Source organism: Eleutherodactylus coqui, chromosome 1 (genome assembly GCF_035609145.1).
Source record: "Eleutherodactylus coqui strain aEleCoq1 chromosome 1, aEleCoq1.hap1, whole genome shotgun sequence".
In the NCBI taxonomy this organism is placed as follows: Eukaryota; Metazoa; Chordata; class Amphibia; order Anura; family Eleutherodactylidae; genus Eleutherodactylus; species Eleutherodactylus coqui.
Window position 1 is genome coordinate 385,350,533 of NC_089837.1, and position 72,089 is coordinate 385,422,621.

Sequence of the window (72,089 nt, forward strand, 5' to 3'; positions counted from 1 at the left end):
GGGTGACTGCATATTAGCTTGCCAGGAACAAGTTGCTCCTCCACACATTATTGTCTGGCTGACTACATATCCTCAGGGCTTAAGGCCATTGCGCCTGCCCTACGGCGATTGTGCCGGTGGCGATTGTGCCTGCCTTATGGCGATCGTGCCTATGGCGACCGTGTCTGCTTTGCAGACCTTCAGGTATTTTTGGCTTTTTCAGTGAATGTTTGTTTTTTTCTTTTTCCTCACCTCTGTGATTTTATGTAATTTATCGTGAGTTAGCGTAGGTACTGACGGAAGCGGTGTGACCTCGACGCGGTCCGTCAGCCTATGCGTTTTGGCCAAAATGCAGTACTAACACCCGCATTTTATCAGTATGCATTAGTACTTTTGTATGTAGTTTGCTAGTTGGTGGGGGAGCCCAAGATGTCAGCCAGTGTGGCCCACCTTAGAGATACAGGGCAACCCGCTGTCATATCAGCCAGGGTTGATATCCTGTATGGTGGGTCACCACCTATCTATGGCTGACATCTTTGGTATCGTTCACATGTGCAGGCTTTTAGTATATGCAGTCACTCCTCCCCATTCTGGGCTGGGTTGAGTGGGTGACTGCATATTAGCTTGCCAGGAACAAGTTGCTCCTCCACACATTATTGTCTGGCTGACTACATATCCTCAGGGCTTAAGGCCATTGCGCCTGCCCTACGGCGATTGTGCCGGTGGCGATTGTGCCTGCCTTATGGCGATCGTGCCTATGGCGACCGTGTCTGCTTTGCAGACCTTCAGGTATTTTTGGCTTTTTCAGTGAATGTTTGTTTTTTTCTTTTTCCTCACCTCTGTGATTTTATGTAATTTATCGTGAGTTAGCGTAGGTACTGACGGAAGCGGTGTGACCTCGACGCGGTCCGTCAGCCTATGCGTTTTGGCCAAAATGCAGTACTAACACCCGCATTTTATCAGTATGCATTAGTACTTTTGTATGTAGTTTGCTAGTTGGTGGGGGAGCCCAAGATGTCAGCCAGTGTGGCCCACCTTAGAGATACAGGGCAACCCGCTGTCATATCAGCCAGGGTTGATATCCTGTATGGTGGGTCACCACCTATCTATGGCTGACATCTTTGGTATCGTTCACATGTGCAGGCTTTTAGTATATGCAGTCACTCCTCCCCATTCTGGGCTGGGTTGAGTGGGTGACTGCATATTAGCTTGCCAGGAACAAGTTGCTCCTCCACACATTATTGTCTGGCTGACTACATATCCTCAGGGCTTAAGGCCATTGCGCCTGCCCTACGGCGATTGTGCCGGTGGCGATTGTGCCTGCCTTATGGCGATCGTGCCTATGGCGACCGTGTCTGCTTTGCAGACCTTCAGGTATTTTTGGCTTTTTCAGTGAATGTTTGTTTTTTTCTTTTTCCTCACCTCTGTGATTTTATGTAATTTATCGTGAGTTAGCGTAGGTACTGACGGAAGCGGTGTGACCTCGACGCGGTCCGTCAGCCTATGCGTTTTGGCCAAAATGCAGTACTAACACCCGCATTTTATCAGTATGCATTAGTACTTTTGTATGTAGTTTGCTAGTTGGTGGGGGAGCCCAAGATGTCAGCCAGTGTGGCCCACCTTAGAGATACAGGGCAACCCGCTGTCATATCAGCCAGGGTTGATATCCTGTATGGTGGGTCACCACCTATCTATGGCTGACATCTTTGGTATCGTTCACATGTGCAGGCTTTTAGTATATGCAGTCACTCCTCCCCATTCTGGGCTGGGTTGAGTGGGTGACTGCATATTAGCTTGCCAGGAACAAGTTGCTCCTCCACACATTATTGTCTGGCTGACTACATATCCTCAGGGCTTAAGGCCATTGCGCCTGCCCTACGGCGATTGTGCCGGTGGCGATTGTGCCTGCCTTATGGCGATCGTGCCTATGGCGACCGTGTCTGCTTTGCAGACCTTCAGGTATTTTTGGCTTTTTCAGTGAATGTTTAACATTTGTAAGTAAATCAAAGGTTAATAACAACTGTTCTCACTTGTATGTGCATGTGTGAATGGTGTAAATGATTTATGTGTATGACTGGAGGTTTATGTTCCCCATGTTGCGTGCCAGTGTCAGTCCACCATCCTAGTCTGTCACAGTAGGCAGGGCATCCCTTTTACCTTCTTTTTAGTTCCTGACAGGGGTATTGACTTAAGCTACCACCTGTTCTGGAGGCTCGTCTACTTTTTCAGAGAAAGTGATGATCATTCCACTTGTCTCTATTTTTCCTGCCACTTACCCTTTCTCTATTCTGTAGTTTAGTCTCTTTTTTAGAGGAAGTGATGTTCATTCCACTTTCCTCGTTTCTTTTGTCTTTGGGGAAAATAGTTATGTAATTGCCCCATAGCTATACTAGTGTGTCCTGAATTCTGTTCAGCCTAGTAGAAACTACTTCAAATGTACTTGCAAGTCATAATTTCATATGCGCTGTCATAAACCAAAGCGATACTCAGAAAGTGACATTTTGTGGTAGTCTAAGTACGCCAGGAATGGATTAATCTTTTATATAAGTAACTGGGGGCAGGAGTTGTGTTTACATGTTTTGCCATGAACACTCCGTGTCTGTGCAGAGGCCTAACGGTGAATCAGAGTTGCACACTAAGATATTCCTTCTCTTGATAATACATTCTGCTTTAGGCCGGCTGCACACTGCCGTGATAGGCTCCGCCGCGGAATTCCGCGGCGGAGCCCGTCACGGCGCCCCCAGAGACCCCAAACTTTCCTGCGGATCCGGCGTCCTCGCTCCCACATGACGCTTCGGCGCGACGCAGCGTCATTTGACATGCCGGCTACGTCACATGACATGCCCACTGCATCATATGACGCAGTCGGCCGTGCCATATGACGCGCCGGCCGCGTTATATGACACGGCGGCGGTAGGCGGGGAAGCAGTTTCACGCTATCTTCCGCTGTGCTACAGCGGAAGATAGCGTGACGGACGGCTTCCATTGACCGCAATGGAAGCCGTCCGCGCGTACACCCGTGGCAAATTGGGCATGCCGCGGGTGAGCTCGGGTGATTTCACGGTGTAGAATTCTATTAGGTTCAATAGAATCTAATAGCTGCGGGCAATGCAGCAGATTTACGCCATAAATTACACGGCGGAAATCCGTCCGTGGGAGGGAGCCTTTAGAGGCGGCAGTGTCAGCTTATTTTAAGTAGAATGGAACTGTAGTGGCCCAGAACATATATTCCTGGCCCCTCCATAAATGTCATGCATGTAATGTCTTGTGTAGATGCACTGTGCAGAAACTGTCTAGTCATTTGTTATGTGTATTGCATAGCTACAGCAAATGAAGAGTTATTGTCTGCATGATGGTGGGATATGTTTACAAATGTAACAATTCATGTCATGTGGTATGCCTGAGACTATAAATATAATTGATTTGGGTGTGGTAGTGAGTCCATCACAGAGTCAGCCAAAGTCAGAGATCCACCAGAGAGTAGGGTTCTGTGTCTGATCTGATCTGGTGTTGCCTTGGTGTAGAGTGCCAGCCACATGGGGGTACCATCAACTTCCATGTGGTGAATAATGGAGGAAGAGGAGCGGTTCCCTGAAGCCTGCTATGCCAGGGACCACTGAGGAGTAGAGAGAAAGAAAGAGAGTCAGCAACAGAAGAACCTGATCACTGTGCAGAGTAATTGTGTTTGGAGTGTATGTGTGGAGAGTCTATCTCTTCCCCATTCCAGGAGCGGTCCCGGATAGATAACAAGGACTGTCGGGCCGGTGTCATCCTGAGTATATCCCCTTCCAGGAGTGGTCCTGTGCAAGTATCAGGTGCTGTAGGGTGAGCATCATCCTGAGTTCCTCTCAAACCTTCTTTCTCGGTGTTGCCTGCATCGGTGTATCATTGTGCTTTTGTAAAGTGTTCCAGTTATCTACACTAAAAGTTTGACCAGGCCCTGACTGTTCCCGGGGACTGAGGTACTTAATCATTACACAGTATGTGGACTCTGTTTATTACAGCCAAAGCCTTATTCCGGTAATGAGGGAATGGTGGCATCACATGTGACAACCTACAATGCTACCAAATGTTTATTGTCCATCCCTATCCTAGGGGTGTCCAGAAGAGGCCTAGTGGTACTTGGTTTGAGGTCACGTGTAGCCCTCAGGGAAGGAGACTGGTGAGTGCCTTCGTGACAAGTGACAGCTTATATCACTATCCACAGTGAGCTACACCGTATTGGAAGACCCAGATGAGTGCAACGAGGATGTCAATCAGTTACCTCAGAGCAGCTCTTCAGAGGGTCCTGTGGCAGAAGTACCTGTCAGCAACAGAGCGTCCACCACTATTGTGATCACAGATTCTGAGAGCGATGATCCACAGGAGATTGTCCGAGCTAACCTGTGGAACTGTCTCCAATACTGAATCCAGGACTCTTTACGTAAGGGATGATTGCTGTTTTCCCCGTTTAGCCCCTATTTATAAAAAGGACTGCAAAGTTATTTCCCATTACATAGTTATGTGCCATATTTCTTGTTTTTCACATTTAAAAGTTATATTTTATTACGAAACTTTTATAGTTCAAGAAATGTGCCTAATATTTGTAAATATGCTTAATATTTGTAAGCAAATCAAAGGTTAATAACTGTTCTCGCTTGTATGTGCATGTATGAATGGTGTAAATAATTTATGTGTATAATTGGAGGTTTATGTTCCCCATGTTGCGTGCCAGTGTCAGTCCACCATCCTTGTCTGTCACAGTAGCCGGGGCATCCCTTTCACCTTCTCTTTAGTCCCAGACAGGGGTATTGACTTAAGCTACCACCTGTTCTGGAGGCTCGTCTACTTTTTCATAGAGAGTGATGATCATTCCACTTGTCTCTTTATTTTTCCTGCCAGTCACCCTTTCTCTATTCTGTAGATTAGTAACAGTGTAGTAGTCTTTTTTTCAGAGGAAGTGATGTTCATTCCACTTTCTTCATTTCTTTTGTCTTTTGGGGAAAAGAGTTATATAACTGCCACATAGCTATACTAGTGTGTCCTGAATTCTGTTCAGCCTAGCAGAAACTTCTTCAAATGTACTTGCAAGTCATAATTTCATAAGAGCTGTCATAAACCAAAGCTATATTCAGAAAGGGACGTTTTGTGGTAGTCTAAGTACACCAAAAATGGGTTAATCTTTTATCAAAGTAATCTGGGGGTAAAATTTGTGTTTACAGGTTTCACCTTGCACACTCCGTGACTGCACAGAGGCCTAAAGGTGAATTGGAGTAGCACACTGAGATATTGCTAATACACTCTGCTTTAGAGGCACCAGGGTCGTCTTATTTTATACAGGGGGAACTGTAGTGGCCCGGAACATATATTCCTGGCCCCTCCGTAAATGTCATGCATGTAATGTCTTGTGTAGATGCACTGTGCAGAAACTGTCTAGTCATTTGTTATGTGTATTGCACAGCTGCAGAAAATGAATAGTTAATGTCTGCATGAGGCTGGGATATGTCTGCAAATGTAACAATTCATGTCCTGTCATGTGGTATGCTTGAGATTATAAGTATAAGTGATTTGTGTGTGGTAGTGAGTCCATCAGAGAGTGAGCAAGAGTTCCATCACAGAGTTAGAGATCCATCAGAGAGTGGGGTTCCGTTTCTGACCTGATCTGGTGTTGTCTTGGTGTTGAGTGGAATGCCAGCCGCATGGGGGTACCATTAACTCCCATGTGGTGAATAATGGAGGAAGAGTGAATAAAGTCGTTCCCTGAAGCCTGCTATGCCAGGGACCACAGAGGAGTAGAGAGAAAGAGAGTGAGTGACAGAAGTACCCGATCACTGTGTAGAGGTATTGTGTTTGGAGTGGATCTGTGGAGAGTCTATCACTTCCCCCCTTCCAGGAGCAGTTCTTGACAGATTACAAGGACTGTCGGGCTGGTGTCATCCTGAGTATATCCCCTTCCAGGAGTGGTCCTGTACAAGTATCAAGTGCTGTAGGGCCAGCATCATCCTGAGTTCCCTCACAGACCTTTTTTGTCTGTGTTTCCTGCACCGGTGTATCGTTATGCTTGTCTAAAGGGTTCCAGGTATCTACAATAAATGTTTGACCAGGCCCTGAGTGTTCCTGGGGACAGAGGTACTAAATTATTACACAGTGTGTGGACTGAGCTGGTTACCGCCAAAGTCTTTTACTGGTAAAATGGGAACAATGACGTCACACGTGGCAACCTACAATGCCACCAAATGTTTATTGGCCATTCCTATCCTAGGGGTGTCCGAAAGAGACAGTGGTACTTGGGCCGAGGTCGCATGTAGCCCCCAGGGAAGGAGACTGGTGAGTGCCACCTTGACAAATGACAGCTTTACCCTCCCAGCTCCTTCGCATGGGCCTCGTGTTCTGAGTGGACCCTCTGGGTCAGCACAGTGCTGCGATTTTAAATATCCTGCAACCTTTCTTTTCACACTGTGGGGCAGTTTTATGAAACTGAGCACTAGAATGACAGTGCAGAAGCCGGGAAAGGCCACAAGGGAGAGCGGTGGATGACAGCGGCATAGTGGGGAGCAGAGCCATCAAGCAGGAGCGGCGGAGGGCTGAGTGACAGCAGCCAAGAGCCCACATTATGCTCACCCATTGGTCCAGAAGGGGACCAGGAACAGCGCCGTAGGCGTGAGTCACAGCAGGCAGTAGGGCCAGATGATGCTCACTCATTCTCCTGCACAGCCAATGAAATTGGGGGCGTTGGTTGTGGGCATGCAGCTTGTCTCAACACTCTCTTCCAGTAAAGACAAGATACACCAGTACCTGAATACATTATATCAGGGCTCCTCATAAGGTTTCTCCTCCAGCTTCATCAGCAACCAAGTATCACATAGTGCCAAATGCCACCCTGCAGTGTCCAAATTATCCAGAAGTGATAATAAAGAGCCATTTGGAGGCCAAGAAAGGCCAGAATGCCCACCACTAGTGCAGATGCTGATCTGCCCACTGACACTTGCAGGAAGCACAGGGATTCAACTTATAAAATGCTTGCCCTCTTTCCAACACCCTGTCTTATTTCTTATGTCTTATTTGCACTGCATAAAAGGAGAAGAAAAAAAAAGAATCACAAAATCAGTGTTTTTCTCTACCGGACACTACTGAAGGAAGAAAAGAAACCCCATTTTTGTGGACAGTCTGTAAATTTATGGAAGGGTGGCAATCCAGAACACCATGCACCAGAGATACATTATACCATACTATATCCCTGAACATCAATACACACTGAGACCCAGAGATACATTAAAATTTATTTTGGTGCCATTGTATGCATTATACTACTTTTCATGGTCAGGGCAGGTATTACAATTTATTATTCAGGCACAGATACTTAAATACCATAAAGTAATGAGCTCCTATTTGCTTAACCATAAAGTGGTTTTCCAGGCCCACTATCCATGTCGGGATACACTGGGGTCAGAACGGAAGCTGCTGCTCCGCCCCTGTGTAGTGGTCAGTGCTTGTAATTGCAGGCACAGCTCCCACTGATTTCAATGACAGCTTGCTAGAATTGAGCAATCAGCTGTTATCAGCGGAGTAGGCTGTTATCAGCCGACTATGCTGATAAGATTCTCTGTGCCTGTGTCTTGCTGTGAATTCACAGCGGGGACACTAGCAGTCAGTGTGGCTTCATACAAGCGTATGCGAAATACACTCGCCTCAGCAGAACGTTTTTGTGTATGAACGAGGTGTAATGAGGTAGATTTGCTCACGTCCGTGCATAGTACTGTGCTTTATGCGCCTGCAGGGCCAGTTCACACACGCATGCGTGACACAACCCTTCTGTGGATTAAAAGAGTATTTGCCTAATGAGGTCCAGATGTGTACTTTTCCCCACAGTTTTGCGCAGTGTTTCATGCATCAGGTTGCGTATTTGCATACCTTCCATAGACTTATGGGGGCACTTGCTCTGCTATACATAGAAAGATAGAGCAGGTTCTAGTTTTTTTCCACGTGCGCAAAACATGCTTGTTGACACAAATCCATTGAAATTTAAAAGGTTCTATTCCCTGTGTTTCGCGCACGTATGTTTTAAATGTGCAAAAACATGTGCAAATACAGTCGTGTGAAGAAGCCCTTATACAGAGAAATAGTTTTTTAGTTTTCTTTTTTTTTTTAAATCCTTTATTTATCATTTTCAGTTTAATTACAGTTAGCAATAGTCATAATCCCGGAATGTTTGCATACTGCTGTAAGGTAAGAACAAAGCCTTATTCCCCACAGTCATTTTTGAACAGTAAAAGGAAGAACTTTAACCTCCTTCCCACCTCTTGGCATTAAACTTTAACTGAGTGTATGGTTAAACTCAATACTTGAAACCGTCTAATATTTAGTTTGGAACAGATACCATTTGTAACAACTGGGCTAATTTTTCAAGTCCAGTTTCAAATTCTTATAAACACGAGATATAACTGCACCTAATTTTTTTAGTTTTCTATATAAACCACAAAAAAGAAGTATTTGCTAAATCTTGTTATTTTCTACATATAGCGCATGTATACTCACTTTTTTTGCATGAAGTACATTTGCAGTTGCGACATTTACATGACTCTCCACAGGAATGAGAAGCACCTAGGAGAGAAACGGGAATGTTGGTATGGGGCTGAATATTAAGGCCTCATGTCCACGGGGAAAATCAGGCCCGCTACGGATTCTCCACGGAGAATCTGTAGCGGGTCCCTCCTGCCCCGCGGACATGAGGGCTGAAAATAAGAATTACTCACCTCTCCGCACGCTCCGGATCTTCCCTTCTTCGCGGCCTATTCTTCTCTCCTTCGCGGCCGGATCTTCTTTCTTCGGCCCGGCGGATGTGCTCGGCACGCCGGCTGCGTGCCGGGCACATCCACCGAGCCGAAGAAAGAAGATCCGCCCGCGAAGAAGGGAAGACCCATACTGTCCGGAGCAGGTGAGTTTAATTCTGGTGCGGGTCTTCCGCGGATCCAGACGGCTTCCATAGGTTTCAGTGCGGATGCACTGTAATTGTCTTTTATTTTTCATGCTGGAGATCAATTGAGCTATGTGCTCTATGAGCTCCCGCACGCATGTTCCGCACCTAAATGGAGCATGTCCATTTTTTTTCATGCTCCAGAAATTTTTAAATTCACTTTTATTGACCATCCGCGGGTATTTATCTACCCGCGGGTGGTCAATGCATTCCTATGGGGCACAGATCCGCGTGCGGGAAAAATGCTCCAGAGTTTTGCCCGTGGACATGAGGCCTAAGGCCTCATGTCCACGGGGAAAATCAGGCCCGCTCCGGATTCTCCATGGAGAATCCATAGCGGGTCCCTCCTGCCCCGTGGACATGAGGGCTGAAAATAAGAATAAATCAGAATAAACTTACCTCCCGCCCGCTCCGGATCCTTCCTTCGCTGCGGCGTCATCTTCTCTGCGTCGCGTCCGGATCTTCTTTCTTTGGCCCGGCGGATGCGCAGGGCACATCGGTGACGTGCCCCGCGCATGCGCCGGCCCGAAGAAAAAAGATCCGGCCGCGACGGAGAAGATGGCGCTGCGGCGAAGAGAAGAAACGGAGCGGGTGAGTAAATTCCGATTTTGGTCTCACGCGGATCCGGACGGCTTCCATAGGCTTTAATAGAAGCCCGCGGGAGCCGTCCCCGCGGAAGACCCGCACGAAAATGGAGCATGGCCCAGATTTTCTCATGCTTCATTTTTTTTTAAATCACTTTTATTGACGATCCGCGGGTATTTATCTACCCACGGGTGGTCAATGCATCCCTATGGGGTGCGGATCCGCGGCCAGGAGAAGAGTTAAAATCTGCTGCGGATTTTAATTCTTCTTTTGCCCGTGGACATGAGCCCTAAATGGAGCATGTCCGTATTTTTTCCTGCACGCGAGACCCGCGCCTGCAGGGAAAAATGACATCCGCAGGTATTTAACTACCTGCGGGTGTCTAATGCATCCCTATGGGGCGCGGATCCGCGTGCAGAAAAAACGCTCCGGATTTTAATTCATAATTTGCCCGTGGACATGAGACCTTTAGGATACTTGGGGGACTTAAACTAGCAGAGATTTCTCTCCATGACAATAAACAGTCTAATGAACCCCTGCAGGCTGCTGATACTACTATGTACACCGGCACTAGCTGCAAGCTGGGGGAATACAGCCGTCCCATCGCTGACCGTCACAACACATTGTAGGAAGAACATTCTGACATTGTAACATGGAAAGACATTGTAACTACTGGATAAATATTCATCCGTTTTTGCTAAATAAAAATTAGCAATATGGAGGCAAATACGGCAATAATAGGTCATGCTGCAATTTTAAAAAACGGCAGTAAAAAATACAAGATAAGACACCCCTCCTGACCCACGTCGCTGGCCTCCCACGAGCTAAGCCAGAAACCTACTGCACACTGATGAGGGCCAAACACCCCGAAACAGCTGTCGGTGCATGGTTCTCTGGCTTCTTATTCCCAATCATTGTTAGACTTGTTAGAAAGTCACATTGATTTAAAGGAATGCTGCCATCCAATAGGTGGCGCTGCAGAGGTATTTTACCAAACCCACATGTGTAAAGACAATGTACAAAGCGGAACATGCTGTGTGCAAAACCTGCAGAGTCACACAAGGCTCTGCAGGTTTTTCACACAGTATACAGTCACAAAAAACATACTTTGATGCTGCTGCTTGATGACACTGGGATGCTGCATACAGGGCACAGCCCAAACCCGACCCCTAGTCTCCAGCTGTCAGAGAGGGGGATAAGTCAATCAATGTAGTGGCATCAGGCAGCAGTGTCAGTGGCAAACTATATACATTTTTCTTGGCTGCTTCATTGCTTTCTTTAGAGTTTTGGGGTCTATGGACTGGCAGAGACTCAACATCTCAGTGACTGTTAAGGGGGGCCTCTGGACCCCCTGGCTTATGGGCCTGGTCACAATTGCGACCTCTATAGCTATGCCTCTATGTTTATGACCACATTTAGGTTGACCAGTTTGTAGAGCTAGTATCTGCAAAACTCACATCATTGCACTCAGCTGAAAAATTATCCCCATTCCACTAAAAAACATAACAATAGAATTTGGGGGAATCATGTTTGTCCTCAGGGCATGAAAATATAAGCTACACAGGTGAGTCCTAGAATTGCAGTTAAATAATATGCTGCAGGTAAGGTGGAATTTCCCTTTCAGTGTATGCACTCATCAGGATGAATGCAGTGTCACTGAATATAGGAATGTTCCAGGCTGATGACAATGAGTGCACTGGTGGTGGTGATGTCTGTGTGCACACTTCTTATAGATGACAGCACCGGCTCACGGGATAAAGTTGTGGTAGACGATCACTTAAATATCCATCACTTTATTGTATAAAGAAAAAGCCCAGTATGTACAACAGCATTGGCGATGTTTCGACAGCACCTTCCAGTAGCAAAGCACTTTTATGATGCTGGCCACACCATCGCCCAACTCCACTATAGGGTCATAGATTGGGTACCACCAAATATTCGCGGTGGGGACAGAGATAAAAAACTTAAGCTGTTGGAACTCAAATGCATATTCGAACTAGACACGCTCCAACCCAAGGGCCTTAATCTTGAATATTATTTTCTTCCGTATTTCTGATTATTGTTATTGCACTGATTGTTCTGCTGCCATGTTTTTAACAGTTTTTTTCTTTCTCTTTATGTTTTTAGTTGTCCTTGGTGTGGCGGCTCCAACATGGCTTTCCATCTGCACCTACTCATTTCTTCCATTTGTGTCATTTACTGTGGATTTTGATTATGCATTTTGCGATTTTTCATATTTGCGATTCTCATATTTACAGCGCATTTATGGCATTTAATGTAATTCATATATTGCAAAAAAAATGGTTATGTTTTTCACATATATTGGACTTGACATCGATAGATTCGTCTATGTGGTACTTACACACACATATATATGAAACATGGTACCTTTTCTTGTTGATATGAAATATGTGGTTCTCATGGTACCCTAGTGCATATTTGGGACATATTTGTTTAGGTATAACATTCCTTCTATGACGTTTAGGTGGCCATTCAACATCTATTCTTTGATTATTGACTTTATTATAATTCCACCATATAAACTAAGCCATGACAAGTTTTTTGACACTGGTCCTAATGCACTGCGGGTGCATATACATTGAATTGGTTGAAATATGCCTCATCGTGTCAATCTATTATTTGGGAGTCACTCCCGGGTGCCTGTGTTCTCATAGGCTTTTTATTGGCATGACATGCTTACTATGTAGCTATAGACACAGGTTTATATTCTGCACCCGCGCTGCTCATTGCACGATGTAATTTCCGCCCGGCCTTGAGGCCGAGTGTGATGTATTTCCGGTTCTACACATCTCGGGTTTCCCTCTGGCGTGATGCTGTTGATGGGATTGTTCTGTGTAGACGATGTGCAGTGCACGATGTCACTTCCGCCATGTTATGAAGCCGAGAGTGACGTATTTGCGGTTTTATGTACCTCGGGTTTTCTTCCGGCACGCTGTTGTGAATGTGAATGTTCTGCGCAAGCGCTGTGAAGCGCGCAACGCCACTTTCACCTTGGTATGAGGCTAAGTGTGTCGAATGATCTGCGCATGCGCGAGACGTCACTTCCGCCCTGTTGTGAGGCTGAGTGTGACGTACTTCCAGTTCCACATAGTGACTGAAAATGCAGGTAGCCGGAGGGAGGCCGCTGTGGAGACGCACCACCTAGGACTCAGGGGATTTGTATTGTGTGTTAATTTTATGGGCAGGGAGTTTCACTATTTAAGGAAGCATTTTACTGTTGCAATATGAGCTTGACAAAGACAGCGGTGCTGTCGAAACGTCGCCAATGCTGTTGTACATACTGGGCTTTTTCTTTGTACAATAAAGTGATGAATATTTAAGTGATCGTCTACCGCAACTTTATCCCGTGAGCCGGTGCTGTCATCTATAAGAAGTATCTACTATTTACCCATTTGTGGGTCCTTTTGTGTCCAGGATCCAGGAGGCGAGCACGGCGAGTATTTAAGGATTCTCCACACTTATTATAGTGCATCTGATATTTGGTGCTGCTGTTTATCTCCACTTTTTGCATGTCTGTGTGCACAGATCAGGGCTGTAGACAATGTAGTCCACGCTGAGTGCACATGGCACATGTAGTCATTTCTGTTCCTGAGGTCACACTGCACACCGCACTAACCCTGCATCACTCACCGCGTGGAGAAGGAGAAAGACCTAACTCTTGGTTAACTTTTTTTTCAGACATTCTGTAGTTGTCTGATCTTGGGCTCAGTTTATGTCACATATATATATATATATATATATATATATATATAAAAAATGTTGAAAATACCTTCAATCTGTAGCTCTGATGAATGCCTCCAATATATGCAACTGTATGCTACACCGTACCGTATGCCCCCATTGTTCACCACTAGGAAAACAAAGCATGCTATGCATATTGCATCGTTCGTTTTCTTGCAGTTCTTGAATATATAGAAAAAACGCAGTATGTTCTGCTTTCCTACACAGCAGAGAATTAAAGGTATACAGACTTAGGGCGACTTTAGACGAGCAGATGTCAAAATATGCTTGCCGCTTCAAAGCATATCTGCGCATGAACAAATCATCTAAAAGTGCCCTTATACACATTCATTTCATTGGGACTGCTGGAGCTAGCTCCAGTCTTAGGGTGACTACCGACTACAGTTCTTTTTCACTGCGAAATTCGCAGGTTTTTTTTTTCTGCAGGGGGTCTATGGGACTTGTAATGTAAAAATCGCGATCGCGCAAAATCGCGATACCGGGATTTTGCGCGATCGCGATTTTAGCTTTGCATGTCCCATAGCCCAAAGATCCCTGCAGAAAAAAAAAAAAACGCTGTGAATTTCGCAGTAAAAAAACGCTAGTGGGTAGGCACCCTTAGGGTGACTACCGACTACAGTTCTTTTTCACTGCGAAATTAGCAGCATTTTTTTTTTCCAGGGGTCTATGGGACTTGTTAATGTTAAAATCGCATAGCGCAAATTTGCGATTTTGCGGTAAATTGTGATTTTGCCGCGATGCATTTTTAACATTAGCCCCATAGACACCTGGAAAAAAAAACACTGCAAATTCGCAAACGCTAGTGGGTAGTCACCCTTATTGAAATTAATGGGGCAGCTGAGCGCATGCAGGCATCAGAGATATCGTCATCTATAATGAGGCCAATTTATGGTGCTGCCGCTGAGGTCAGACACTTGTAGCTTCCAGTAAGAGACAGTAGTGTCAGGCAATTGCTGGGCTTTGTGGAGCACATCTGCAATCCCAAGTACTTGGAAGGCTGGTGGATCACTTGAGGCCAGGAGTTCTGGTCTGCTCTGTGCTATGTTGATCGGGTGTCCACACAAAGTTCGGTATCAATATGGTGACTCTTGGGGAGCTCGGAGCCACCAGGTTGTCCTAAGGAGGGGTGAACCGGCCCGGGTCGGAAACGGAGCAGGTCAAACCCCCGTGCTGATCAGTAGTGGGATTGCGCCTGTGAATCGCCAGTGTAAAGCAGCCTGTAAAACACAGTGAGACAGTCTTTATGTACCTGTATAGTGGCCAAAAGTTAGGGTCACTCTAGTACGTGTTTGTCTACCCCGTGTGGATTGTCTGTGTGTCCATATTGTTGTTGGTTTTTTGTGTATGTGGTAACCTCTTTGAATAGTCCTGAGGTCATGATTTTGTGTTGGTGTCACTAAACTTGGTGGTGTCTGTGAGCCTGTCTCCCTAAACTGTTCTGTGTGGTGTGGTTGGTGGAGAGATAGGTTGGGGGGGTGGGGGGTAGTTGGTGTAGAGGGAGAAAGAGAAGAATGTAATTGGTGAAGGAGGACGTTTGTAAGGGAGGCTGAGGCTTTGACGCTTCTGCCTGAGCCTGTCTCATTTAGCCATGGAATGCCACCCCTCAGGGGACCTGAAGTCAGAATCAGTTTCTGAAGAAGTCGGCAGTAAATGTTACTCACTCGCCTGCTTAAGAAAATGAGTGGAGGGACAGGACTGACTCCGCTGCTGCAGGTCAGAGGACAAGTCTGGCGTGAGTGACTGCCCAATAAATGTCGCTAGGTCAGCAAGGAAAGGGTTCAATAAGTAGTGAAGGACTCTTCATGTTTTCCCCTCCATGTCCGGGACGCTCTCCATAGAAATTCCCATCAGATTACTGAGACTGATGGCAATTAAATCTTGGGGAACAAGTGTCTTTTCTAGCTCAAGTGTGTCGGAGACTGTAAAGGGAAAAATGGGCCAGAAGTATTGTACCTAAGACCATTGCAGTGTATTCTTGAAAAAATTTTATTTTTATGTCCAACAAATCTCAGTTGGAAATGTTGAGTAAAAACCGTGTGCCTCTGGTTTAAACTACACTTTGGCTATAGACTCTCTTGTTTGGTATTGGTAATTAATTTCGTAAAACAGACACAGGTGTCACATGAACAGTTAATTTATCATATCTAATAGCACAGCTGCTAACTTTTACCCCTGCGTCAGTCGAGTCAGGTCACATCTCGATGATCCAGGAGGAGAAGGAGCCATCGTGACTCACCATTGTGTGCCCCGCTGTCTCCCCAACAAAAGGTCTGGACTTGGCCGCTGTATCTGTAAGTAATTTACAGTGCCAGTGAAGAAGAATCCTGGGCTTCTCTCTGGAAAAGTTACTGCTCTCTTTTCTATAACCCCCATTTCCAAAAAAGTTGGTATGCTGTATAAAATGTAAATAAATAATAAAGCCCCCCCCCCCCCCCCCATTGGCCTCTGATCAGGCAGCATTCCTACAGGCTTACCAATCACCATGGCTGACGTAGCAGAGTCTTACCGCTAACCTCTCATCGCAACGCAAAAAGTTAGTTGTCAGACTCTGCATTGCCGGACCGGAGCTACAGGCAGGGTGTGTAGAATTCCTGTAAAGGGGTTATCCTGGCAGTGCCAGGCTGTATACACTGGGATTGGAGCAGTGGTTTCTGCTCCAATCCTGATCTATCCAGGTGGTTGCTACCTGGATAACCCCCTTTAAAAGTTTAATGCACAGCCAGTGGGCCACATAAAACAGGACCTGAACACGTCCATCGACACTGCCCAAACTAAACCTGAATTAGTAGCTGAAGACAACCCGTTACACTCCATGGCAATCCAATTTTGCTATTTATGACACCACTGCAAACGGAGGTGAAGGTAGATGGGTGTCAAAGGCAGTATGCATAATGGACAGCATGAGACCACATGCCCCTCAGTCAAGTGCCTGGATATAGTTCCGAAAGACACAAGGGTCTTTAATGTTGGTGCCTCCTGGCTCTGGGTAGAAGACAGGGAAACAGTTGAAGCTGCTTGTGCGATGAACAGATAATCCTCTCTGCTGGTAGTCTGTCAAGGGCATCCTGAGCCCAGTTGCCTTGTGTGTGCCCTCTTGTATTCACTGGTCCCAACATCTCCTAAAAGCCTGGTCAGAGCGACTCAGGTGGCGGGCAATTCCTCTATACAACATCTAGCTTCTTGCATTCCAATAATGTGCCGTCTCTTAAAAGTCTGTTAACTGGGCAAAATATAGGCAAGTCTAGTGGCGATCAAGCTCTACACAAACGGAAAAAGAGGTCTACTACATACAAGTAGCCTCGGCCAAGGGTGGAATCACTTTTAGGGCCTCAGGTGGCAAGACCATTCATCTAATCACAACACAACTCTAATCATTCACATAGCAGCCTAAGGGCACCTACCCACTCGCAATATATTTTCTTGCGATGCGATAAGAGAGTGAAAACACATGACTATGAAACCAATGATTTTCAATGGTTTCATACTCATTTGTGATTTTTTACTCTCAATCCTTGCAACGCAGAGAAAAAAACCCCCACCACATCGAGGGCATCCTCTGTCACAGCTTTGGCAGCAGTGCCAACCCCATTGAGAGCAATGGGATAGCATCACAGACTTCTGTAACAGCTGTGGCAGAGGATTCCTTCATCCCTGCGGTCCCCGCAGAAGTCCGCGATGTAATCCCTATGTTTTCACTGCCGCCAGCCCTGTTGAAAGCACAGAGCAATATCACAGAGTTTTCTCTGCGAGGTGCTCATTCTTGCATCGCAAGAAAATATATTGCTAGTGGGTAGGCACCCTAACGCTGCTTCCCTACAGGCCATTTTGTGGCAGTGCAACAAATCACACATATGTAGAGCCCATGCGTGTGGGTTTTTCCACACAAGTGATGTTTTGCAGCCTGTGACATTGCAAGACTACAAAATCACAGCATGCTCTATACAGCCACAATTTTTTGTAGCCCCCGTTTCCCTATGCACCCTTCCTTTGCTTTACATCACAGTAGAAAATCCTGCTGTCAAAGGCCTATGTGCATAAAAATAAAAAAAGAATACATCACCTCTCACCTGCTGTCATGCTCTAGCACGCATCTGCTCTTCAGCCCCAGTCTTCTGTCAGACCTTCCTGGATTTGAAGTTGAAATCCCTACCTTCAGGAAGCATTGGCTGTGAGTCAGTGCTCAATGAACCAATCACAGCTATTCAATGAATGAATGCCTGTGATTAGTCCTTGAGCGCTAGCTCAGCCAATCACAAAAAGTGCTTCTTGGAGGCGGGGATTTCAACATTCAATCCAGGAAGGGCTGGCAGAAGACTAAAGACCGGGGCTGAAGAGGAGACGCACGCCAGAGCCTGACAGCGGCACAAGAACATATGTGAAAATAGTATGTATTGACAAACAGACTCTTCACACCATTACGCAAACAAAAACATATTTATTATTACACATGTATAAAATGAACCATATTGAAAGAAAGACAAAATTCACTGGAGATTTGGTGTAAAATGAGTTCTTCGCTTGTAACATTCAGTTTTTGTCTTCTGTCCTTCATCCTTTCTTACCTGTGTATACTGTATCATATAAACTGAGTGCTACATTATCAGAGCTGGTCAATTGTATTCTAATTCACATTTAAGAATTCAATGTAGTTGCAAGTATGTGAGTTATATCAGTGTCATGAGAATCAGCAATGAACACATTGAAAAGGGTTGTCCCAGACAATTTTTATTGTCTAACCTCAGGATAAGACACCAATAGCTGATTGGTGAGAGTCCTGAGTGGCGGACATCACCCGAGAAGCTGTGTGGGTGCCCACTGCTGCCAGCAAAACACACAAGGTACAGAATGAAAGCATGCAACTCCGACCCTTGTGCAGTGGCCAGTGGCCAGTGCTGGTAATTGCATTCACAACTCTCATTGATTTTAATGGGAGATGTGCCTGCATTTACCTGCGTCGGCCACTACACATGGGTCGGCAGTATCTGCTTCTGCTCTGTACCCTGTGTATTTTGCCAGCGACAGTGGCTGTCTGAACAGTTGATTGTTTGGGATTCCAAGCAGCAGATTGAAACCAATCAGCTATTGATAACCTATCCTGGAGGACAGATCAATAAAAATTGCCTTGTAAACCCCCTTCAAAATGCAGAATTACAAGGCAAAAGTACAGCACTAAGATAACTACTACTATATGTTAAATGTGTATTCTAATAGTCTAAACCCAGCACTAAAAGGGTTTAAACTACTGGAATATACATAAGGCTACATCCATATTTCACTTTTTTTGTGCGTTCTTATGCATTTCTGAAAAAATAAGCATAAAAGAAAAATACATACACTTTATTTATTTTTTTTGCCTACAGTTTTTAACAATGTATGCATTTTTTTTGTTTAAAAACATGTGCTTTTTTAAATGCTTTTTTTGTTGTGCTTCTGTTGCTGAACGCTGCCACACTGCTTTTTAGGGAAATTTGAAGGGTTTATTTGAAGGGCAATGTTAAAGCTGTATTCTGGGACTTACTACTGATGACCTATCCTTGAGGATGGATCATGAATAGTTGCTTGGTGGGGCTTCCTGCTGATCAGCTGATCCTCTGGCCCAGTGTCAGTGTACCAGACGCGAATATTCACATCAGAGATCAGGGCTGGAAGTGTAATAGACAGTGTAACTCCTATTGAAATAAATAGGAACAATGTCTTCTATTACACCTTCCAGCTCCTCATTGCAGTCAGAGCCGAACGTCTAGTAGAAGGCTTCTGCCTTCCTCTGGATCAACATGGTGGGCGGGGAGAGAGGGGGGGGGGGGGTTAAAAAAAAGCTGAACTGGATGAACTTTTGTCTTTTTTCAGCCTACCATACTATGTTACTAAGTTACTCCTATTGATTTCAGCCCTGACCACCAATGCAGACAACTGGCCTCACTGCACTAACAGAGGGCCACAGGATCAGCTGACCAGTGGTGATCCCAAGCAGCAGTGCCCCACCAAGCAACTAGTGATCTATCCTGACAATAGGTCATTAGTAGTAAAAGTCCCGGAATACCCCATAACGACCACCCATACACCTTTTTCCAGCGCCCGTTAAGGGGATTTATTGTGATGCAATTGCATTTTTACAGCGCTGCATCAGAAGCTGCCAGAGGGAGCGGGTGCTCTGCTGTTGGATAGTAGCCTGGAACTTGTTCAAACAGCGAGGACTGGAGAGACCTCCAAACCCCGCTGTTTAAGACTTCACATGCCACGGTCAAAGACCACAGCATATAAAAGGGCTGATAGAGGGAGCGCCCTTCCTCTGTCACACATTGGACCCCTCTGATGTGATCACAGGGTCCCAATGGGTTGCTATGGCACCTGGGTACTTGAATATGGACTCTGAGCCTGCTAGCCATTTGGTTAGCCTGACCATGTGCCCAAACAGCAGTTTATATCCATCTAACAGGCATTTCCGTGCTCGGGATAAATTGGGTAACACGTTGTGGAATGCCTATTCTTCTTTTGCCCTTGGAAAAATGCTTATAATCTGGGGCTAAACCTGCATATTAATGAAAAAAAATTGGAATTTTTAAAATTTATTTTGAATTTGAAAACAATTTACAACACACCGTAGGGGCAAGACATTATTCCAGCAAAATAGCGCTCCTTCCCTTCTAAGCTGGCCATGTGCCTAAACAGCCATTTATGTCCACAAAAGGGACACACATTTCTAAAAGCTGCCTGCAATTGCCATATGATGTATTTTAAGGTCCCATTGCATTGAATAGAATGAGGGAGGCATTCTGAACGCCTAGAGATAAAACGGGCTGTGAAGAAAAAAAATACAAAACCGCAAATCACTTGTGTAAATGAACCCATTCAAAAGAGTAGATGACACAAAACTTACATGATAATATCGTTCATGTGAATAAGCCCTTACAAGGAGAAAAGCAAACTGTGAAAATTGCTAATTTTTCTAAATTTTCAGTAAATATAGATTTTTATTAATAAAAGGCAAAATTTATTGTTGAATATTTACCACTAACAAGTAAAAGCATTCAAAAGTTATCAGCGTATTAAGTGACAGATGTCAGATTTGAAAAATAATACGCAGGTCTCCCGCGCGTGAAAATCCGCTGGCGTAATATGGAACGTTTGTGTGCAGGCGGCCATATTTTTTTTTTTTCTCTCTTTTGTTTTACTACTTCTAAAAAATAAAAAACCCTTTAAAAAAATTAAAAAGTGCTTTTGCCATATATATCGAGACCAAAAACCTAGTGCTGTATGAAAGCTTTTCTTTTTTGCAGAGTAAACTGTAGTTTTGACTGGTGCTATTTTTGGGTACATGTGACTTTTTTAAACCGTTTTCAGATTTTTTTTGGGGGGGGCGAAAGGATGAAAAATAAAATTTTGAAATTGTGTATATAAAATGTATTGACAGCACCTTCACACAAGCCAATGATCAGGCAAGTGAATGTACCTGCCTGATGATTAGGCTGAGGTCAGACGAGCGCGTTTTTTTATGCGCCTAGGTGGCAGCGCTGTCACAGTGTTCAGTGATGACGGGACTCCCCGGGGGCTTTCAATGGGGCCGGCGCTGTTGCTGCCCCATTGAAAGCAATGGGATGAAGGCAACCCCCACAGTAAAGATTTTCAGGGGGAGGGAGAGGGTAATTGAAATATAAGCCCTACCCCGAAAATCATCCCTAGCTAAGAGAAACAAAAAAAAAATCTTGTAGATATGAAGAGAAAAAAACATGTTGGTACCGTGTTAGCCACTGGAACACAATGTTATTTCCCTCAGGTTGTTTCACATCTGCCCAGGGGATTGCGATTTTCTGCTTTCCGCCCAGCTCGCCGGCTTTTGGAAAGCCGCAAAAAAAAAATAACATCACTACTTTGTCTTCAATTTAAGATGCTTTTACCCGCAACCGTATCGTTCAGATTCCTGTTATCCAGTGAGAATCTGATTGATTATTGTTCAGTGTAAATAGATGCACTGACTGAACGACTGCCTGCTTACTGTGAATGGAGGTAGGTAGTCAGAACGATCCCCAGCCCTCTTCGCCCCTATTCAGTTAGCGATGCTAGTTTCTGTGTAAATCACATGAAGGATTATAATGCCATGCTTACTACTTAATGGTATCACCTAGGACAGTGTGGGCGAACCTATGGAACACGTGCTACAGGCGGCACACAGGGCCCTCCCTGCTGGCACGCACCGCCATCGGCTAGTCACCACTTGTGAATACTGGCAGGGGCCACGGCTCCCCTGCCGGCATTTACTCAGCTGCGCTGCTAGCAGTGCTGATCTTGGCACACACTGTAACGTCAATGCTCCTACTACTTGGTTCCGCGAGAGCAGGGGGAGGAGGCGTCCGGCAACACACTGACGTCAGTGTGCACCGGAATCAGTGCCAGCAGCAATGCCAAGCAGAGGAGGAGCGGGTAGGTATATGGGAAGGGGGGCGGGGGATGTCACTATGATACAGGGGGCCGCTGTGAAATGTCAGTATTATTCTGGGGGCCACTGTGTGGTGTCACTATTACGCTGAGGGCCGCTGTGGGATATCACTATCACGCTAGGGTATGCTGTGGGGTGTCACTATTACACTGGAGTACACTGTAGGGTGTCATTATTACACTGGGGGCTGCTGTGGGATGTCAGTATTACGCTGGGGTACTCTGTGGGGTGTCATTATTACACTGGGGGCCGCTGTGGGGTGTCACTATTACACTGGGGGTCGCTGTGAGGTGTCAGTATTACGCTGCAGGCCACTGTGGGATGTCACTATTATGCTGGGGTACGCTATGGGGTGTCACTATTACGCAGGGGGCCGCTGTGGGGTGTCACTATTACACTGGGGGCCGCTGTGGGGTGTCACTATTACAATGAGGCCGGGGGGGTGCATCTATTAAACTGGGGGCCGCTGTGGGATGTCACTATTATACCGGGGCCCGCTATGGGATGTCATTATTATACTGGAGGCCGCTGTGGGGTGTCACTATTACAATGAGGCTGCTGTGGGATGTCTCTATTATACTAGGGGGCCGCTGTGGGATATCACTATTATACTAAGGGGCCACTGTGGGATGTCACTATTATACTGGGGGCCGCTGTGGAGTGTCCCTATTACAATGAGGCCGCTGTGGGATGTCACTATTATACTAGGGGCCGCTGTGGGATGTCACTATTATACTAGGGGCCGCTGTGGGATGTCATTATTATACTGGAGGCCGCTGTGGGGTGTCACTATTACAATGAGGCTGCTGTGGGATGTCTCTATTATACTAGGGGGCCGCTGTGGGATATCACTATTATACTAAGGGGCCATTGTGGGATGTCACTATTATACTGGGGGCCGCTGTGGAGTGTCACTATTACAATGAGGCCGCTGTGGGATGTCACTATTATACTAGGGGCCGCTGTGGGATGTCACTATTATACTGGGGGCCGCTGTGTGATGTCACTATGATACAGGGGGCCGCTGTGGGATGTCACTATGATACAGGGGGCTGCTGTGAAGTGTCACTATTATTCTAGGGGCCACTGTGGGGTGTCACTATTATGCTGGGGGCCGCTGTGGGATATCACTATCACGCTAGGGTATGCTGTGGGGTGTCACTATTACACTGGAGTACACTGTAGGGTGTCATTATTACACTGGGGGCTGCTGTGGGATGTCAGTATTACGCTGGGGTACTCTGTGGGGTGTCATTATTACACTGGGGGCCGCTGTGGGGTGTCACTATTACACTGGGGGTCGCTGTGAGGTGTCAGTATTACGCTGCAGGCCACTGTGGGATGTCACTATTATGCTGGGGTACGCTATGGGGTGTCACTATTACGCAGGGGGCCGCTGTGGGGTGTCACTATTACACTGGGGGCCGCTGTGGGGTGTCACTATTACAATGAGGCCGGGGGGGTGCATCTATTAAACTGGGGGCCGCTGTGGGATGTCACTATTATACCGGGGCCCGCTATGGGATGTCATTATTATACTGGAGGCCGCTGTGGGGTGTCACTATTACAATGAGGCTGCTGTGGGATGTCTCTATTATACTAGGGGGCCGCTGTGGGATATCACTATTATACTAAGGGGCCACTGTGGGATGTCACTATTATACTGGGGGCCGCTGTGGAGTGTCCCTATTACAATGAGGCCGCTGTGGGATGTCACTATTATACTAGGGGCCGCTGTGGGATGTCACTATTATACTAGGGGCCGCTGTGGGATGTCATTATTATACTGGAGGCCGCTGTGGGGTGTCACTATTACAATGAGGCTGCTGTGGGATGTCTCTATTATACTAGGGGGCCGCTGTGGGATATCACTATTATACTAAGGGGCCATTGTGGGATGTCACTATTATACTGGGGGCCGCTGTGGAGTGTCACTATTACAATGAGGCCGCTGTGGGATGTCACTATTATACTAGGGGCCGCTGTGGGATGTCACTATTATACTGGGGGCCGCTGTGGGATGTCACTATGATACAGGGGGCCGCTGTGGGATGTCACTATGATACAGGGGGCCGCTGTGAAGTGTCACTATTATTCTAGGGGCCACTGTGGGGTGTCACTATTATGCTGGGGGCCGCTGTGGGATATCACTATCGTGCTGGGGTATGCTGTGGGGTGTCACTATTACACTGGGGTACGCTGCAGGGTGTCATTATTACACTGGAGGCTGCTGTGGGATGTCACTATTACACTGGGGGCCACTGTGGGGTGTCACTATAACAATGAGGCCGCTGTGGGATGTCACTATTACATTGGGGTAAAGTCGCTATTACTACTCGGATACGCTGTGGGATGTCGCTATCACTACTGGAGTATGCTGTGGGATGTCACTGTCATACTAGGGGCCGCTGTGGGATGTCGCTGTCATACTGGGGGCCGCCGTGAGATGTCGCTGTCATACGGGGGGCCGCTGTGGGATGTCGCTGTCATACTGGGGCCGCTGTGGAATGTCGCTGTCATACTGGGGTACGTTGTGGGATGTCGCTATCATACTGGGTGCTGCTGTGGGATGTCGCTGTCATACTGGAGTACACTGTGGGATGTCGCTATCATACTAGGGGCTACTGTGGGATGTCACTATTACACTGGGGGCTGCTGTGGGATGTCACTATTATGCTTGGGTACACTGTGGGGAGTCACTATTACACTGGGGGCCGCTGTGGGGGGTCACTATTACACTGGGGGCCACTGTGGGGTGTCACTATTATACTGGGGGCCGCTGTGGGGTGTCACTATTACAATGAGGGCGCTGTAGGATGTCACTATTACACCAGGGGCCACTGTGGGATGTCACTATTCTACTAGGGGCCGCTGTGGGATGTCACTATTATACTAGGGGCCGCTGTGGGATTTCACTATTATACTGGGGGCCACTGTGGGATGCCACTATTATACTGGGGGCCGCTGTGGGATGTCGCTATTACTACTGGGATACGCTTTGGGATGTCGCTATCACTACTGGAGTATGCTGTGGGATGTCGCTATCATACTAGGGGCCACTGTGGGATGTCGCTATCATAGTAGGGGCCGTTGTGGGATGTCGCTGTCATACTGGGGTCACTGTGGGATGTCGCTATCATACTGGAATACGCTGTGGGATGTCACTATCATACTGGGGTCGCTATGGGATGTCGCTATCATACTAGGGGTACACTGTGGGATGTCGCTGCCATACTGGGGGCCGCTGTGGGATGTCGCTAACATACTGGGAGCCGCCGTGAGATGCCGCTGACATACTGGGGTACACTGTGGGATGTCGCTATCATACTGGGGGCCGCTGTGGGATGTCGCTGTCATACTGGGGGCTGCTGTGGGGTGTCGCTGTCATATTGGGGGCCGCTGTGGGATGTCGCTGTCATACTGGGGCCGTTCTGGGATGTCGCTGTCATACTGAGCGCCACTGTGGGATGTTGCTGTCATATTGGGGGCCACGATGATATGTTGCTGTTATCGCTGGGGCCTCTGTGGGGGATGGGGTCCCTATTACCGCTGGGGTATGTTTACATATGACAGAAATGGGCAGGGCTGTTTCAAAATAGACAGGGTGCAGATTTTGACTGCTTTTTGGATGCGGAAATGCTGCAGAATTTTCCACAGAAAGTTCCACTGAGTACAGTCGATGAAATGCCCTATTGCTCCAATAGGTGGCCTACTTGGACAGCTGCTGCTTTTTTTCTGCTGAGCAAACTAATCCTTTGACTTCCCAGCTACAAGCATTGCAGGAAATGAACTTCTAGAGGGAAACCTCCTACTTGTTGGAAGGATCTCGTTTAATCACAGTTTTAAGTTTTAAAAAAAACATCTTTCTGATTTCTGAGAACCAAAAATCTGAATCCCGTAAGTGGAACAGTTTTGGGACAAGAAAAACCTGCAGAAAAGCCTGGTATGTTTTGTACTTCTTCTAATATAAGTGGTGTATATGTGCCTAATATCTCCATTATTACAGGGCCATGTCTTCTATCAAGATTGAATGTGTTATCACTGAGAGGTACCGCATTGGAGAGTCACCGGTCTGGGATGAGCGGGAAGGCATGTTAGTATATGTTGATATTGCAGGACAAAAGGTCTGTCGCTGGAACCCCAACAGTAACGAAATACAGTCCGTATCTCTAGGTAAATTTCACACTTTTTTTTCTTTTAACCCAAGAACGCTTAAACGATTATCATTGAAAATATGAGGCATTAATTTAGATACTTACATGTAAATGTTTTATGGGCTTGTGATGTATTAGTAAAAGTTTTATCTAGCAGTTCCCTGAACCTCCACATATGTGAATTATTATTATTATTATTGTTATTATAAATAGATGCTATGTTATATTATTCATTCCATTCCAACTGAAGGTTGGTCCAGACTCTTGACGGCGAGAAAAATTGTACGAGTTCTGTGCATTTGTGCAGTGCACAGAACTTAGGCAATGTATTAACCCATTGTTTACACAGTTTTACATTTTTTCCTATTTAAACATGCGATTTTCAAGTATGTGAAAATCGCATGTTCAGTGAAGCAATGCGTTTTCTCACAAATGGCATCACACTTACAGTGAAAAAAAATCAAATTTCTGTACAAGCACCATATAAGCAGAGTTTTTCTCACTGATATCACACTTGCCTGTGTAAGCACAGCCTAAAAAAAGGATCTACTGTATACAGATAAGATTTTTTTTGACTTGGTTGATTTACTTTTCCTCATTGTTATATGCCATATTGGAGTTGATTCCAGAATAGTCATACAGAGGTCTACGCATGTATACTGGTTGTTTATCAAGAAGTTACATTTTTCTTACCTTCATTTAGGTTAAATTGGATAGAATTCTGATTTTCAACAAATAGAAGTTGAATAAAAGTAATTTTTCAAAGATTCTTTCATGAACATCTCAACTTTTTTTGCTTCCACTGTAGAAGAAACAGTCAGCGCTGTTGCCCTTCGGAAGTCCGGTGATTATGTAGTTGCCACAGGCACTACATTTGCAGCCCTAAATTGGAAAGACAAGTCAGTAACCCCTCTTGCTCGAGTTGATGAAGATAAGCCCAATAATCGTTTTAATGATGGAAAAGTGGATCCAGCGGGGAGATTCTTTGCAGGTGTGGTGGAATTTAATTACCAATACCCAGCATAAGGGTGCATTCAGACGACCGTATATCGGCTGGGTTTTCACACCAAGCCGATATACGATGTCCTCGTCTGTAGGGGGGTAGGATGGAAGAGCCAGGAGCAGGAACTGAGCTCCCACCCCCTCTCTGCCTCCTCTCCACCCCCTCTGCACTATTTGCAATAAAAGGAGGTGGGGCGGGGTGGGGCTAAGTTCTGCGAATTAGCCCCGCCTCCATCCCGCCTCTCCTCATTGAAAATAGCGCAGGTGGGTGGAGAGGGGGTGGAGAGGAGGTAAAGAGGGGACGGGAGCTCAGAGCTCTTCCAGCCTCCTCCCCCTGCAGAGAGACACATCGTATATCAGCTGGCGTGAATACCCGGCCGATATACGGTTGTCTGAATGCACCCAAAGGGTGACTACCCACTAGTGTTTTTTTTCCCGCTGCAAATTCGCTGCATTTTTTTTTCCAATTGTCAGTAGGACTTCCTAATGTTAAAAACGCTACGCAACTTACGTTGTGGGTGCGTTGCGTTTTTAACATTAGAAAGTCCCATTGACAATTGGAAAAAAAACGTGAATTTGCAGCGGGAAAAAAACACTAGTGGGTAGTCACCCTAAAACAAGTTTAAAACACAGCAAAAAATATCCGCTGTGAATTTGCCATAAAATTCTACCCCAAAATCAGTAATAAAAGTAGCATTTTTTAGTGTGGATTTAGCCGCAGGTTTCACTTGTTACATTGAAATGAATGAAACCCGCACTGAATTTTCCACAACAAATACAGTATGCTCTAAATTTGAAAATCTGCAATATGACTTACCTGTAGCCTTTTCCACTGTTAGTGATTGGTGTTTGTTAAAACCCCATTCAGTAATATTGCGCTGTATTTAGTTGTGGTGTTTGGTGTTGAAAAGTTCCACTAGTATGCCATATGTGAAGCCGGACACAGGCTTCCTTTATACACTTTTTGGTGACGTTTTCCGCCCTAACGAATGCGTGTAAAGAAAAGTTGGTGATATATTATTTCATGTTTTTAGAGGTCTTGGGGTGGTGTTTTCTGTAATTCACACAACTTTTTAAATGTTTTTTTTCTATAGAGAAACATCAGAAAACACATCAAATCTATAGCCTGCGGGATGTCACTGACGTAAAAAAAAACTACATATGAAAAAATATTAACGTCTTGTAGTGCATTTCATATTTCACTACTGACTTACAGCTGGCATCTGGCTGCAACAACTTTTTTTTCGCCACAAAAAAAGATGCCACTAAAAATGTGTGGAGAAAAAAGCATTGTGCGTGAAACCACCCTGAAAGGGTTGTCTCATTACGACAACACCTCAACAAGAAAATAAACATTTCACCCGATGATCAGCTGATTGGCAAGAGTTCTAAAAGCCAGGCATTGCCAATCAGTTGATATTGATGGGGAAGTATGCAGCCATGATGAGTGTGTAATCATGTAATACATGGACTGGCCAACTTCTCCAAAATGGGAGCTGCTCGTACTTAGCGGCTCTGCTCTCTGAGGCCTAATGTACATGGTTGATATTGTTCTGAGTTCTATCTGACTTTGGATCAGATTAAACTTGGACAGAACTTGGACCCATTCTAGCTCTAGTACTTGGACCCCCACGCTATACCGACATGCTCATGCGAGTGCAGCCTAATGGAATGAGGTTCATTGTAAATATTGTTGTGTGTCGACATGTCGTTGAATCTAGTGTTTATTAAATCAAATGCATAGAACAGGTCATGTTATAAACAATTGTGTAGTTATTAATTACAATAAATGTAATTTATTAAAAATAACTAATGTAAATAAAAAAGACTACCATTTCCTTTAGCAACCATCTTTTTTCCTCCATTTTTTTTCTCTATGTGACCCAAAACATTCAAAAAAGTTAACTTAGCAAGTCTTCTTGCAGGCACCATGGCCAAGGAGATCCGTCCAGCAGTTGTGGAGAGGAACCAGGGTTCATTATTCACTTTGTACAAAGACCACTCTGTGGTGAAGCATTTTGACATGGTGGATATCTCGAATGGTTTAGACTGGTCTTTGGATCAGAAAGCCATGTTCTATATTGACAGCCTCTCCTATAAAGTTGATGCACTGGATTATGATGTGAAAACAGGAAAAACATGTAAGTAAGCAGTATTTTTAGATTATAGTTAGAGATGAGCGAGCACCAAAATGCTCGGGTGTTCGTTACTTGAGCCGAACTTTTTGTAATGCTTGAGAGCGTGTTTCGAGTAACGAACCCTATTGAAGTCAGTGGGAGACTCACGCATTTTTCAAGGTGACCCATGCTCTGCATAGGGGAGGGTGTGTGATTCACCTGAAAACATCAGAAAGTGATGAAAACCCCACAGAAAGGGATCAGTAACAGCAGGGGCAGCATGCATGGATGCATCTGAGGCTCCCAGGTTGCACTATTAAGCCAAATTGTGGGCAAGAGCCTGGTGGTTACCCCCCTAACAATTTAGTTGGGGCAGACCATAATCAGCAAGGCACACGTGCTGGCACATATTAGCTAAGCACCATACTAGGTGGAACGAAGGCCAATCCCCGCCTGCAGGTGACACCGCTGCCTCTTCTCCTGTGTTACATGCTGGCATTGCTGTACAATCCCCCCCAGGACACAGGCACAAGCCTGCATCCACAGCGTACTGAAATTTTTCCCAGCACAGCTTCCAGCTGTCCCCATCCCAGACGGGGTAAGGCGTACCCCTTCGCCTACTCAGTAGGCCACAGCGTACTGAAATTTTTCCCAGTGCAGCGTCCAGATGTCCCCATCCCAGACGGGGTAAGGTGCACCTCTTCACCTACTCAGTAGGCCACAGCGTACTGAAATTTTTCCCAGCACATCGTTCAGCTGTCCTCATCCCACACGGTCGCTTGATAGCCACACCGCCCTCATGTCTATTTATAAGTGCGTATTGGATGAGGAGGAACAGGAAACACACACTGCAGAGGGTTGGCAGGGCCCAGCAGCGGCCCTCTTTGAAATTGTGGGGTATAGCCCACAATGCTGATGAGAATTGCTGATAAATTAACTTATGATCATAATTCCAATCTCATGCCACCTCCGTCACAAAATTTCATGAGCCACAAACGCTCCTCTCCACAATTCAACAACCCATTCTAAAACAAAAGATTTTTTTACCCAGAGTGCAGGTGAACCCCTAAAAGATTTGCTTAACAAGAGTATAGGTGAATCCCTAAAAGGATTTGTTTACCAAGAGTATAGGTGCACCCTTGAAAGATTTGTTTACTAAGAGTAAAAAACCTGAAAGATTTTTTGAGCGACAACTCGTGCTTGCTTATGGTATTCAGGTGGCTGTCCACCGACAGGCAAGCCCCTGCCTGTCCCAGCCCCTGCCTCTCCCCAAGGGGCTTGTTAACCAGTGCCCCAGGAAAAGACAGCATGAATTGTAAAGAAATTAGTGGCCAGAGATGGACACCGCGCTGGGATACGTTTTCGTACGTCGTGTAACCCTTTTAAAATTGTACTTCATAGCTGATAAATCGCAGACAAATTAAGGTATGATTGTAAGTGGCATCCCATGCCACCTCCGTCGCAGGATTTCATTAGCCACAAACGGCAGCATAGGGGGGACTCAGAGGCCAGTACTTCTACATTTTTAATGAAGAAAACAACCCATTTTAAAAAGAATTTTTTTCTAGCAAGATTGCAGGTGAGAACCTGAAAGATTTTTTGAGCGAGTGTGCAGGGGATTTGTTTACCAAGAGTATAGGTGAACCCCTGAAACATTTGTTTACCAAGAGTATAGGCGAACCCCTGAAAGATTTTTGTACCAAGAATATAGGTATATGCCTGAAAGATTTGTTTACCCATAGTGCAGGTGAACCCCTGAAATATTTTTTTTAACATAGAGCTCGTACTTGCTTAAGGAGATCCAGGTGGCGGTCCACTGACAGGCAAGCTACCGCCTGTCCCAGCTCCTGCCTCTCTCTCCGAGGGGCTTTTTAACTAGTGCCCCAGGGAAAGACAGCATGTACTATGAAGAAATTAGAGTGGACAAAACAGGACAATTCATTCTGTCTCGGTGTCAGATAGTTGGACACTGCACTGGGATACATTTGTGGACTCTGTGAGCGTATGCAGATGGAACCAGCACGTTTGCTGAACTCTAGTGGTAAACCTCTTCAAAATTGGAGGCGAGAACCTGGAGGCGGCCCTTAGAAAAAATAGTTTTTACAGAGCCTTTTGACCCTCTGAAGAAGTGGCTGTTCAGCGTGCTGACATGCTAGTTTAGGAGAAGGAGGAAGGTCAGCGAAGGATAGACCAAGCTACTTCTACCCTTTTTTGGGGTGATAGAGGGTGTATGGATCTCCAGTTCCAGCTTAAAGATACTTTGTTAAGCTGCTTTTCACCAGTGGAGAAGAGAAGTCTGGGGAAATCCAGGCTTTGTTCATCTTGTCTCCCCTGCTAGTTGGCACACTGAACTACGTCCTCTACCGCTAGCATTGTCAGATGGGAAATTTAGTGTCAGCTTTTCCACCAGGGCCTTGTGGTATTGCATCACTCTCGTACTCCTTTCCTCTTTGCGAATGAGAGTGGAAAGGTTCTCCTTATACCGTGGGTTGAGAAGGGTGAACACTCAATAATCCGTGTTGGCTAGAATGCGTCTAACATGAGGGTCATGGGAAAGGCCGCTTAACATGAAGTCAGCCATGTGTGCCAGAGTCTCAGTACTCAAAACATTGCTGTCCACACTAGAAGGATGACTCTCAGTCTCCTCCAATACGCGCTGAGAAACAGACTTGAGGGTGGTCTGGCTATCAAGCGACGTATTGTCATCCCCCAATACCTGTTCTATTCGCAAAGCGTCGACCTTAATGTTTAGCAGCGACCTTCTCGGCGGGCAAAACAGCAGGATGGTTACGCTGATAACAGCGGCATCGCCGCTCACCATTTGTGTTGACTCCCCAAAGTTTCCTAACACCTGACAGATGTCAGACATCCATGCCCACTCCTCTGTGAAGAAGTGCAGAGGCTGACTACCACTCCGACGGGCATGTTGCAGCTGGTATTCAACAATGGCTCTACGCTGCTCGTAAACCCCGTCCAACATGTACAAAGTTGAATTCCAGTGCGTGGGCACGTCGCACAACAGTCGATGAACTGGCAGCTGGAAGCGCTGTTGCAGGGTCCTGTGGGTGGCAGCATCTGTGGTGGACTTTCTGAAATGTACGCACGCGCGATGCACCTTGCTGAGCAGTTCAGACAAATTGGGGTAGTTTTTAAGAAAGCGCTGAACCACCAGATTGAACACGTGGGCCAGGCATGGCTTGTGTGTTAGTCTGCCAAGCTGCAGAGCCGACACCAGGTTACGCCCATTGTCACACACGACTGTTTTGAGGTTCATTGGCAAAAGCCACAGATCTGTCTGCTCCGTCAAACCCTGTAACAGCTCTTGGGTGGTGTGCCTCTTGTCACCTAAGCTCAGGAGTTTCAGCGCAGCCTGTTGACACTTCCCCATGGCAGTGCTGCAGCGCCTCGAGCTACCGACTGAAGGCGACGTGCTGACAGATGGTAATTGAGAGATGGAGAAGGAGGAGGGGGGGTTGGAGGAGGTGGCATAATAAGCCAAAGAAACCATGACCGAGGTAGGACCCGCAATCCTTGGTGTGGTGTGGGTAGCACGTGAGCGGACCCAGGGTCAGACTCGGTCCCACCCTCCACCAGGTTAACCCAATGTGCCATCAGGGAGATGTAGTGTCCCTGCCCGCCAGTACTTGTCCATGTGTCGGTGGTTAAGTGGACCTTCCCAGTAATCGCGTTGGTAAGGACACGATTGATATTCCGTGACACATGCGGGTATAGGGCAGGGCATAGCGGTAAAAATAGTGGCGACTGGGGACCGAGTAGCGAAGGACAGCCACCGCCATGAAGTTGCAGAAAGCCTCAGTTTCTACCAGCCTATATGGCAGCATCTCCAGGCTCAGCAGCTTGGAGATATGCACATTTAACAATTGTGCATGCGGGTGGGTGGCTGCATATTTGCGCTTGGGCTTTAATGTTTGTGTTATGGACAGCTGAACACTGCGCTGGGACACATTGGTGGAGGTAGTGGAGAACCGTGGAGGTGAAGGGGTGGGTGCAGGGTGGGAGACGCTTGTGCCTGCTTCCTGGGTGGGGGATTGCATCTGAGTGCCAGCATGTGACACGGGAAGAGGCAGTAGTGTGACCCGCAGGTGGTGAATGGCCTTTGTTCCACCTCGTCGGGTGCTTAGCTATCATATGCCTGCGCATGCTGGTGGTGGTCAGGCTGGTAGTGGTGGCTCCCCTGCTGATCTTGGTGTGGCACAGGTTGCACACCATTGTTTGTCGGTCATCCACGTTCTCATTAAAAAAACCTCCAGTCCTTGGAACACCTAGCCCTCTGCATGGAAGCTTGCCAAGGAGGAGCTGTGGGGAACAGTTGGGAGATCACTTGCTCTGGCCCCACTTCTCCTTCTAGCCACCCCACGGCCTCTTCCAACCCGTTCTGGTGCTGCACTTGCCTCCCTCTCTGAAGCACTGTCTTCCGTAGGCTTACCAACCCAGGTCGGGTCAATCACCTCATCATCCACCAGCTATTCCTCTGAATCATCAGTCTGCTCCTCCCTTGGACTCATTGCCCTAACAACAACCTCACTGACATACAACTGTGTCTCATCATCATCATCCACAAATAGCTCTTGAGGCATTACTTGGAAGTCCCCAGCCTCATCATACTCTGTGAAAGGTTCAAATTTTGGGCATCAGTCACGACAAACTCCTCTCGTGGCTGATGAACCGTTTTTTTTCCGACTCAGGGCGGGGACCCGAGAAAAGTTCTTGGGAGTATGCCTGTTCCGAATCTCTCCTTTTCCTGGAGTGACCAGGCTGGAAGGAAGGGGGATCAGTGTGAGGATTCACAGATCCAGTCCCTTGGCTAGCGTGAGTGGACTGCATAGAAGACTGGGTGTTGAATAAATAACTGGACGCGTTATCCGCTTTACACGTCATCACCTGATCGCACTGTTGTGGTTTTAATAATGGTGTACCATGCGGACCTGCAAACTGTGAGATGAAGCTAGGGAGCGTAGATACGCAGCCTTCTACTTCTCCCTCAGCAGTAGGCATTGTTTCACCCCGCCCAGGACCTTCACCTCTGCCCCCACAATCTCATTCGGATGCCCATGTCCACGTCCTTGTCCTCGACCCTTACCCCTAGTGTTGATTATGTTGCATAATGCACTGCGTCAAAATTCTGTGCAAACTGCAAGGTATTTTGCATATCCTTTAAGCCAAAAATAGACTGTAAAATGAGTACAGTTTTGTTACATAGTGCGGATTAACAGGACACACACCAAGGGTATTTTACGTATGCTGTAAGCCAAAAATAGACAGTGTAAAATGTGTACAGTCTTGTTTTATAGTGTGGATCGACAGGACACACACTAAGGGTATTTTACATACGTTTTAAGCCAAAAATAGACAGTGTAAAATGAGTACAGTCTTGTTATATAGTGTGGATCGACAGGACACAAACGGGTATTTTGGGTACACTTTAGCAAAAAATAGACAGTGTAAAATGAGTACAGTCTTGTTATATAGTGTGGATCAACAGGACACAAACGGATATTTTGGGTACACTTTAGCAAAAAATAGACAGTGTAAAATAAGTACAGTCTTGTTATATAGTGTGGATCAACAGGACACACACTTTGGCCTATTATACAAATGCTTTCAGCCAAAAACAAATGAAAAATGTTAATTCTTATATAGTCTGTGTACACCAGTAGCAGTATACTGCATAGAACCGGTAACAGTATGCAGTATACAGCCGGGATGCTTGTGAATCCCTTGTGTGCACTACTGGTCCCGGGCAGGCAAACTGATGTCAATGTTCAGCTTTCTAACAGGCTTTTCTACATGAATATTGGTGATTATACATGGGCAGCTAATCCATCCATGCCAATCAGCGCTGACCAACAATGAGTATGCCGGTCAGTGCTCATTCCTTTTGTGTACATAGGGAGATTATCTGCAGCATGGGGACAAATGGTTGTGTTTGTCCCCATACTATTATCATTGGCTAGCTGCACATCTTCTTATTTAGACGGAAGGATGTGAAGTCAACCAATATGTATATATAATATGCAAAAAAACCAAAACAAGGGACAAGTATTTGCTGATAGGTCAGATGATTGTTTGCCTGATCATTGGGCTATATAAAATGGCCAACAACCATCCAGACAAATGTTCCTGCTTGATAATCAGGCTCTATAAGGATATAGGCCAAACTAGATTCTTCTCCAGAAAAAAAAATTCCATCTAAGAAAGCGATTTTGGGGGGGTCTTTTTCCTCATTAGTGCAGAGTTTTGGTTTGTTGGCTGAGAAGCCTTTGATGTGGTCTTGGAGGGGTACTTTCCAATATGTAGCATTACAAAGACATTATACAATCCTCCATTTGCATCTCTCCTGAAGCTCCCCGGCAGTTGCTTGAAGTTCTCCTGCAGAGCTTCCTGGTCTGGACTTTGAAAATCCCCACCTCCAGGAAGCTGTGCCTCCTATTGGTTCTCAAGTGCCCTGCTCAGCCAATCACAGCCATTTAATGAATAGCTGTGATTGGTTCCTCGAGCACTGGCTCTGATTAACTGATTGACATTGCATCAAAACTGTATTTTCATGTGATGCAACACATAGGAAGGTTGCAGGCTACAAAACATCGCTCATGTGGAAGAACCCATAGGAAAGCATGGGCTCTACATACATGCGATTTGTAGCACTGTCAAAATTGCCCATGTGGAAGTCGCCTTAAAAAAACTCTTTACAGCAAACTTTTAATCCATTGGGATTAACCAATTGTACAGTTTTTAATACAGATGATTTTGCACAGACTGACAGCAAGCATTGTGAAAAGTAGGTCAAGTCATGGTCAGCAGACTAGGAGACGCCAGATCTCTACAGTTGATCAGAGACTCTGGTTATTTTATCTCTTGAATAATGAATAAGATTAATAATAATATTTTGATCAAGATAAAATTTAGAATTATGTATTTCTATGCAAGGCTAGAGCTGACTAGTGTAAATTACAATAACTGCTTCTCTCTGCAGCCAACCGCCGTCAAGTGTACAAGTTACAGCAGGATGAAGGGCTTCCTGATGGCATGTGCATAGATACAGAGGGGAAACTTTGGGTTACTTGCAATAATGGAGGACGGGTGATCCGTATTGATCCGCAGGCTGGTAGGATGCTTAAAAAGTTCTTTGCTTAAAGTTTTTAAAAATATTTTCATTGCATGATTTACTATACATGTATATAGTATAATAATAAGAGCCACAGGAAACAAAGTTGACATCTAATCTGTATTATAATTTAAAATAAGGAGTGTTATGTATGGTAAGTATGTGGGGATATCCAAACACTGATTAACCCCTCAGTGACGGCGCTATTGTCTTTCTACGTCCTATTGCAGGACGTGTATAGAGAGAGATAGCGCCGCTGTCTCCCTTCATACAGCGCGGGTGTCAGTTGTTTATTACAGCTGACACCCGCAGGCAATAGCAGCGATCGGCCGTTCGTGGCTATTAACCCTTTAAATGCCGCTGTCAATTCTGACAGCGGCATTTAAATCCCCCGAACGATGTTCGGGAGTCCCGTACACCCCCCCCCCCCCCCCCCCCGCGCGGTGAGATCGGGGGAGCCGTGCAGGTGTCATGGCTGCCGGGGGCCTTCTGAAAGGCCCCAGGGCTGCCTTAGCAGACTGCCTATCAAGCCATCCCCGTGGGGTGGCTTGATAGACTGCCTGTGATAAAGCAGTATGGCGTAATGCTATAGCATTACGTCATACTGCAGGAGCGATCAAAGCATCGCATGTTAAAGCCCCCCCTGGGGACTGAAAGAAAGTGGAAAAAAAAGAACAATAAAGTTTTAGGGATTATTATTAAAAAAAAAGTGATAAAAATGAGAAAGTTAAAAAAAAAAAAACCTTTTGCCATATTTGCAATAAAAAAAATCAAAATAATAAACCAAAAATAGGTGTTTGGTATAGCTGCGTCCGTAAAAGTCCGATCTATCAAAGTAATGTATTATTTACCCCGCACGGTGAATGTGGTCCAAAAAAAAAAAAGGACGCCGGAAATGCACTTTTTTAGTCACCCTATCTCCAAGAATAAATGTAATAAAAGGCGATCAAAAAGTCATCTGTATGCGAAAATGGTACCAACGGAAACATCAGGACATACCGCACAAAGTGAGCCCTCACACAACTATGTCTCCAAAAAATAAAATAAAAATAAAAAAGTTATTTTGCGCAGAAAATGGACACAGAAAATAATTTTCAAAAATTAAATATCTTAAAAAAAGTACTACAGCTAAAAATACTATATAAGTTTGATATTGTAGTAATCGTACTGACCCTTGGAATAAAAATATCAGGTCGTTTTTGTTGCAGTTTGTGCGCTGAAAGATGGTGGAATGCCGTTTATTTTTTCCATTTCTCTCCGCTTAGAATTTTTAAAAAGTTTTTCAGCAAATTATATGGTACAATAAATAGTGCCATTGAAAAATACAACTCATCCCACAAAAAACAAGCCCTCATACAGCGACGTCGATGGATAAATAAAGGAGCTACGATTTTTTAAAAGGGAGTAGGAAAAAACAAAAATGGAAAAAAGCAAAAAAGCTCCATCTCTAAGGGGTTAAGAGATGATGCCCTCACTGTTAATGCACTCACTGCCAATGAACACATCACCGGGGAGCAGGAAAGGGGAATCCCCGCAGTCGAATAGTTCAGTCTCAGAATGGAACCGAACAGCGTTGAACAGATCCCATTGACTATAATGGAGTCCATTCGGTTTGCGCTCAGGTGTTTAGCTTTTGGATGGAAGAAAAAGCTCGCTGCATGCATTTTGAGCTGGATCTGCGACTAAACCTCTAATGCAAATGTAAAACCAGTCTTATATAACTGAAATTTTGCTCTCCATTTTTCATGATTTGCTTTAATTTCTAGAGGACAAAATAGCGTAGTAAATAGATTGGTAAATCTGTCCTAGTTTTTTGTAAGAGGAGAGAGGAATCATGGGAATTGTAGTTCTTTGCATGGTAATTGCAGCCACGGCAAGCCTTGATATCAGCAACAAAAGGGGCAGCACAGAACTGGAGAAGATAAAAAAAAGAATACTATTTATGATCTACTAGCTGATATACCCGGCTTCGCCCGAGTTAATTTGGTACTGGTATTTATCTGGTGTTCACACGGAAAATCTTATGAAGTCGTGGTTACTTTAGAGATACCGGAAAAACATATGTTCACCATTTTGCATAGTTCTCTGCGTTACCCAGGAAACACCACGGGGAGGTAACCATGCGACATTTCCTTTATATAAAATGACATCAGGAAGTGAGAGAATTTGATTACGTACATAAAATTTGGACACTAATTCTTTTGCGCTTAGAATTGAATAATCGAGTTGGGACCCATTAGCCTTTCCTATTTATGACATAATCAATGCTACTGCCAAATTTCCCGTTTCTATGACACCGGAAAGTGAAAAAATTACATCCCGCACGTAAAATTTGGATGCTAATTCTTTTGCGCATAGAATTGAATAATCGAGTTGGGACCCATTAGCTTTTCCTACTTATGACATAATCAATGCTCCTGCCAAATTTCCCGTTTCTATGACACTGGAAAGTGAAAAAATTACATTCCGCACGTAAAATTTGGACGCTAATTCTTTTGCGCATAGAATTGAATAATCGAGTTGGGACCCATTAGCTTTTCCTATTTATGACATAATCAATGCTCCTGCCAAATTTCCCGTTTCTATGACACTGGAAAGTGAAAAAATTACATTCCGCACGTAAAATTTGGACGCTAATTCTTTTGCGCATAGAATTGAATAATCGAGTTGGGACCCATTAGCTTTTCCTATTTATGACATAATCAATGCTCCTGCCAAATTTCCCGTTTCTATGACACTGGAAAGTGAAAAAATTACATTCCGCACGTAAAATTTGGACGCTAATTCTTTTGCGCATAGAATTGAATAATCGAGTTGGGACCCATTAGCTTTTCCTACCTATGACATAATCAATGCTCCTGCCAAATTTCCCGTTTCTATGACACCGGAAAGTGAAAAAATTACATTCCGTACGTAAAATTTGGACACTAATTCTTTTGTGCATAGAATTGAATAATCGAGTTGGGACCCATTAGCTTTTCCTATTTATGACATAATCAATGCTCGTGCCAAATTTCCCGTTTCTATGACACCGGAAAGTGAAAAAATTACATTCCGCACGTAAAATTTCGACGCCAATTCTTTTGCGCTAGAATTGAATAATCGAGTTGGGACCCATTAACTTTTCCTATTTATGACATAATCAATGCCCGTGCCAAATTTCGAGTTTCTATGACACCGGGAAGTGAAAAAATTAGATTCCGTACGTAAAAGTTGGACGCTAATTCTTTTGCGCATAGAATTGAATAATCAAGTTGGGACCCATTAACTTTTCCTATATATGACATATCCAATGCCCGTGCCAAGTTTTAAGTTTCTATGACATTGGGAAGTGAGAGATTTAGATTATGTACGTTAAATTTCGATGCCAATTCTTTTGCGCTAGAATTGAATAATCGAGTTGGGACCCAATTACTTTTCCTATTTTGGAGATAATCTATGCTCGTGCCAAAATTCATGTTTCTACGATATCGGGAAGTTGGAGAACTTTTGGCCAGTCAGTCAGTCAGTGAGGGCTTTCAGCTTTATATATATAGATATCAAAAATTGTATGTTCCGCTCACTGCCCCTCTACACGTGTCAATTCCATGTGCAATGACTAGTCTGGCAGCTCAGATCCACATCAAATAGGCAAAACAAGACATCCAGCAACAAAGTGGAATATCCTGTAGACGTGTGTATTTATCGAGTTGGCATTCGCCAATAGGAACCCAATGGAAAATATAGTGCTAATATTGTCAATAATGAGAAACATCTTTACCCACATAGAAAAACAGTCAAAACCACACATTAAATTGTTTAGTAAAACATGTTATATGTATCGGTCATTACTTGCATAACCAAAGTGAACGAAAATGACTGTACTGCGCTATTAACATAACTTGATTGCCGCCGCCCTAACAATCACTACATCTCTACGTATATTGAATTGCTAGTTACCCAACCTGATGGAAAGCATGGCATTAATAACATCTATGATTATAACGAACATCTTGTTGTAACCATTTTTAATTATATAAAAGTCTAAGATGTTTCTTTGTGATCGCCCCCTCAGACAGGTTGTATATGTGAAAAAGTGAATCCATGAGTGTTGTTCCTGAGCGTTTCCTCGAAATTTTGGCACAAGGTTGTAATGCTCACAGCACTGATAATATTAATGTCAGACAAATGTCTGCTTCTGTCTCCTGATCTGTTATCCATGATATGGGGAATGGGAACGGTTGTGACACAATTGATAGTTGTATCTTTTTAGCTGAACCACACAATTACATGTAGCACCTACTAAGGTTGGGACATCGAAAACCGATATATCGAAATATCGATATATTGCTAATGCTTTGGCGATACTTTTCCTCGATATTGTTATGTCCGATATGTCGGTAACATCGATCGTTTAAGGCGATGTAATATCAATTTTTGTAAAGAAAAAGTTATGAATCTACTTTTACTTCCTAGGTCTATATTAGCCTCGTGTTTAGTCAATTGGCACCAAGTAAACAGGGCATAATAGGTTAATAAAGTGGCTGTATATTACAAGATGTGTCAATGACATTTGTCACTTCTATGTCCTAACGACAGATATATCTGCCTGCTGATCTGCAACATAACTTCCTATTTAAAAGCAATTTACCATATGTATAAACTGTGCCAACTATGTGTGTTGAATACTGTCTCTTTAAATCCTGCCCTTTCCTTTGTGTTGTACAGGATGTAGTTTTGTTCGAGGCACCAATGAACTTATTACCAAATTCTAGAAACTTTTGAAAAGTGTCAGGTGACTCTTTGTCACCAATAAGGTTTGCTCCAGGCAAAACGACTCTGAGAACAAGTGGGGTCTTCGGCTCCTTTTCCACATGCATTTATTCATCGTGTTAGATGCAGGCTCTGAACGCTTGCGTCTAACGCGATGGCTGTGGGCAATGCTTTCTAAATGAAAGATGGAGGGCTGCGCTGAACGTACGAAGGTCGCGTTCAGAAAAGGAGACGCGACATGTCGTGCGTTCAGCGTCTAACGCGAATGCAGTGCCCATAGAAAAGATAGGAGACCCATCTAACACAATTACAATTGCGTTGGGGGCATTGCGTTTGTGTTACCAGGCCCTGCATTGTTTACAAGTTGCCATGGAGACCGTTGGTAACGTTAACATATTTTCATAATGTTATTAATAATTATAAGTTAATAATAAATTTAACAGTTCAAAATTTTGAAAGAAAACTATAATTTTTTTTTGTTGGTTGTGTTGCTTTATTAACCCTAGACCTGTTTTATTTTTATACCCCTTCACAGAGTAGACGTAACTACACTAAAAACCTAATTTTTATTATCAATTGATTAAAAATTTAATATATATAGGGCTCAAACAAACACAAAACGTATCACCACACAATGACAAAATTGTGTTGATGAATGTGTGGTGATAGCAGGGGACAATTGGGGGACAGGTAGACTTGTGGTCACCCAGTTATATGGGAAACAATGCACCCCACTTTAGAACTTGCTTAAAAATTTTTTTTTGTAGACTAGGAGGATAACCCAGATATACAACCGAAAGAGAAAATTCGGTAGACTAAATTGGCAATCACCCCAATCAGCGCATAAAGAATGCATCTTAATTATAGTGTCACAATTTGACAGTGCACGTTTTTTTATTTTTATAGATCATTTTAAAAAGTCGATATATCGAAATATCGATAGTTTTCCACCGATATTTTACAATAATCGATAGTTTGTTCATTGATATATTTTTGTGTCGATGTCCCAACCTTAGCACCTACTGTACTCATTTAGGTGGTTCAGAAGGTACTATTTTCACCGGTTTTGGATTGACCGGTTTCGAACTATTGCTCCGGTGTTTCTAGTAAGTAGAGGCTTTCTTGTTTTCACACTTGCGGAGTGCTTTAACGTGCTACATATACCTCATGCATACACAGTATGTCACATTTACTGAACAACTGGTGCTGAAGCTCTGCCTCCTTCTTCAGTACAATTTGTATTCTTGGGTACAATGAACTTGTAAGACCATTTGATAGTACAATGGATATAAAACTACTTATTTGTTTTGTAGGGACGGTGATCCAGACTGTGAAGCTACCAGTGGATAAGGTAACTTCATGTGGCTTTGGAGGAAAGGATTATTCAGAACTGTATGTCACATCAGCCTCTGATGGTATGGATGAAGCCTGGAAAGCAAGACAGCCCCAGGCGGGGGGAATCTTCAAGGTAATTTATTTCTGTTGCATACTTAGATCAGTTCAGTCTCGATACACATTGGGTCTCATGTATGCCAACTGCCTCATTGCAGAAGAGCCCTAATGGCCATTGGAAGCAGTAAGTTCAGCTGTGATTTTCAAAACTGTACTAGATAAAATGCTATTGCTTTCAGTAAGAGAAAGCATAGTCTTCCTGATATGATACCTTTTAATGGCTAACAATAATACATGATGTTACTAACACAAGCTTTTGAGACTACTTGGGTTTCCTCATCAGACATGTTATAACAAAATATCTGAAAAAACAGTTAACCATTAAAAGTATCACATCTAAAGGATTATTAGAGCCATAAGAGTTTGCTCTACTGGCTACTGTGGTACCAAATAGTTTTCTTTTTTTCACAAAAAATATGCTTACTATGAGCAGCGTGGACACTTTTTCACTGAGACAATTTGATATGAAATTCTTGTGTAATATACAGCCCAATGATGTGCCAAGTTTCATTTGTTTAAACTGTGTTAAAGTTAAATGTATATGTGTTTCTGTGATTCTGGTCCTTTAAGACAACAGCCACTGCAATGGGAATGTGATGCTGGAGTGACACACCCATATGGGGTCAGCCTGCCTGTCTGCAGACTGTGTGTGAGAAGGGAAGCAGGATGTGACAACAGAGAGAGCAGCAGCCATCTTTGCAAGAGAGAGTACCAAGTGTCTGTGCTGTATTGAGAGTGTGTGGAGATGTTAGAGGACTTTCCTGTGCAGCTAACCCTTGTGTAATTCAGTCCAGAGGCAGACAGAGGATAAAGAGACTGTATGTTCAGTGGAGCCATGCTGAAAGGACTGTGCCCAGTGGCTAACCAGTAATACTGACATTGTGGCTGTGGTCATTGCCGCCAAAGTTAAAGACTGGAAGTGCTGTTGAGTACCGGACGGTAACTGCAAAACCCTGGCTTATATCACACTGCAGTATATGGATTCTGCAGGACTTTTAGTGTCCGTGCTGTGGAGGTGGACATAGTAAACGTGGAATATATTGTGAAATCCAACCTGAATTGTTCCAACTATACTGTGTATTTTGCTTGTCCTTATTCCTGTTCTTTTACTGTTAACCTGCCTTTATTAACCTGTATTAAATACATTTCTTTTAACTTGACCACCCCGTGTGCGTTCTTTCTGGTTGCGGAGCCCAAACTACCTGCCTTTCTCTCAGTCCACAAATTGGCGTAGTCGGCAGGATCCGCTTCCAGAATGGACGGCAACACACCAGTTGGGGGGATGGTGCCAGAGGAGGAATGCCAGCAGGGGCTATACTGAGTCAGTTAGCTAATTTTGATGGCAATAATATGTCTGTGAGTATGTGGGTGGAACAGATAAGAATGGTACAGCAAATGCACCAGACCGCACCAGAAGTACTAGTAGAGCTAGCAATATTGACGTTACAAGGTGATGCTAAGACCATGGTGATATTAAGGCCATTCGATCAAAGGCAGACATTTGAGCAAGTGGTTTAGATTCTAGAAACCATCTATGGAGAAACAGCATTGCTGGGATCCCTGCAGGCTCGATTCTTCCAGAGAGTGCAACAGGAGAATGAAAGTCTCCCCCAATAAGCAAATGCCCTACAAGAACTGATCCAAGATAGTCAAGGAAAGGAAAGAGGCTCACCGGCCTTCTGTAATCCTGATTGGACTCTTCGTGACCAGTTTGTTCTGGGGATCCGTGACGGCAGTTTGACTGTTGCTATGCAGGACTTTATATGACGAGAGACTAATGCTAAATTTCACGGCGTACAGTTAGAGGCCATCTCACGTGCCTATAGTATTGTCCATAAGCCCCAGACCGCATTTGAAGTCAGTTTGTCGCAGGGGGCTAGCTCCAGCCTGGAGACAGTAGAAAAATGGAATGCCTGCAAACCTGTTGTGATGAAAACTCTATGAGAATTGCAGACTTCCAGAGAACTAGAGATGAAGGAGTGGGCCATCCACACCAAGAAGGTCAGAACCACCCACAACCCCGCTGGAGGGATGAGAACAGGACCTACTGAAGGGGTCCCAATAATTTAGTACAGCGCTCAGGAGAAACTGAAGGGGCCTGTATGGTCTCGGAGCAGTACTTTCCCAGGCTCAAAATGGCCAGGAGCGGGTTATAGCATACGCCAGACGGTCTTTGCGGGATTCTGAAAGAAATCCCGAGAATTATAGTTCATTTAAGTTGGAGCTGTTGGCACTAGTATGGGCCATGACTGAGAAATTCTCTGAACATTTGACTGGGGCTGAAGTTTTAGTACTGACTGAAAACAACCCATTAACTCACCTGGAAAATGCCAAGCTTGGGGCTTTAGAGCAGAGGTGGATAGCCCAAATGTCTAAGTTCAATTATCACATTAAGTATCGGTCCAAGACAGAGAACCAGATTGCTGACGGACTTTCTAGGGTAACTACCCAGACCCCCACAGATGTGGATCATGAGTTAGAGCATGTGGAGGTGCCTGACTTCAGCAGGTTTTCACAGGCCTTGGCCACTGCTAATCAGTGTGAAATGGAAGGGACTGAAGTGGCTCCTTTCTTTGGTCCCTCAAGACAGGAATAGGCACAGATGCAGCAGGCCCATGAGGGGCTGGCACGGATGATCAAGTTTGTTGAGGAAGGCAAGAAGCCCTGTAGAGAGGAAAGAGAACGACTGACACAGGAGATATTGGTTCTAAGTTAGTGGGAGAAGTTGGAGATGAAAAAGGGAGTTCTATTCCGAAAGGTTTATCTACCTTCTGAAATCGACGTTCGATACCAAATTGTGGTGCTTAGTGAATTGGCTCGCTCATTGGCGATGGAGGCTCATAACAAGAATGGTCACTTTGGTCACGAGAAGACCTTTAGTTGGTTACAGCATCTAATTTACTGCCATGGTTTCCGTCAAATGGTTGAAGAAGTATGCCGCAGCTGTCGAACTTGTGAGATCCATAAGGCAATAGAACAGAGAGCTCCCCTGCGAACCATAGTGATCCAGGAACCTTTGGAAATCATCATGATAGACTATCTAATGGTGGGCCCATCCAACAGTGGGCATCGGTATTGCCTCGTAATGGTGGACCACTTCACCAAATTTGGAGTGGTAACCGCCACTAAGGACCAGACAGCTGAGTCAGCGGCTCGGGCTCTGTGTCAAGATTTTATTTGAGTGTATGGATGTCCTCAACGCATCCACTCTGACCAGGGAGCCTGCTTTGAGGGCCATGTAATGAGGGAAGTTCAACGTATCTATGGGATAAAGAAGTCGAACACGACTCCATACCATCCGCAAGGGAACGGGGCCTGTGAAAGATTCAACAGAACTCTGCTACAGATGCTGCGGACTCTGGAGGAAGACAAGAAGTTACAATGGCCTCAGTTCTTGTCTGAGATAGTGTGGGCCTATAATAATCAGGTCCATTCTACAACGGGATACTCCCCTTATACTCTCCTCTTTGGGCGGTCAGGGTGAAGTATGGGAGAATTACAGTTGATTGATGTGGATGGGTTCCCTTCAAGGGATTCAAACTCCTGGGTACGAGCGCATCGGCAGAGACTTGAGACGATCCATCGATTGGTGTGGCAGTGTCTACAAGAACATTCTCATTCTGATAAGACCCCAGTGCAAGAAGCACCATTGCAGCCAGGCGACCTGGTTCTGGTGCGTGTCAAGAAGCCCCAAGGGAAACTGGAAAGCAGATGGGAAGCTGTGCCATATCGTGTTGTTGGCTGCAAGTATGCCAATGGGCCAGTGTACCAAGTCCAGAAGGAAGGAGCTGATTGTGTTCGAGTACATCACAGAAATATGTTGCGCCTATGTCATTCTAAAGAAACAAATTGTAACAGAACTGCCAACGTCAACGAGCTCCCGCAGGCAGAGACTGGTGGTGTGGAATGGGCCTATGATGATGAGGATGATTGCTGGCCGATCCCTGCTCCTGAGGATGTCCCACCGGTGACCACTGAGCCTCCAGCCTGTGCCCCCACTGGTGCGGAGTCTGCTAGTACTTCTCAGCCCATGGGTGAAGTGCCCCAGAATATTCCACAGGTCCTCAGATGGACCACTAGGACAAATGCTGGCATTTGTTCGGTATTTGCAGGATGAGTTTGTTTGGCCTGCCATACAACAGTACACTACCACTCTGCGCATAAAAGTACAACCCTCTGGATATTCAGTCATTGGCAGGGACTGCCAATCTTAAAGTGGGGGGAATATGTAGGATACAGCCCAATGATGTGCCAAGTTTCATTTGTTTAAACAGTGTTAAGGTTGAATGTATATGTGTTTCTGTGATTCTGGTCCTTTAAGACAACAGCCTCTGCAATGGGAATGTGATGCTGGAGTGACACACCCATATGGGGTCAGCCTGCCTGTCTGCAGACTGTGTGTGAGAAGGGAAGCAGGATGTGACAACAGAGAGAGCAGCAGCCATCTTTGCAAGAGAGAGTACCAAGTGTCTGTGCTGTATTGAGAGTGTGTGGAGATCTTAGAGGACTTTCCTGTGCAGCTAACCTGTGTGTAATTCAGTCCAGAGGCAGACAGAGTATAAAGAGACAGTATGTTCAGTGGCTTATATCACACTGCGGTATATGGATTCTGCAGGACTTTTAGTGTCCGTGCTGTGGAGATGGACATAGTAAACGTGGAATATATTGTGAAATCCAACTTGAATTGTTCCAACTATACTATGTATTTTGCTTGTCCTTATTCCTGTTCTTTTACCATTACCTTGCATTTTTTAACCTGTAATAAATACATTTCTTTTAACTTGACCACCCCATGTGCATTCTTTCTGGTTGCGGCGCCCAAACTACCTGCCTTGCTCTCGGTCCACACTTCTGTTTCCTTACCAAATCAAGAACAGAAACATTTTTTGTGTCTTTTCTTACTTAGGTTTTATAAAAATCCTTAGCAAAGAAATGGTTACTGTAAAATGGTAAAACAGATCTCAGAGAATAATAATTTGTAATCTAATGAACAACATTTTTATTGTGTTACAGATAACTGGACTTGGTGTGAAAGGAATACCACCAACTGCATTTGCTGGTTAAACAGAGTAATATTTCTACCAACTTTTCTCCAAGAATAATTTTGTGGTTAAACAACACAGTGGAAGAAAATCCATGTTTTACAGTTTGCACTTGCAGTGTCACTACATTACTTGATTAATAAAGCTTTCATAGACCAGGATTAAGAACTAATGTCGTGTGCAGAATATTTTTTAATGTAGGTGCCAACATATGGAATCACGTATGCTCTTCGAATGTCCTTTGAATGTGAAAGATCCATGGCCCATTGGTTAATTTTTTTCATCTCTGATTTTTAAGATGTATAACTTCCTTGTTAAGTCCGCCAGGCGCAAAACACCTCAGCACGGACGCAAGACGGCGTCCTAACAAGACCACAACAACACTCACAGTATTTACAAGTGAGAATGCTCCAACCCAGGCAAAGATAGAAGATCAGGCTATCCCTGATTAGGTACCTGTAGAGATGCACAAAACATGCCACTGTTCACACCTATACACAGAGCAGGACTATTCACACCCTAATGTTAGGCCACCAGAACACAGACAACCAGAACATTTTGCTGTTCACACCAATTACACAGAACAGGAATCTGACTCAGAACTCTAATGCATATATTAAAGATAGTAATTAATAGCTAGTCCAAGTGTCCTCACACCAAAAGGCGAGAGTCAGACACCGAACTGACATAAAGGGAACAGTGTCAGGCATCACCCACCTGACCATACACAAGACATCAGACATCTGGAGACCATATCTGTCAAAGGAAAGGGGAGAAGGGGTCTGCATAAGATGTAGATGGGGACTACAGGTGTCCAGACCATCCTCAGAAGAGATGGTAGAAACCCTTCAGACAAAACATGCATAACACCCAGCTCTTGGGAAAAGACAGAATGAATAAATGACCAGCATCCTCTAATCAATGAGGAATAAGGAAAAAACTCGCTTATGCGCTCTGTCAATTTTCATCAGTGTATATAAGATCTTACTTGATAAGGGGTGCCTGGACTCCTGGCACCCCTTGCATCCAAGAAAGCAGGAAATCCAATGAAGCAGGCGTGTTCCTTTATAGGTCAATTTAATACAAATAAAATAAATGGTACTGCAACGCGTTTCGGCTTATACTAAGCCTTTTTCAAGCATGAGAGACAAGTAACAAGCTGCCTCCATTTATAGCAGACCTGTACTTAGAAGGGAGGGGAAGGGGAGGGTAAAGGGGGAGGGGGAAAGGAAGAGGAAACAGTCTACTCTATCGTTGCCCAGAAAAAGAAACATATTATTTAAAAGAGGAACAAATATAATAAAATATTGTCCTATCCCTATAATATTGCATGATGTTGGTTAGTTTAAATGCATTAAACAGTGTCCGTATAGTAGTACGGCACTGTGTAATGACATCCAGAGAATCATGTGTTTGCCCAGGGTATAGGGATAAAAAAGAGGAGGGAGGGAGAGAGGCGTTCCTTGAAATGAGGATGCAAATGATTTGCAACCTTGGGTGTAAGTAAGGGTGTACTTGTGTTGCAACTCTAATAGGGGACGTCTAGTAGAACAGACGTTCCCTATATAAACAAAAATAACCTTGGTTACCAAAAGAAGGCGTAGTGACATTCCGTCACTGCTGGGAGGTCCCTTCCAATAACGTAAACACAATCATGTGATGTAATTTACAGCGTCCTGACGTCCGGACGTAATGACGTCATATCACAGGACCGCACAATCGCGGCCACAAGAAGAGGGAGGGTTCCTCAACAGTGGGCGTCCTGACGTCCAGACGTGGTGACGTCAAGTCACATGACCGCAACATGAATAGAGGAAGAGTTCCTCGTCAGTAAACGTCCTGACGTCCGGATGGAGTGACGTCACGTCACATGACCGCACAGTCACAACCATCTGGAGAGGAGGAGTTCCCCAAGCAGTAAGTGTCCTGACGTCCAGAAGTGGTGACGTCACGTCACATGACCGCACGATCACGGTCGTGTGGGGAGGGGAAATTCGTAGCAATAAACGTCCTAATATCCAGACATAATGACGTCATGTCATATGACCGCACCATCACAGTCACATGAAGAAGGGAAGTCCATCAATGATAAATCATATGACTATCTATAGTGGCCCAGTCTGGTCAATCATATATAAAAGGAACAATATATTTTCAAATAACTATCTAATAAATGTCCAAAAGAAGAGGGGAGAAAGACATCTAATATATGGCTAATGACATTGTATAACTACACGATTCGGAATGTACAAATGTATAGAGAGGGAGGGGCCGGGGAAAGGGAGGGTAGAAAGGGAGAGGAGGGCTAACAGTATAAATGTACAATAGAATGGCACATAAAAATATATATATAAATAAATGTGGCACAAATTATTACAAAAAATTATACATGCATATATACATAATGCATTCAATATTCACTAATTAATAGGGGTAGAACCTTATTTCATAAATTATAATACTAATTAAAAACCCTATTCTATCCAGATATATATAAAACGATAAATACAGTAATAATAATAAAAGGTCACCCTCAATAAACTTTCTCTAAAGTTTCGTTTAGACCTATTGGGTGTAGTGTATTAAATTTATATATATAAAACATTTCCTTTCTTGTTAACCTAGAGTGTTCGCCTGACATAATCTGTTCGAGTGGAGTGATGGATAATCCTGATGAGTCTGCATTATGATGTATTGAGAAGTGTTTAGACACACTGTGCAGTAGATATTGTCTTTTGATGTTATAACGATGTTGGTTCAACCTGCAACGTAACGATTTTGAAGTGCGTCCTATATAACGTAGGGAGCAGGGACATTCGATTAGATATATAATATTTTCAGTGCTGCATGTCAAAAACTGTTTTATTATATGAGGTGGATTATTGGGGCCTAGATCTACAGATTTTCTTTTGTTGCAGATGTTATTACAACATTTACAACCAACTTTTCCACATTTATAGGATCCTGAAATTTGTAAAAAAGTGTTATTAGCTGGTTTGGAATTCATTGTTCGGGGACAGGAAGGTGCTAAAATGTTACCAAAAGTTTTATTTTTACGGTATGTCAAGTTTGGTTTAGATGGAAGTTCCGACAATAGATAAGGATCAGCTTGGAGTATGTTCCAATGTTTGGATATAATCTGTTTAAGTTCTTTATGTTTATTATTGTATTTTGTGATGAAACGTAATACTCCCTTTTTATCTTGGTCCGATTGTATTTTATTCTTTTTTAATATTTGGTCCTCATCCCTAGCTTTCTTGTAGGAGTCGTGGATGAGGGTCATCGGATATTTTTTATCTTTAAACCTATCGCATAGTAATTTTGCTTGTTTCTCAAAGGTAACACTAGAGGAACAGTTACGTCTAATCCTCTTAAGTTGTCCATAAGGGACATTCATTTTCCATGTTTTTAGGTGGCCGCTACGAAAGTCCAATAAACTATTAGCGTCCACCTCCTTAAAATGCGTTTCAGTCTCGATAATACCTTCTTTAGTACTGATTTCTAGATCTAAGAATGTAACATTTGTGGGACTAGATGATCCTGTGAACTTGAGGTTCCAATTATTTATATTGAGTTGGTCAATGAAGTTATTCACCTCATTAGTTGTCCCATCCCAAATAAATATTACGTCATCAATGAAGCATCTATAGAAACGGATACGTGAATCTTGGATAGTTTCCTCAAATGCCCCCATGTAAAGGTTGGCAAAACAAGGGGCACACTTGGTGCCCATTGCTGTGCCGCGGGTCTGTATGTAGTATTGTCCTCCATGTTTGAAATAATTATTGCGCAAAATGAATGCCAAACTATCCAATATAAACTGCTTCTGATTGTTGGGTATGAGTTGATCTAATTGTAAAAAATGGGCAACTGCCTGTATACCTTCCTGATGGGGGATATTAGAGTAAAGAGCACATACATCTAGGGTTACCCAGATGTATGTTGGTTGCCACTGGATGGAATCTAATAAAGTCAAAAGGTGGGATGTATCTTTCAAATAGGCTGGTAAATTTTGGACTATTCGTTGTAACTGATGATCAATGTATTGAGACAGATGACAAGTGAGAGAACCAATACCGGAAATAATAGGTCTACCAGGTGGATTGTTAAGCGATTTATGTATTTTAGGGAGAAAGTAAAAATAAGCTGTTTCCGGGTGATGTGGACAGAGAAAAAATTTTTCATTTTTTGAGATACATTTGTTATTAAAGACCTCATTGACTAAAACAAATAGTTCGTTTTTTAATTTACACGTTGGGTCTCCCGAAAATTTGTCATAATACTCTAAGTCTCCCAAGATTCTTAAGGCCTCAGTATCATAAAAATCTCTATCCATTATAACAACCCCCCCCCCCCCTTTGTCTGCTTGTTTAATTACAATTTTTGTATTATTTTTGAGTTTCTGAATGATCTTCCATTGTGAAGGTTTTAAATTCCCATTTTTGCTCCCATTTTTAGTGGTAATTAATATTCTAAAGTCATCCAAAACTTTATTGTAAAATGTAGAAATAAAGGGGCCTTTAGAGTCAACGGGGTAGAATGTGCTAGGCAATTTTAAATTGGTCGTTAAGGGTTCAGTGGATTGTATAGGATTATTTATATGTTCACTGTTCACTTGGGGTTCTAAATTCAATTCAATGTGTCTTTCTCCTTTCAATGTATCCGTTTTATGATCTTTAATGTGAAAGTGTCGTTTGAGTGTTAGTTTTCGGATAAAGCAATTGAGATCCAAAAATAAGTCAAATAAATCAGGATCTGCGGATGGACTAAATGATAGGCCTCTAGACAAGATGTCAGCTTCTTCAAAGGATAATGGGTAAGAAGAGATGTTAAAAATGCCCATTTTTAACATTTTTAACATCTCTTCTTACCCATTATCCTTTGAAGAAGCTGACATCTTGTCTAGAGGCCTATCATTTAGTCCATCCGCAGATCCTGATTTATTTAACTTATTTTTGGATCTCAATTGCTTTATCCGAAAACTAACACTCAAACGACACTTTCACATTAAAGATCATAAAACGGATACATTGAAAGGAGAAAGACACATTGAATTGAATTTAGAACCCCAAGTGAACAGTGAACATATAAATAATCCTATACAATCCACTGAACCCTTAACGACCAATTTAAAATTGCCTAGCACATTCTACCCCGTTGACTCTAAAGGCCCCTTTATTTCTACATTTTACAATAAAGTTTTGGATGACTTTAGAATATTAATTACCACTAAAAATGGGAGCAAAAATGGGAATTTAAAACCTTCACAATGGAAGATCATTCATAAACTCAAAAATAATACAAAAATTGTAATTAAACAAGCAGACAAAGGGGGGGGGGGGTTGTTATAATGGATAGAGATTTTTATGATACTAAGGCCTTAAGAATCTTGGGAGACAGAGTATTATGACAAATTATCGGGAGATCCAACGTGTAAATTAAAAAACGAACTATTTGTTTTAGTCAATGAGGCCTTTAATAACAAATGTATCTCAAAAAATGAAAAACTTTTTCTCTGTCCACATCACCCAGAAACAGCTTATTTTTACTTTCTCCCTAAAATACATAAATCGCTTAACAATCCACCTGGTAGACCTATTATTTCCGGTATTGGTTCTCTCACTTGTCATCTGTCTCAATACATTGATCATCAGTTACAACGAATAGTCCAAAATTTACCAGCCTATTTGAAAGATACATCCCACCTTTTGACTTTATTAGATTCCATCCAGTGGCAACCGACATACATCTGGGTAACCCTAGATGTATGTGCTCTTTACTCTAATATCCCCCATCAGGAAGGTATACAGGCAGTTGCCCATTTTTTACAATTAGATCAACTCATACCCAACAATCAGAAACAGTTTATATTGGATAGTTTGGCATTCATTTTGCGCAATAATTATTTCAAACATGGAGGACAATACTACATACAGACCCGCGGCACAGCAATGGGCACCAAGTGTGCCCCTTGTTTTGCCAACCTTTACATGGGGGCATTTGAGGAAACTATCCAAGATTCACGTATCCGTTTCTATAGACGCTTCATTGATGACGTAATATTTATTTGGGATGGGACAACTAATGAGGTGAATAACTTCATTGACCAACTCAATATAAATAATTGGAACCTCAAGTTCACAGGATCATCTAGTCCCACAAATGTTACATTCTTAGATCTAGAAATCAGTACTAAAGAAGGTATTATCGAGACTGAAACGCATTTTAAGGAGGTGGACGCTAATAGTTTATTGGACTTTCGTAGCGGCCACCTAAAAACATGGAAAACGAATGTCCCTTATGGACAACTTAAGAGGATTAGACGTAACTGTTCCTCTAGTGTTACCTTTGAGAAACAAGCAAAATTACTATGCGATAGGTTTAAAGATAAAAAATATCCGATGACCCTCATCCACGACTCCTACAAGAAAGCTAGGGATGAGGACCGAATATTAAAAAAGAATAAAATACAATCGGACCAAGATAAAAAGGGAGTATTACGTTTCATCACAAAATACAATAATAAACATAAAGAACTTAAACAGATTATATCTAGAGATGAGCGAACGTGTTCTTCCGAGCTTGATATTCGTGCGAATATTAGGGTGTTCGGGATGTTCGTTATTCGTAACGAACACCATGCGGTGTTCTGGTTACTTTCACTTCCTTCCCTGAGACGTTAGCGCGCTTTTCTGGCCAATTGAAAGACAGGGAAGGCATTACAACTTCCCCCTGTGACATTCAAGCCCTATACCACCCCCCTGCTGTGAGTGGCTGGGAAGATCAGGTGTCACCCGAACATAAAAGTCGGCCCCTCCCGCGGTTCGCCTCAGATGCCGTGTGAGTTAGATGAGGGACAGTGCTGTTTGTACCGGAGCTGCTGTAGGGAAAGAATTGGTAGTTAGTGTAGGCTTCAAGACCCCCCAAAGGTCCTTATTAGGGCCACTGATAGCTGTGTGTTGGCTGCTGTTAGCAGTGGCAATTTTTTTTCTCTCAAAATCGGCTCTGCAGAGCGTTGCACCCGGCATTAGGGACAGAAGTGCTGCATAGCCAGGGAGAGTGTTAGGAGTGAGTGTAGCCTTCAAGAACCTCAACGGTCCTTTCTAGGGCCATATTTATCCGTGTGCAGTACTGTCCAGGCTGCTGTTAGCTGTGCTGCATTTTTTTTTGCTTCTCAAAATCGCCTCTGCAGAGCATTCCACCCTCCATTGATACTGCAGGGAAAGAATTGTATAGGCAGGGCCACAACACAGTTATTATTCATTGAATATACGCAGTGCTGCCTTTTGCTTGTAAAACAAGTGAAAATAATTCTATTTGTCCTGCCTCTGTCCGTCCTAAGGGCGGTGGACACGTGTCGGCTGCGTGTGCAACCTGTAAAAATCAGACGCACCCAGCTACGTTTTACTCCTGGCTTCGCCATTTGCTTTCCTTAATTGGGAAAAAAAATACCTGCTCTGCCACAGTTAATAACTCTGCTACCCTCACGTTCTGTGACACATTAGCAGGAAAACAGCACAGTTATTAAACTTCTCATGTTCATAGAATATACGCAGTGCTGCCTTTTGGTGCAAAAAACCGGAAAATAATTCTATTTGTCCTGCCTCTGTCCGTCCTAAGGGCGGTGGACACGTGTCGGCTGCGTGTGCAACCTGTAAAAATCAGACGCACCCAGCTACATTTTACTCCTGGCTTCGCCATTTGCTTTCCTTAATTGGGAAAAAAAATACCTGCTCTGCCACAGTTAATAACTCTGCTACCCTCACGTTCTGTGACACATTAGCAGGAAAACAGCACAGTTATTAAACTTCTCATGTTCATAGAATATACGCAGTGCTGCCTTTTGGTGCAAAAAAACGGAAAATAATTCTATTTGTCCTGCCTCTGTCCGTCCTAAGGGCGGTGGACACGTGTCGGCTACTTGTGCAACCTGTAAAAATCAGACGCACCCAGCTACGTTTTACTCCTGGCTTCGCCATTTGCTTTCCTTAATTGGGAAAAAAAATACCTGCTCTGCCACAGTTAATAACTCTGCTACCCTCACGTTCTGTGACACATTAGCAGGAAAACAGCACAGTTATTAAATTTAGATTATTCATTCACTAGAGGCAGTGGGGCCTTTCGTTTTCAAAAAAGGGAAAAAATTATATTTGGCCTGCAGTCTTGCGCCAATTTATTAGCTGCCTGTGAAATCAAATCACTGGTAATACAGCATGCTGAGGGGTAGGGGTAGGCCTAGAGGACGTGGACGCGGACGAGGACGCGGAGGGCCAAGTCAGGGTGTGGGCACAGGCCAAGCTCCTGATCCAGGTGTGTCGCAGCCGACTGCTGCGCGATTAGGAGAGAGGCACGTTTCTGGTGTCCCCACATTCATCGCCCAATTAATGGGTCCACGCGGGAGACGGTTATTAGAAAATGAGCAGTGTGAGCAGGTCCTGTCCTGGATGGCAGAAAGTGCTTCGAGCAACCTATCGTCTACCCGCAGTTCTGCGCCGTCCACTGCTGCCAATCCGAATCCTCTGTCTGCTGCTCCTCCTTCCTCCCAGCCTCCTCACTCCACTACAATAACACCTGCTCAGGAGCGGGAACACTCCCAGGAACTGTTCTCGGGCCCCTGCTTTGATTGGGCAGCAGCGGTTCCTCTCCCACCAGAGGAGTTTATCGTCACTGATGCCCAACCATTCGAAAGTTCCCGGGGTCCGGGGGAAGAGGCTGGGGACTTCCGCCAACTGTCTCAACAACTTTCTGTGGGTGAGGAGGACAATGACGATCAGACACAGTTGTCTTGCAGTGAGGTAGTAGTAAGGGCAGTAAGTCCGAGGGAGCAGCGCACAGAGGATTCGGAGGAAGAGCAGCAGGACGATGAGGTGACTGACCCCACCTGGTGTGCAACGCTTACTCAGGAGGACAGGTCTTCAGAGGGGGAGTCAAGGGCATCAGCAGGGCAGGTTGCAAGAGGCAGTGCGGTGGCCAGGGGTAGAGGCAGGGCCAGACCGAATAATCCACCAAGTGTTTCCCAAAGCGCCCCCTCGCGCCATGCCACCCTGCAGAGGCCGAGGTGCTCTAAGGTCTGGCAGTTTTTCACAGAGACGCCTGACGACCGACGAACAGTGGTGTGCAACCTTTGTCGCGCAAAGCTCAGCCGGGGAGCCAACACCAACAGCCTCACCACCACCACCATGCGCAGACATATGATGGCCAAGCACCCCGCAAGGTGGGACGAAGGCCGTTCAGCGCCTCCGGTTTGCACCCCTGCCTCTCCCCCTGTGCCCCAACCTGCCACTGAGATGCAACCCCCCTCTCAGGACACAGGCACTACCGTCTCCTGGCCTGCACCCACACCCTCACCTCCGCTGTCCTCGGCCCCATCCAGCAGTGTAGTTCAGCGCACCGTCCAGCCGTCGCTTGCGCAACTGTTGGAGCGCAAGTGCAAGTACGCCGCCACGCACCCGCACGCTCAAACGTTAACCGTCCGCATAGCAAAATTCATCAGCCTTGAGATGCTGCCGTATAGGGTTGTGGAAACGGAGTCCTTCAAAAGTATCATGGAGGCGGCGGCCCCGCGCTACTCAGTTCCCAGTCGCCACTACTTTTCCCGATGTGCCGTCCCAGCCCTGCACGACCACGTCTCCCGCAACATTGTACGCGCCCTCACCAACGCGGTTACTGCCACGGTCCACTTAACTATGGACACGTGGACAAGCACAGGCGGGCAGGGCAACTATATCTCCCTGACGGCACATTGGGTGAATTTAGTGGAGGCTGGGACAGAGTCAGAGCCTGGGACCGCTCATGTCCTACCCACCCCCAGAATTGCAGGCCCCAGCTCGGTGGTGGTATCTGCGGAGGTGTATGCTTCCTCCACTAAAGCACCCTCCTCCTCCTCCTCCTCCTCCTCTGTCTCGCAATCAAGATGTGTTAGCAGCAGCATGTCGCCAGCAGTCGGTGTCGCGCGGTGTGGCAGCACAGCGGTGGGCAAGCGTCAGCAGGCCGTGCTGAAACTACTCAGCTTAGGCGATAAGAGGCACACGGCCCACGAACTGCTGCAGGGTCTGACACAGCAGACCGACCGCTGGCTTGCGCCGCTGAGCCTCCAACCGGGCATGGTCGTGTGTGACAACGGCCGTAACCTGGTGGCGGCTCTGCAGCTCGGCAGCCTCACGCACGTGCCATGCCTGGCCCACGTCTTTAATTTGGTGGTTCAGCGCTTTCTGAAAAGCTACCCACACTTGTCAGACCTGCTCGTAAAGGCGCGCCGGCTCTGCGCACATTTTCGCAAGTCCCACACGGACGCTGCCACCCTGCGCACCCTGCAACATCACTTTAAGCTGCCAGTGCACCGACTGCTGTGCGACGTGCCCACACGGTGGAACTCTACGCTCCACATGTTGGCCAGGCTCTATGAACAACGTAGAGCTATAGTCGAATACCAACTCCAACATGGGCGGCGCAGTGGGAGTCAGCCTCCTCAATTCCTTTCAGAAGAGTGGGCCTGGTTGGCAGACATCTGCCATGTCCTTGGTAATTTTGAGGAGTCTACCCAGGTGGTGAGCGGCGATGCTACAATCATTAGCGTCACCATTCCTCTGCTATGCATCTTGAGAAATTCCCTGCAAACCATAAAGGCAGCTGCTTTGCGCTCGGAAACGGGGGCGGGGGAAGACAGTATGCCGCTGGATAGTCAGGGCACCCTCCTGTCTATTTCTCAGCGCGTACAGGAGGAGGAGGAGGAGCATGAGGAGGATGAGGAGGAGGGGGAAGAGACAGCTTGGGCCGCTGCTGACGGTACACCGGCTGATTGCCTGTCATCCTTTCAGCGTGTATGGCCTGAGGAGGAGGAGGAGGAGGAGGATCCTGAAAGTGATCTTCCTAGTGAAGACAGCCATGTGTTGCGTACAGGTACCCTGGCACACATGGCTGACTTCATGTTAGGATGCCTTTCTCGTGACCCTCGCGTTGCACGCATTCTGGCCACGACGGATTACTGGGTGTACACACTGCTCGATCCACGGTATAAGGAGAACCTGCCCACTCTGATTCCCGAAGAGGAAAGGGGTTCGAGACTGTTGCTATACCACAGGACCCTTGCGGACAAGCTGATGGTAAAATTCCCAGCCGACAGCGCTAGTGGCAGAAGGCGCAGTACCGAGGGCAAGGTAGCAGGGGATGTGCGTAGATCGAGCAGCATGTACATCCCAGGCAGTGCAACAGTCTTTAAGGGCCTGGCCAGCTTTATGGCTCCCCACCAAGACTGTGTCACCGCTCCCCAGTCACGGCTGAGTCGGCGGGAGCACTGTAAAAGGATGGTGAGGGAGTACGTAGCGGATCGCACGACCATCCTTGGTGACGCCTCTGCCCCCTACAACTACTGGGTGTCGAAGCTGGACACGTGGCCTGAACTAGCGCTGTATGCCCTGGAGGTGCTTGCTTGTCCTGCGGCTAGCGTCTTGTCGGAGAGGGTGTTTAGTGCGGCTGGGGGAATCATCACAGATAAGCGTAGCCGCTTGTCAACCGACAGTGCCTACAGGCTAACAGTCATCAAGATGAACAAAGGCTGGATTTCCCCAGACTTCTGTTCTCCACCAGCGGACAGCAGCGATACGTAAGCAATACGTAGGCTGCACCCGCGGATGGAAGCTACGTTCTCTCTCACCATCCAAAACGGGGACATTTCTGCTTCATCAATCTGTGTCTAATATTCCTCCTCCTCCTCCTGCTCCTCCTCCTGAAACCTCACGTAATCACGCTGAACGGGCAATTTTTCTTAGGGCCACAAGGCTCACTCAAATAATTTTTCTGAACAATTTTTATAAGTTTCAATGCGCTTAAAAGCGTTGGAACTTTAACTTGAACCAATTTTTCGTTACACTGGGCTGCCTCCAGGCCTAGTTACCACTTAAGCCACATTAACCAAAGCGATTAATGGGTTTCACCTGCCCTCTTGGCTGGCCATGGCCAATTTTTGGGATGTACATTAGTACTGTTGATACAGCAATTTTTGTGGGCCCTCGCCTACAGTGTAATCAAATTAATTTTTAGCCCACCTGCATTACAGCTGACGTTACCTCAGCTGTGTTGGGCAATGCAATGGGATATTTTTATGTACCGCCGGTGGGTTCCAGGGAGCCACCCATGCTGTAGGTGCACACGGAGTTTTTAATACATCTGTACACTTCTAAAGAACCCCAGTCTGACTGGGGCATGCAGTGTGGGCCGAAGCCCACCTGTATTACGCACGACATTACTACCTCAGCTGTGTTGGGCAATGCAATGGGATATTTCTATGTACCGCCGGTGGCTTCCTGGCACCCACCCAGGCAGTGGGTCCACAGGGAGTTTAACCTACATGTGTCCACTTCTAAAGAACCCCAGTCTGACTGGGGCATGCAGTGTGGGCCGAAGCCCACCTGCATTAAGCACGACATTACTACCTCAGCTGTGTTGGGCAATGCAATGGGATATTTTTATGTACCGCCGGTGGGTTCCAGGGAGCCACCCATGCTGTAGGTGCACACGGAGTTTTTAATACATCTGTACACTTCTAAAGAACCCCAGTCTGACTGGGGCATGCAGTGTGGGCCGAAGCCCACCTGTATTACGCACGACATTACTACCTCAGCTGTGTTGGGCAATGCAATGGAATATTTCTATGTACCGCCGGTGGCTTCCTGGCACCCACCCAGGCAGTGGGTCCACAGGGAGTTTAACCTACATGTGTCCACTTGTAAAGAACCCCGGTCAGACTGGGGCATGCAGTGTGGGCCGAAGCCCACCTGTATTACGCACGACATTACTACCTCAGCTGTGTTGGGCAATGCAATGGGATATTTCTATGTACCGCCGGTGGCTTCCTGGCACCCACCCATGCTGTGGGTCCACAGGGAATTATAAATGCATCTGTTTCCACTTATAAAGAAACCCAGTCTGACTGGGGCATGCAGTGTGGGCCGAAACCCACCTGCATTAACCCTTTCCAGTCCACTGTGTGACCTGTGAAGACATTAGGGTTTAAGGCTGTACAGCTCCGTTGTTGGTAGACGTCCGTCGGGGTTCTCTTACTGTATATTGCCAGCCTCTCTGCTGTCGGAGCCTATCCTACGTGTCAGCTCATGCAGTACTGGCTTTAGCCAGCATATAGCGCCGTTGTATAACGGCAGAAAAAGAGTAAGCCCCCTAGGAAAACCATATACAAATTGGATTGGAAAGGGTTAAGCACAACATTACTACCTCAGCTGTGTTGGGCAATGCAATGGGATATTTCTATGTACCGCCGGTGGCTTCCTGGCACCCACCCATGCTGTAGGTGCACACGGAGTTTTTACTACATCTGTACACTTATAAAGAACCCCAGTCAGACTGGGGCATGCAGTGTGGGCCGAAGCCCACCTGCATTAAGCACGACATTACTACCTCAGCTGTGTTGGGCAATGCAATGGGATATTTCTGTGTACCGCCGGTGGGTTCCAGGGAGCCACCCATGCTGTGGGTCGACAGGGACTTCACAATAGGGAGTTGTACCTGCCTGTGTCTATGAATTAAAAAGCCCGGTCTGACTGGGGCATGCAGACACCTTGACAGAATGAATTGTGTGTGGCACATAGGTTCCCCATTGCTATGCCCACGTGTGCAGCTCCTGATGGCGGTGGCACAGGAGTCTATTTCTCATTGCTTCTGTACAGCATTGTGGGCTATCGCTCCGCCACTTTTAAAGAGGGTCGCTGCCTAGCCGTGCCAACCTCTGCAGTGTGTGCCTGCGGTCCCTCGTCATGGCAGACGCAATTCTAAATAGACATGAGCGTGGTGTGGCATGAGGGCAGCTGAAGGCTGCCCAGGGACACTTTGGTGTGCGCTGTGGGGGGGAGGGGGGGGCGGTTGGGCAGCATGTAACCCAGGAGAAGTGTCAGTGGAGTGTCATGCAGGCAGTGATTGTGCTTTGTTGGAGGTAGTGTGGTGCTTAGCAAAGGTATGCCATGCTAATGAGGGCTTTTCAGAAGTAAAAGTTGTTGGGAGGGGGGGGGGCCCACTCTTGCCGGTATTGTAGCTTAATAGTGGGACCTGTGAACTTGAGATGCAGCCCAACATGTAGCCCCTCGCCTGCCCTATCCGTTGCTGTGTCGTTCCCATCACTTTCTTGAATTGCCCAGATTTTCACACATGAAAACCTTAGCGAGCATCGGCGAAATACAAAAATGCTCTGGTCGCCCATTGACTTCAATGGGGTTCGTTGTTCGAAACGAACCCTCGAACATCGCGGGAAGTTCGTTCCGAATAACGAACACCCGAACATTTTGGTGTTCGCTCATCTCTAATTATATCCAAACATTGGAACATACTCCAAGCTGATCCTTATCTGTTGTCGGAACTTCCATCTAAACCAAACTTGACATACCGTAAAAATAAAACTTTTGGTAACATTTTAGCACCTTCCTGTCCCCGAACAATGAATTCCAAACCAGCTAATAACACTTTTTTACAAATTTCAGGATCCTATAAATGTGGAAAAGTTGGTTGTAAATGTTGTAATAACATCTGCAACAAAAGAAAATCTGTAGATCTAGGCCCCAATAATCCACCTCATATAATAAAACAGTTTTTGACATGCAGCACTGAAAATATTATATATCTAATCGAATGTCCCTGCTCCCTACGTTATATAGGACGCACTTCAAAATCGTTACGTTGCAGGTTGAACCAACATCGTTATAACATCAAAAGACAATATCTACTGCACAGTGTGTCTAAACACTTCTCAATACATCATAATGCAGACTCATCAGGATTATCCATCACTCCACTCGAACAGATTATGTCAGGCGAACACTCTAGGTTAACAAGAAAGGAAATGTTTTATATATATAAATTTAATACACTACACCCAATAGGTCTAAACGAAACTTTAGAGAAAGTTTATTGAGGGTGACCTTTTATTATTATTACTGTATTTATCGTTTTATATATATCTGGATAGAATAGGGTTTTTAATTAGTATTATAATTTATGAAATAAGGTTCTACCCCTATTAATTAGTGAATATTGAATGCATTATGTATATATGCATGTATAATTTTTTGTAATAATTTGTGCCACATTTATTTATATATATATTTTTATGTGCCATTCTATTGTACATTTATACTGTTAGCCCTCCTCTCCCTTTCTACCCTCCCTTTCCCCGGCCCCTCCCTCTCTATACATTTGTACATTCCGAATCGTGTAGTTATACAATGTCATTAGCCATATATTAGATGTCTTTCTCCCCTTTTCTTTTGGACGTTTATTAGATAGTTATTTGAAAATATATTGTTCCTTTTATATATGATTGACCAGACTGGGCCACTATAGATAGTCATATGATTTATCATTGATGGACTTCCCTTCTTCATGTGACTGTGATGGTGCGGTCATATGACATGACGTCATTATGTCTGGATATTAGGACGTTTATTGCTACGAATTTTCCCTCCCCACACGACCGTGATCGTGCGGTCATGTGACGTGACGTCACCACTTCTGGACGTCAGGACACTTACTGCTTGGGGAACTCCTCCTCTCCAGATGGTCGTGACTGTGCGGTCATGTGACGTGTCGTCACTCCGTCCGGACGTCAGGACGTTTACTGACGAGGAACTCTTCCTCTATTCATGTTGCGGTCATGTGACTTGACGTCACCACGTCTGGACGTCAGGACGCCCACTGTTGAGGAACCCTCCCTCTTCTTGTGGCCGCGATTGTGCGGTCCTGTGATATGACGTCATTACGTCCGGACGTCAGGACGCTGTAAATTACATCACATGATTGTGTTTACGTTATTGGAAGGGACCTCCCAGCAGTGACGGAATGTCACTACGCCTTCTTTTGGTAACCAAGGTTATTTTTGTTTATATAGGGAACGTCTGTTCTACTAGGCGTCCCCTATTAGAGTTGCAACACAAGTACACCCTTACTTACACCCAAGGTTGCAAATCATTTGCATCCTCATTTCAAGGAACGCCTCTCTCCCTCCCTCCTCTTTTTTTCCCCTATACCCTGGGCAAACACATGATTCTCTGGATGCCATTACACAGTGCCGTACTACTATACGGACACTGTTTAATGCATTTAAACTAACCAACATCATGCAATATTATAGGGATAGGACAATATTTTATTATATTTGTTCCTCTTTTAAATAATATGTTTCTTTTTCTGGGCAACGATAGAGTAGACTGTTTCCTCTTCCTTTCCCCCTCCCCCTTTACCCTCCCCTTCCCCTCCCTTCTAAGTACAGGTCTGCTATAAATGGAGGCAGCTTGTTACTTGTCTCTCATGCTTGAAAAAGGCTTAGTATAAGCCGAAACGCGTTGCAGTACCATTTATTTTATTTGTATTAAATTGACCTATAAAGGAACACGCCTGCTTCATTGGATTTCCTGCTTTCTTGGATGCAAGGGGTGCCAGGAGTCCAGGCACCCCTTATCAAGTAAGATCTTATATACACTGATGAAAATTGACGGAGCGCATAAGCGAGTTTTTTCCTTATTCCTCATTATATTCTTCCTCTTTAAACACTTTTGTTTGGAGTTGCTTGCTGCTGCTCTCCCTCCAAGGATGTCCTAGGACCGTCAACTTCCATCTGACCTATATTCATTGGAGAGGCTCTCGTGGACTACAAACTGACCGGTTCCTTCTACTTAGGACCGGTTCAGTTGCGGTGAGTCTCTCTCTGTACCAATTCTGTCTCTCTCTAGATTTCTATACACCATTGGAGCGCCGCTTCAGATTTATATTGTTTTATCCTCTAATCAAAGGAGCTGGTATTTATGTGCAGAAGACCAGGGGGATTGGCTGGCTGAAGACATTCCACACCAAGCCAGTTCAATTATCCCACACCTGTGTAGGTCTGTTGCTGGGACCTCATAGAAAAACAGATCGCAGCAACACAACCTAACATTTCTATTTTTCCGTCAGCATAAATGTATGATGATAATTTATTTTTTACAGAACAAGTTGTTTTTTTTAGTGGCACAGTTTAATGTACCATAAAATATATAATGTTCAAGTGGGGTGAAAAACAAAAAAATTAGGATTATTATTTGTTTTGGGTTTTGATTTTATGGTATGCATGGTGCAGGAAAAAAAGAATCGCTTACTCTATGGCTCAAGGCAATTACAAGGATACTGGGTTCATATATTTTTTTTTCTCTCTTTTGTTTTACTACTTCTAAAAAAAAAAATTAAAAGGGCTTTTTGTTGCCATATATCGAGACCTAAAACATAGTGCTGCATAAAGGCTTCTCTTTTTTGCAGAGTAAACTGTAGTTTTGACTTGTACTATTTTTTTGGGGTACATGTGACTTTTTTTAAACAGTTTTTAGTTTTTTTTTTGGGGGGGGGTGAAAGGATTGTGGATTAACTGCAAATTTCTATAACAGAATGGTCTAATTTCCTCCATTTTTATTCTGCATGCATCACTCCAAAAAGTGAAATTTTAGGCCGGTTACGAAAACCTCTGGAAGCCCCCCGGCTGACAAAATATATATGGTTAGAATATTCTGGTGGAATGCTTCTCAAAGGACAATGCAAAGCAAATCTGCACAGATGTGAGGATGAAGAAAGGTGCAGATAGCAGCCAATTTTGTATAGTTGGTTGCTTGTCTGGAAATTTCTTCACTAGTAACCTGTAACCTGTAGAAGAGCACAGCATACAGCATGTGTAACTGCACAAGGGGTCTAGTAAGTAAGGGGTCCCACTGCCACCTTAGGCCAAATCTCCTCGGGCAGATTTAATTTGGGGAATCCGCATGGTTAACCCCCACGGAAGATCCGCAATTCAAAGTGCCCATAGGGATGCATTGGTATCCGCAACTGAATTTAACCCCTTAACAACGGCCCCATCGGGAAACTACATCCTCAGCAAGTGGGCTTTAATCCTAGAGGATGTAGTTTTATGCATCCTCTTTGGATTAATGCCCACTTGCCTGAGGACGTGACAGCTCCATGCTGTTGGTGCCCGCAGGTAGCCGACAGCATGGAGCTGTCATCCCAGGATGCGGGCAGTCACCCCCGGCATTGCGATCGGCGCTATCCAATGGAAAAAAGGAAATAAAGTGGTAAAAAAGTTAGATATTCCGCTGCCCTGATGGATCAGATCCATCAGGGCAGCTGAAAATACTCACCCGGCTTGTCCGCGGTGTCCCCCGGAGATCGGGTCCTCCCGGACCCGCCGCCGGCCTTCTGCGCATGCGCGCCAGACGATGACGTCAGGCGCATGCGCAGAAGCCCGGGAGCCGCCGGCAAATGTAAAATCTCCTGGCTCCCGGCTCTTGAAGGTAGCCGGGAACCAGGAGATGTTACCGCGATCGCCGGGCCCGTGATCGCCGCTATCCATTGGATAGCAGCGATCGCGAAAAAGTTTTTAAAAGTTTTTAAAAAGTGTCACTTTCACTTCCCCTCATGGATCGGATCCATAAGGGGAGGTGAAAATACGCACCTAAGTCCTCCCTGATGTCCTGGGACCCGAAGTCCCCATCTGCGCATGCGCGCCCGATGTCAATCATCGGGCGTGTGCACAGAGGGGCTCGAGCCTCGGGAAATTTAAAATCCCTTTGCTCCTGGCTGCCATGTGTAGCCCGGAGCAGATGGATGTCACCAGGGACATGATCAATGTTATCCAATGGATAGCAGTGATCATGTAAAGTAAAAAAAAAAGTGTAAAAAAGTAAAAAAAAAGTGTAAAAAGTAAAAAAAAAAAAATGTGTAAGGCCTCATGTCCACGGGGAAAATCAGGCCCGCTACGGATTCTACATGGAGAATCTGCAGCGGGTCCCTCCTGCCCCGCGGACATGAGCGCTGAAAATAGGAATTTAAAAGAATTTACTCATCCGGCGCGGGCAGGGAAAGCCTTCTCTTCCTCACGGCCGGATCTTCTTTTTCGGCCGGCGGATGAACTCGTCACGGCGGCGGCACGTCGCCGGCACGTCGCCGACGTGCCGCGCGCATGCGCTGGGCACATCCGCCGAGCCGAAGCAAGAAAGATCCGGCCGTGAGGAAGAGAAGACCTTCCCCGCCCGCTTCGGTTGAGTAAATTCTTTTAAATTCCTATTTTAGGTCTCCCGCGGATCCGGACGGCTTCCATAGGCCTCAATAGAAGCCCGCGGGAGCCGTCCCCGCGGGAGACCCGCACGAAAATGGAGCATGGTCCAGATTTTTTCATGCTCCATTTTTTTTTTAAATCACTTTTATTGACCATCCGCGGGTATTTATCTACCCCGCGGGTGGTCAATGCATCCCTATAGGGTGCGGATCCGCGGGCAGGAGAAGAGTCAAAATCTGCTGCAGATTTTAATTCTTCTTTTGCCCGTGGACATGAGCCCTAAAAAAGTTAAAAAATCTTACGTCTCATCACCCCCCACAGATCATATCCATGAGGGAGGATGAGATGACGTACCTAAGGCCCACGGATTTATCCGCGGACCTTACCCCAGCTTCTGCGCATGCGCCCGTCACCAAAGTGGCGGACGCATGCGCAAAAGCTGTGGATTGCCAGCATAATTTAAAATCTCCCTGCTCCTGGCTACAAAACTTAGCCGAGAGCCTGGAGATTTCACGGGGGGGCGCGGTGAGCGGTTCCTGGTCACGTGTTCGCCGTTATCCAATGGATAATGGTGATCACGTAAAAGTAAAAAAAAGGTGAAGGCTCATCTCCCCTCACAGATGCGATCGGTGAGAGGAGATGAAACTTTTTACCGGAGGCCTCCGTATTTGCACCCCGACGCAATCTTCTTCCGTGAACTTTCCCGGATTCTGCGCATGCGACCGCCGGCAAAACACCGGACACATGCGCAGGAGTCAGGTAGCCTAGGAAATTTAAAATCTCCTTGCTCCCAGCGACTAACGGTCGCCGAGAGCCTGGAGCAGTGACAGGTGGCCTCGTTGAGCGGTCCCCGGTCACGTGATAAAAAGGTAGCGATCTACCTTTGGCCTGTCTCACATGACTAGATAGGAATTACGGATTCTGCATGCGTCTGATTCGCGGTAATACGCAGATCAATCACATTGGATTACACAATTCCGCTCACATTAGCGGGTTGGAATTGCGTAATCCACTCGCAGAAAAGAGAACGCAGCAGGTTCTATTTTACCGCGGCTATCCGCAGCATAGAGCCTATTGTGCTCCATGGTCGTGGATATACCCGCTGCCTATACGCAACTATATTGTATACGGGCTGTGGGTACCCGTGTCATCGCTAAGCGATGGTGCGGGAAATCCAAACAAAAAAAGAAATGTACTGCACATGACCACCTGTGTGAGTACGCAGTTATGCGCAGTACATTACATGGCCGTACGCAGGGTCACGGCCGGCTCACAGCTAGGATCCGCTGTGGGCCTCCGCAAGCAGATTCCACATACGGCCGTGTGAGCCCGGCGTTATTCAGACTGCTACCTGTAATACGTAATTTACAAGAAGCCCCGGGAACACTTGCCTTACTGCAGTTCCAGGAGCAGCTTGTTGAGCGTCTTCGGTGTGAGACCGCAATGGGGCCTGGAATTTATTCAGTTGTGCCCTGCAATCCAACGGGTGTTCCCTCCATTATAGGTCTAGCCATGTGTCCTATAATTAGATTAGGGCCACAACGGGAATGTTTCTGAACACGGCACAAACGGGGGATCCATTTTGGGGTGAACGTCTTCATTCCTATGTACACTGTCCAAAAAAAACAGTTTTTAAATTGACAAAATTGCCAAAAAAATGAAAATTGTAATTTTTTCCTTCTGCTTTGCTTACATTGATACAAATACTGTGGGGTCAAAATACGCAATACACCACTAGATGAATTCGTTAAGGGGTCTAGTTTTTAAAATGGGGTCATTAGTGGGGGTTCTTTATCGTTTTAAATGCTCAATGGCTCTATTAGTGGGCGATGGGGCCTGGAATTTATTCCGTTGTACCCTGAAATCCAACGGGTGCTCCTTCCATTAGAGGCCTAGCCATGTGTCCTTTAAGTAGATTAGGGCCACAATGGGTATGTTTTTGAACACGGGACAAACAGGGGTATCCATTTTGGGGTAAAAGTCTTCATTTATTTGTGTGCTGTACAAAAAAAGCTGTTTTTAAATTGATACAACTGCCAAAAAAATGACAATTGTAATTTTTTCCTACTGCTTTGCTTAGATTTATTCAAAAATTGTAGGGTAAAAATACACAGTGCACCCCTAGATAAATTCGTTAAGGGGTCTAGTTTTCAAAATGGGATCATTTGTTAGGGTTCTCTGTTGTTTTGGCCGCTCAAGGGCTTTACAAGTGGGCAATGGGGCCTAAATCACCTTCATGCTAAATTTCGGTTCTGAAAGCCACCGACTACTCCTTACATTTTGGGCCCAGTTGTGCATCCAGACAAAAGATTAGGGCCACAATGGGTATGTCTCTGAATACGGGAGAAACAGGGGTATCCATTTTGAGGTGCAAGTCTTCATCCATGTGTATGCTGTACAAAAAAGCAGTTTTAAAAATGATTGAATTGCCAAAAAAACGAAAATCACATTTTTTCCCCTTTGCTTTGCTTGAATTAATTCAAAAACTGTGGGGTCAAATTGGGCAGTACACCCCTAGATAAATTCGTTAAGGGGTATAGTTTTCAAAATGGGGTCACTTGTGGGGGTTCTCTTTGGTTTTGGCCGCTCAAGAGCTCTACAAAAGTTCTATGGGGCCTAAAACACCTTCAAGGAAAATTTATGTTCTGAAAACCACCGACTACTCCTTTCATTTTGGGCCCCATTGTGCATCCAGACATAAGATTAGGGCCACAATCGGTATGTCTCTGAACACGGGAGAAACAGGGGTATCCATTTTGGGGTGAAAGGCTTCATTCATGTGTGTGCTGTACAAAAAAAGCTTTTTTTAAAATGGCAGAATTGACAAAAAAACAAAAATCACAATTTTTTCCTTTTGCTTTGGTAGAATTTATTCAAAAACTGTGGGGTCAAAATAGGTAGTACACCCCTAGATCAATTCGTTAAGGGGTCTAGTTTTCAAAATGGGGTCATTTGTGGGGGTTCTCTATGGTTTTAGCCGCTCAAGAGCTCTACAAAAGTGCTATGGGGCCTAAAACGCCTTCAAGCAAAATTTATGTTCTGAAAGACACCGACTACTCCTTTCATTTTGGGCCCCATTGTGCATCCAGACATAAGATTAGGGGCACAATGGGTATGTTTCTGAACACGGGAGAAATGGGGGTATCCATTTTGGGGTGTAAATCCTCATTTGCATGGGCACTATAGGAAAAAAATATGTCTTTAAAATGACATATTTGCAAAAATATGAAATTTTATTTTTTCTCCTCTAAATTTAATTAATTCCTGAAAAAAACGGTGGGGTCAAAATACTCATGACACCCCTCAGTGGATACATATAGGGGTGTAGTTTTTAAAATAGGGTCATTTGTGGGGGTATCTATTATTCTGAGACTCATGAGCCTTTGCAAACTTGGCTTGGTGCAGGAAAACAAAGTGTTCCTCAAAATGCTGAAAAGTAATGTTAAATTTGTACGTCATCTAAATGGTTAAAAAAAACACAAAAGTTTTTCAAATGTGCATTCAGGATAAAGTAAACAGATGGAAATATATATCTTATCAAAAATTTGTACAGCATGTTTGGACATATTTGAAATATTACAGTTGAAAATGTGAAAAAATTTTCGCAATTTTGGCGCTTTTAATAAATATGCACAAATTATATCGGTCTCTTTTTACAACCAAAATGAAGTACAGCATGTGGCGAAAAAACAATGTCAGAATCACTTGGATATGTAAAGCCTTTACGGAGTTATGCTACGTTGAACGACGCATGTCAGATTTCCAAAATTTGGCTCCGTCACTAAGGCGCAAACAGGCTTCGTCACTAAGGGGTTAAGCATGCAGATTTGATTTGCGGGTTGTTTGGTGCGGAAAACAAATGGCAGCATGCTCTCTTTCAATGTGGATTCCGTGCGGATGGGCTCAATAGAATTTTTTTACTGTAGCAGAGGAATCAAAAACTAAATCAAAAACTTGCCTTCACTGCACTGACTCCTTAAAACTTAGCATTTATTATTCACTTATATAAAAAGGTAGGAGGCTTCAAGGGCGAACAAACAAAAATATATTTGAATATTAAAAATCTCCACACATATCCTATACACATTGTTGATTTTTTTTTCATTCGGTATAGGGTATCTTGTAGAAATCAATTATACATATCGTGCTCCTGTCTCTTTAAATGTACCTGAGCAACCAGACGTCTTTTCTAAAATTTGGATAGGGAAGACACGGATAGTACAAACCGCGTTGTCCTGAATCAAACCTTATTCCAAATTTACTGATACTGGGTGATTTGTTCTTGTGGTTGTGGTACTATGGTTCGACATGTTTCTCCCGCACAATGGACTCCTCAGGAACCTTCACGAACCATCACTAACTGTATTCAATAGTGCCAGCAATAGACTAAAAACATTTTGGGCAAACACCCAAGATGGAGTCCAGTGGCTCAATATTTCTATCTAGAACCCTTTTTGGCTGAAAAGTGTCTTCAACCAGAAATTTTTTAGAGACACGATATCTTCCTACTCGGTTGTAATTCCTATCTCAGGTATATCTATAGACTACCTATATATGGGGATAATGTCCAATCTTTCTATAGAAAAAGCCTAAGGGTGGCTTCACATGGGCTGGTTTTTGCGCGTACATAGGTGCGCACCTACGTGCAAGCAAAAACACACGTGTATGCAGCTGCGTGCATTGTTTTCAATAGAGCCGCGACTGCTGCAGGCGGCTCCATTAAAAACAATGCTCTGACAGGACCCTGAATTGTTTTTCATGGAAGGGCTTTACATATAAACCCTTCCCTGAAAAACAATCATTTTAGTGTAAAAAAAAAAACGTACCCTCCGCCGCTGCTGTGTTCCCCGCTGGGATGAAGAACACATCTGCCGCATGAGGCAGATGTTTCCTTCACCCCCGGTAGTTAAAAGAATTCCTTTCAATTCTCTACCGCAGCTGTCACACATAACAGCTGCGGCACACATAACAGCTGCGGTAGAGATTCCTGCTGCCAGCATCCCCATCATTGGATTTCTGGGAAGGGCTTTAAAAATAAGCCCTTCCTTGAAAATCCAATAAAAGTAGTGTAAAAAAATTTAAAAAAAGCATACTTGCCTTCCTTCAGCTGCCGGGCTCAGCCACGACTTCTGACACTGTCCCCGACTCTGTAGTTCTGAGCTATTAGCATGCGGGGATTTAAAATAGCCACCTGCTGGTAGCTCTGATTGTGATTGGCTGAGCACTCCAGCCAATCACAATCAGAGCTACCAGCAGACGGGGATTTTAAATTCCTGCATGCTGATAGCTCAGCAGTGCTACACAGCCGGGGACAGAGGCAGAAGTTGGCAGAGCCCTGGCAGCTGAAGGAAGGTGAGTATGTTTTTTTTACATTTTTTTACACTACTTTTATTGGATTTTCAGGGAAGGGCTTATGTTTAAACCCCTTCCCTGAAATCCAATGACGGGGATGTCGGCAGCAGGATTCTCTACCGCAGCTGTCATGTGTGACAGCTGCGGTAGAGAATGGAAGAATTCCTCTGCTGCATCTGAGTATTTTATTTTTTTTTTTACACTAAAATGATTCTTTTTCAGGGAAGGGTTTATATGTAACATGCTTCCCTGAAAAAGAATGCTGGGGTGCTGGCAGAGCATTGTTTTCAATGGAGCCGCCAGCAGC

The 72,089-nt window shown here is 44.9% G+C and overlaps 1 protein-coding gene across 2 annotated transcripts; it reads left to right on the forward strand.

The window, feature by feature from the left end:
• Positions 1–25,487: 25,487 nt before the first annotated feature.
• On the forward strand, positions 25,488–47,520 carry LOC136612457 (regucalcin-like). 2 transcript variants are annotated; one of them, XM_066592825.1, is made up of 7 exons: positions 25,488–25,610; positions 25,720–25,886; positions 26,676–26,858; positions 28,795–29,010; positions 35,981–36,112; positions 42,178–42,332; positions 47,330–47,520. In XM_066592825.1, exons 2-7 carry the CDS (start codon positions 25,724–25,726, stop codon positions 47,378–47,380), a joined length of 900 nt encoding a protein of 299 aa, XP_066448922.1. In that variant the 5' UTR covers positions 25,488–25,610; positions 25,720–25,723; the 3' UTR covers positions 47,381–47,520. The 2 variants fall into 2 exon arrangements, with proteins under 2 accessions (XP_066448922.1, XP_066448930.1); XM_066592833.1 differs by having other exon boundaries at positions 25,507–25,656.
• The last annotated feature ends 24,569 nt before the right edge of the window (positions 47,521–72,089 follow it).

Coding starts and splice junctions, on each gene's coding strand:
- LOC136612457 (XM_066592825.1), top strand. CDS start 25,724: ATGTCTTCTATCAAGATTGAATGTGTTATCACTGAGAGGTACCGCATT. Junction 25,887..26,675: donor AATACAGTCCGTATCTCTAG/GTAAATTTCACA, acceptor CTTCCACTGTAG/AAGAAACAGTCAGCGCTGTT. Junction 42,333..47,329: donor AGGCGGGGGGAATCTTCAAG/GTAATTTATTTC, acceptor ATTGTGTTACAG/ATAACTGGACTTGGTGTGAA.